The 72,089-nt window shown below is 35.8% G+C and overlaps 2 protein-coding genes across 2 annotated transcripts; one reads left to right on the top strand and one right to left on the bottom strand.

Annotated features, from left to right (window-relative positions):
• Window positions 1–24,637: 24,637 nt before the first annotated feature.
• LOC107031828 (E3 ubiquitin-protein ligase RING1-like) lies at window positions 24,638–40,812 on the bottom strand. The gene is made up of 2 exons (XM_015233312.2): window positions 39,692–40,812; window positions 24,638–24,920 (listed from the first exon to the last, which is right to left on the bottom strand). The coding sequence occupies exon 1, from the start codon at window positions 40,619–40,621 to the stop codon at window positions 39,746–39,748; it is 876 nt and encodes a 291-aa protein (XP_015088798.1). The 5' UTR covers window positions 40,622–40,812; the 3' UTR covers window positions 24,638–24,920; window positions 39,692–39,745.
• A 24,215-nt stretch (window positions 40,813–65,027) lies between these two features.
• Window positions 65,028–67,969, top strand: LOC107001216. Its single transcript, XM_015199351.1, has 5 exons — window positions 65,028–65,444; window positions 65,493–66,239; window positions 66,429–66,501; window positions 66,586–66,806; window positions 67,928–67,969. Exons 1-5 carry the CDS (start codon window positions 65,028–65,030, stop codon window positions 67,967–67,969), a joined length of 1,500 nt encoding a protein of 499 aa, XP_015054837.1.
• The last annotated feature ends 4,120 nt before the right edge of the window (window positions 67,970–72,089 follow it).

The following is a 72,089-nucleotide window of genomic DNA, read 5'->3' as shown; positions in this document are numbered from 1 at the left end:
AGGGTTTAGATTGGTTGGTTCGCTCACATAGGAGGGTAAGTGTGGGTGCCAGTCGCGGCTCGGGTTTGGGTCGTGACAGTTTATGGGTATCTTTGTACTTGATTTTGGAAATAGAGTTCTTTAATTATTTAAAGAGAAATGGAATGACATGTTTTTGCACATTGATTTTTTAAATACGTGTAAGGCCTACCGCTACCATAACAGGTCTCACACACACACACACCACACACACATATTAGGGCACATGATTTAATATATGTTAGGTGTGAATGGAAAATGAAGAGTTGCGACTTTTATTAAAGGTTGCGACTTTTATGAAAAGTTGCGATTATTATGAAAAGTTTCGACTTCTATAAAAAGTTGTGACTATTTTGAAAAGCTGTGACTTTTATGAAAGGTGACGACCTTTCCAAAAGATTGTGACCTTTTCGGTAAGGCACAAAAGAACATTTTCGCACTACCCTTTGTTTTCTATAAATTGAGAAAATTCCTCTCATTTTAAAAAGGAGGTTTTTTTTCTATACTTCTTCTACTACTACTAAATCAGTATTCTACGTGTACTTTACTGTCATAGAGTGGCTCACTGACTCGAGCGTTTTGGGTATCAATACACTGGTGATTGAGATCATTCTATCTTAGGAGGACATATTCCAAATCAAACCTCGGATACTAGAGGGGAATAATTTCCTTAAGGGGGCACTGTTCATTCAGTGGGCTTGATGTTCTTTCTATTTTTCCAGATTCTGGTATGTGTTACAGATTTTAGATTTGTGAATTAATTTTTGTTCTTATATTCTTCTGTTCTTCACTAGTTCACTAAAGTTTTGTAACATCGTGTTTCTGCAAAGTTTGTTAGAATCAGTAAGATTCTTTTAACATAGATTAACAACAATTCTTCATTAAGAAAGAATATTTCGTATATTTTTTCTAATTTGTTTCTAATCTAGTTTCTCTACTAGTTTTAATTTTCAAGATTAAATATCCTTAAACTTTGACGTGTCTTATCAAGTTCTTCAAAGTTTTGTTTTAAGTATCTTAGGAATAACAAACTACACAACAATCTCAAGAAAATTATTATACTGTTAGTATTTTTTGTACTCTACCGATTCTGAGAATCTGGTCATGGAAGTAGAAGATACTACATTACTTCTCTACAATTTGGTGCTTTATTTATCAAGGTCGAAGTGAGAATGTGCAGAAAAATAATTGGTGGCATTCCGGTTGAAGATTACACCAAGTAACCTTCTTATTATTTTGTCTAAGGAGGAAAATAGTTTCTAAGAGTTAACAGTTTTGATCTTTATCATATTTATCTTTTGAAAAAGATCTGCAAACTATATGTTGTGGAATGAATTTTGCTTGGCAAATAGTGTTGCCTTTAAAATTCTTTAGTTTTCAAAATGAGAGATGCATTATTTTGTTTGATAAAATAGTATGTCAAAATGTTATAGTTTGAAAACTATTGAAAAGAATAACATTTCTATGTGATAAAGAAAATGTTTAATTCTGTTTGGACACTAAAAAACTTTTGTAGTTTGTACTCCATGTGAACTTTAATTGTGTCTGATTTTTGTTGACTAAATGAAAAAACTTTTGTAGTTTCTACTCTGGATAAATCAGACTTTGCAATTGGTATATATGAAAACTTCACATAATAAGTCAGTACTGTATTTTAATTTTCCTAATAAACTTCAATAATATATAGATATAAATTGTACAATTTTTTTGTCCTGATTGTTAGTATTCTAAATACTTAGTGGGTATGCCTATTTGTGATAGAGGAAAAATACTAGTGACTTAGAGTTTGTGATTTTTTGTCTCTATGGAATAAACTTTGACTTTGTGTCAACATTGTCAAAGAGAATTGCAGCACTATAATTCTTTCGTAGAATAATGTTTCCAAAAGAAGTTCATATTAAAATACGTGGAAAAATTATTTTCAAATACTTGAAAATATTTTTGAGATCATATATAAAATGTGGGGGTTCTTTTCGTATGATAAATTTACAATTGGACTTGGTGTCTAATTTAAATTTGGAGCACAAGATAGATTTCCTAGGATACTTTTGTATTATGTTAGACCCACAAAATTATTAGAGTATATTTTATATTTTGGTTGTTGAGTTTATCGCTTACCAGTATATGGTATGACTAGTATGAAACTACCAAATTTTATGTATACTTGTTCAAAATAATTGTGTTCTTTTACGAAAAAGTGTCACTTAAAGCGATGTAATTTTTATGTGAAAAAATATGTCTATTAAATATAACTAATTGTATAGACATGAATATTGGTGAATAGTCATTTGTCATGTTTTGTAAAACAAGCATTTGGATTCACCTTTATTGGACCTGATGAAATTTTGTTCATGGGTAGCTCTATAAGAATCAAATTAGAAGTTATGGAAAGGTCCTTTTAAAGGACATTTGAGAAGGTGATGACTCAAAACAATATTTGTATCACACAAGATTGTCAGAAATAGGAACAAAATATTAGTGAGAAAAAGGTATATCGCGAAGAGCTTTTCGAAATCAATCTTGAGCAATCCTATTGGAAGTTGGTTGATCTTCCTCGAGGAAATAAACTTTTGGGTTCAAAAAGGAGTCCTCTAAAGGAAAATGAAAATCGATGGAACTATTGACAAATATAGAACAAGAGTTTGTGTTAAAGGCTTTAGACAAAAACAAGGTTTTGATCTTGTTGATATATATACTCGTCAGTAACTAATATTACATCCATTCGGATACTAATATTATTAGTTTTGATTTATGACCTCCAAATTCATCAAATGAGTGTGAAAGTATTTCTCTTAAACGGAGAATTGGAGGAAGAAATTAACATGGAACAACCCGAGGATTTTATGTTTCCTGGTAAATAAAAAAAGTGTGTGAACATATTCAGTAACACTATGGACTAAAACAAGCACTTAAACAATGACATAAGAAATTTGACCAAACCATGTTGCCAAATAAATTTAAGAATGATGGAAGTGATAAATGTGTGCACTTTAAATCACAAGGTCACTGTTTGTTTGTATATTGGTGATATGTTGATTATCAATAGAGACACAAATGACAGAAATGCTACTAAATGTATGATACAAAGCAAGTTTAGAATGAAAAAATCTTGGAGTTGTTCAGGCGATCTTAGGTATAAGAATCCTTAGAACTCCATAAGTTTTAGCATTTTCACGGTCTAATTGCATTGAAAAGGTACTTGACTAGTTCAAATAGTTGGTTGTCAATATTGTCAAGTCTCCAATAAATGTGAGCTTTGTATTTCAAAAGAGTGAAAGTGAAAGTAACTCACAATTGGATTGTGCTAGAGTATTGAGAAGTATGATGTAAATCATGAAGTGTGAACGATCAGATATAGCATTTGCTATTAATAAACTGATCCGATTCACAAGTGATCCTAATATAACTCATTAGATGACAATAAAAAGTGTATTGGAATATTTGATAAATAATAAAAATTATGTCTTGTATTATAACAATATCGAGTAGTATTGAAAGGGTATAGTGATGCAAACTCGATCACCGGACAAATAAAGTAAAATCCACGAGGGGATACGTATTTACTCTTCGATGAGGAGCAGTCTCTTGGAAATATTTCAAAAGAGACATGTATCGCTATCTCTACAATGATCTCTTAGCTAGGTGCTCAAGATAAGGTCGGTGAATAAGTTAAAAGACTCTGGAATTTATTGATAGACATTCTTTTTTGGCCCAAACCATTGGCATTAGTATGCACACACTTTTATAGCCAAGATGAAATAGGTAGGACATAGAGTATGATGTATAACGGAAATTCGCGTCATATAGGACATAGACATGGTGCCATTAGAAAACTACTCTCTAGTGAAATTATCAGAATTGACTATGTAAAGTCAAAGGATAATGTGTCGGATCCATTTACAAAAAGGTCTAACTAGAGAGAAACTTTAAAGATCATCGAAGGGAATGTATTTGCGGCTTAGGACAAGTCATCATGACGGTAACTCTATCTAGCAGACTAGAGATCCCAAGAGCTATGTTCAAGGTAAAAAACAAAGTTGTGAATGATGGTTCGACATTGTCAATAAACTCAATCCATTCTCATGATGAAGACAATGCTCAGGAACAAGGATACAATATTAAGGCTTGTTAATGAGTTAATAAAACTTAATGGTTATATTGATTTGCTAAATTTGGTAGAGTTGACCAAATAGTGTATCTACGCAATAACACAGTAAGAATTATCTATGTGAGGGTGAAGTGTAAGCCGCTTCGAAGAAGATAATTGTCAAAAGACTATCTCTTTATACAGTCACGAAACCAGGAGGTATTCATGGCTAAAACGAACACAACCGTAAGAACCATAAACGGTAAAGGGTTAATTGTGTGACATATGGTTGTCTAGGTATACACCAAAGCTCGACGGTTCAAAGATATCGCATCTACTGATTGACCGAGTATATCCGACATATGTTCACTACGGAAAGTCCAAGAGGAAAATTACTTTTCCAGATGCAACTAATTATTGCTTGTAAAATACACATACTTGTCCGTTTCTTTGTCTTGGAGTCATTCCCCATTCATGCGGGGGATTGTTGGGTTTAAAAGGTGTGAATGAAAAATGAAGAGTTGCAACTTTTATGAAAGGTTGCGACTTTTATGAAAAGTTGCGACTATTATGAAAAGTTGTGACTTTTATGAAAAGTTGCGACTAGTATAAAAAGTTATGACTTTTATGAAAGGTGATGACCTTTCCAAAATATTATGAATTTTCCATTGTGACCTTTCCGGTAAGGCACAATATGAACCTTTTCTCACTACCCTTTGTTTTCTATAAATTGAGGGATTTCCTCTCATTTTTAAAAAGAGGTTTTTTTCTAAACTTCTTCTTCTACTACTAAATCTATTATTCTACATATACTTTACTATCGTTGAGTGGCTCGCTTACACCAGCGTTTGGGTATCAATACACAACCCTTATTGAGATCATTTTATCCTGGGAGGACATATTCCAAATCAAACCTCGGATACTAGAGGGGAATAATCTCCTTAAGCGGGCATTGTGTATTCTGTGGGTTTGATCTTCTTTCTGTTTTTCCAGATTCTGGTATGTGTTACCGGTTTCAGATTTGTAAATTAATTTTTGTTCTTCTGTTCTCCAATGGTTCACTTAATTTTGGTAACTTCGTGTTTCTGCAAAGTTTGTTGGAATTAGTAAGATTCTTTAAACATAGATTAACAACAATTCTTCGTTAAGAAAGAATATTTCGTATATTTTTTCTAATCTGTTTCTGATCTAGTTTCTCAACTAGTTTTAATTTTCTAATTGTGAATATGTTCTTAAACTTTATCGTGTCTTATCAAGTTCTTCAAAGTTGCTTTAAGTCTCTTATCAATACAAAACTGAACAACAATATACTTATTTTATGTCTTTGTCAATATTTACTTGCGATATGACTTACTGAATTTAAACATGGTTTTAATTGGTTATAACTAACATCGTCTTTTTTTCTAATTTTTAGAAGAGTAAATTATCTTGTCTTTATCTATTTCTTTATTTGATACCTACTGCATCTCGACAAATTCTTATATTATGTTCATAGTTTTTTATTTTTATAATAACCTTTCAACGCTTAGTGCATTTTACTAATTCAAGAGACTCAGTTAGGCTCATAATTATTCTAAGCTTGTGCATACTTTTTGTGTCCCCAATTAAGTTTTTCTTCCGTTAATTTTTGTAAACAAATTTGAGTTGTCATTATTTATGAATTTCTTCGTTTGAGTTTTTCAATACTATGTCTGAAACTCGCTTTAAGAATTTTCCTCTTACTTTAATTGGCATAATTCGTCATCAATAGATATAGTATTTTGCCCGTTTATATTTTCCTAAGTTAATTTATTCAATTTTGATAGACTCTTACCAAAATTCAAACTTTTTAGATTTTTATCTTGTCAAGCTTTTTCAAGTTCCTACTTTAATGATCTAATCTTATTTTTCTAACAAAAAAATATTTTTTGAATTAGTTCCATATTTTATAAAATCTATTTAGCGCTCGATCTACAATATTGAGTGTAATTTTTTGGGTCGGTAGTCACCAATATAGAATTTAAGTTTGATGGGCACTTGAACAGGTCAAGTTCAATTTTTAGAGTAAACAAAAAAATAGGAAGATAATTATCGGGGATAGAAACGTGAGCGTGGAATGGTGGGAACTTTATGCCGTTTTTTTGGTTTTATCCTGAAAAGGATTAAGAGAAAAAAAGTAAAATGCTCCCACTAGTTACAAAAATAAAAAAAAAAAGGGTGTTAGAAATGTGTGCCCAGAATGGTAGCCACTAATGATCCCAACAATTGGAATCATTTAGGGATTTAATTTGATAGAAATAGCGTCCTCAAATTCTTATTTAGTTGCAATATCTAATGAAAACTCTTAAGTTCAAGGTATTTGAAGTTTTAGTGCAAGCATGGACACTTATGCGCAAAAGAGAACTAAAAGGCTAAAATAAATGCAAAAGCTGAAGCTTGAGCTTCGTCAAGTGCATTTGGCGAGTAGCCGAAGGGAAGTACTCCGCCTTTTGTTCCAGCACGCGAAGCCCTAAAGGAAATAGATCAAAAAGGCAATGAAAGGAGCAATCGGCGCTTCACCGAACAGTTTCGTGAAGTAATGTTATACTGTCAAATGGTCAAGAACATGAAGATTTTGAAGGCAGGCACGAAATGATGATGAGACAGAAGAAGGGAGATTCGTCAAGTCACTCTGTAATTGCGACTAACCTCGCCGAACGGTCCGCCGCAACACTAAGTCTGAAAGCTATAAATACTAGTCTTAATTAGAAAATAAGAGGAGAACTTTTCCCTTGTTTTTGTCATAGAATATTATTTTCTCTATATTTTCTCTCAAGTTTGGAGAGGGTTTTAGGGAGACTTGAAGAAAGGAGTTCATATTCCCCAAGTTGGAAGTGGTATTCTCTATTCTTCTTCCTTTGCTTAATCAAGGTTTAATTTCATATACCAATTTGATTTCATAATCATTTTAGGTGTATTTTTTTATTGCTTGATGTGTGGCTAAAAACACCATTCTTGGGGTATGATTTAGCAAAGATGAGTTGATATTTTTATTGGGTCTTGCTTGTTGATAGGTTAAATGTGTTTTAATGGTGATTTCACCTATTGGTTGTGGTTCAACTTAATGGGTTTGTACTCGCAAATACAAACTCACCCATGAGTTTTTGGCTTGCCCGAGAGGGAGGTGCGAAACAAACACCACTAGACTGATGGCCTAAGGAGTGGGTCAACATTAGGTTCCGCTCGAGAGGGTAAGCCCTATTCTCATATCCTAACACTCAACTCGAGAGAGTGAGTGGGGCAAGGCATAGGCTTGTATTGATGCAGCAAATGGGTGTCTGAGATTCGAAACGGGGTAACTTACCCGAGAGGGAACTTATTTCCATCAAATCATAGCCTAGTGACCACTATTTTTTATCGAAAGCATGTGCCCAACTATTTATCTAAATTGTATTGTGGTCACACCCCAAGAACTTCTTCCCATACTTGATTTTTCTTATTTTTACTTTTTTTATTTTACTTGTGACAAAACCCCAATCGATATTTGACACTTTTGTTTCACCCCTTTGATTCACAATGTTTTTATTCGTTAATCTCTTTAGCTATGACTAATTAGAATGAAATTCTAATTGACTACATCTTCTCGAAATTGCTCTCTAAAGACACGAACCCAATCCTTGGTTGGGTTACTAAACTATCAACGATCATAGATACTCAAACCGTAGGTTAGTTTTTTGTCACGATATGCATCAAAATGGCACCAATGTCGGGGAGTAGTGTTACTAGTGAAGTTATAGTTTAATTGCATTATTATTCTTATTATTCGTAATTTACTGAATTTTTATTTTTGTTTTGAAGTGTTTGTGCTAAAAGAAGGAGCCATGACTGTAAATGACAGTAATAGTAGCCAGGTGGGCAATCAAGATGACATCGTTTGTGGGATGTTAATGATCCCCATCTTATGGGAGGTGTTGGAGCCATCCAATTACCCCCAGCCGAGGGGAATGGAATGTTTATATAATGAGCATTATGTTAAAACTCTTGCAACTAAAAGGACTTTTCAGCAGACTGTCTCATGAGGATCCCCATGAGCATCTTCAAAACGTCGTAGATGTTTGTGGGAAATTATCTTTCAAAAGCATCTCTCAAGAATCAGTCAGGCTGCGAAATTTCCAATTTTCTCTGATGGAAGAGGCTTGTAAGTGGTTAGCTGAATTGCCACGATATTCGATCACTTCATGAGAGGAGTTGGTCACCACATTCAATGTGCGATTTTTTCCTCCCTCGAATATGATGACTATTAGGGATACCATCCAAAACTTTAAGAGCCTAAATGGAGAGCTTCTTCATGTAACTTGGCTACGGTCTTAAAAGTTGGTGTGCCTCATAATGTGCTCTTGCGGTTATTCTACCAGAGTTTGGATTGGGTAAACAAGGGTGTCATAGATAAACTCTAACCCGGAGTATTAATGCAACAACCATATGCAGTAGTAGATCAACATCTTGATGGTATGACAACCATCAACAGCACATGGTATACTTGCGAGGACCAGGTCTCTCCTGCCACCTTTAAGCTATCTAAGGAGCAAATTGAATAGGAGAATGAGAAAGACCAAAACATGGCCAAGATTATGACATAGCTTGATATTCTATCAAAGAAATGTCATGGAGTTGGTTCCCGTGGTGTCAATGATGTGGGAGTTGGAACCACTAGTCCTGATCAAATGAAGTTTGAAGCTCTGTATAATGAGGAGGTGAACTTTCTATCCAACCAAGGTGGTGGCTATTATTCAAACTACCCTAGATAGGGAGGAAATTAATATTGTGGGGGAGATGAAGGATGTAAGATATAGATCGTAAATGGAGGGATCATAATCTTAAATGGAAAGATGGGGACAAAGATTGATATTTTCTCCCCTTAAGCGTCGGAAGCCCAAAGAATCGACAGGTGGAAGGTCTAAAGATATGCTCTCGCGTATCCTCAAAAAAGCTGAAGGGTCAGACAAGATGCTAAAAGGCATGAAGGAGGATGTGTCCACCCTTAGTCAGACCGTCACCTCCCATACAATTTAGAACAAACATTTGGAAACTCAGATGGGCCATATCTCATCTCACCTAAATCAAAGACAGCAAGGGGGATTTCCTAATGATACCATGTCTAACCCCAAGAATGAGATTTGAAATTGATCTTGCGTCGTACCACGCCGTTAACTAAGGCGTTGTTTGGGAAGAAACCCAAAACCCTTTATTTTCTTTTATACGTATTTTGATAAAATAATAGTATGTAGGTTGTGCACGATGAAATCTATCAAGTTCCAGGAAAAAAGGAGTTTTATAATCAAAAGTATAATTCAGCGTTCGCTGAATATTTAGGCGACCCCGATCTAGTTCTCCGTTAGACTCAAGGTAATGCTAAGCTTGAGTATGTAAAACTCGGCGATCCCAAGAACTATTGGCGAGTCACCCGACGGATCGGCGATCATAACCTACACCCAGTTTTGATTTCCAACATTGAATAGGAACAATGTAAAACTCTGTGAGGTAAGCAATGATTCGGTGCTTTGCCGAATGGTTGGGAGACCATAACTAACGTCGCCAAAAAAGTAGAAGTTGGACGGTCACAAGCCACTGGATTAAAAGTTCTATTTCATTCACTTTCTTTCACTTTGTCCATTTTCACAAACTCTTGCTCGCACTTAAGTAAATATATTTCTTGCATTTTAGAGTATTTTAAGTGTATGGTTGTGCTTGGATTTAAATTGCATTTCTTCCTAGCACGTCATTACAATCTAATCTGGCACCAAAGTTTAGTAATTGAGCCCCTCAATTAATTTATCAAATTTTACTCATTTAGATAATGATTTATATTGTCAAATCATTCCTAAAGTCTCTGAGTTGACGATATAGCATATATTGTTGATCATATTCAATATTTCCTGCGTAATTGGTAAAATCCAACTCAAATGTTCTGTGAGCTATACTTTTATGTGTTGGGATTTTTGAAATAGTATGGGTCTTCGTTAAAATTTATGTTGAAAAGGCTTAAATTGCATTATCAGGGGTTATGAGGTCGAATTTGAAAGAATGGATTGACAAAATGCATGTTGGGTTATTTGGCGAGCTGAGAAAAGCTCACCAAACTACTTGGTGGTTCGCCTACCGTCACCATTTTGCCTTAAACTGGATACTTTATGTATTGGCTGATCTGTAACTTCCGGTTGTCAGATTTTTGCAAATTGCACTCGGCAACTCGCCAAAAAACTCCTTGTTCGCCCTTTGTCTACACCCTTATATCATTTGTGCATCATTTTATTAAAGACCCTAACAGGATTAGCACTTTGCAAATTAGCTTGGCGAAGTTATTCTACATTCAGAACCTCTCTTTCCCCTTCTTAAATTACAGCTAACTTGTTATCGATGTTTTTGAAGCAATGGCTAGACCAAAAGTCGCAGGGAGAAATGATCCAACCAGGCACATAAGAGCATGACAGTTAAAAGACGAGTAAAAGAAAGCGGATCTATCCAAACAAAGTATTATTACACCAATGAAGCCAGGGCCAAAAGACGAATGTCATTGACTGCCTCCATGGGCTGGAGGTTTTGTTAATGCAATACCGGCCTTCGGAGAAGCTTATGAGGTAGATTAGATGATTGGAGCTAATCTTTCTATAGAGGCTAAGGCAAAGAGAAACGACGAGAATCAATACAATAATACTCGGGAATTATTGTTTCATTCCAGAGTTATATTTCGCGCATTGATGCTTCAACAAATACATAGGTTGCATAGACAGGACACCCTTTTTTTTGTCTTAGCTTTCGTCAATTCTAGATACTGTCGTTACATATTTTAGGACAATATTTTTAATTGTGGCGGGGTGAGGCCTCCTTTTTCGTGATATTTACGTGTTGATATTTGTGTTTTATGTACATGTTGATTGTCTGTTTTACATCATGTTTTATATTGCTTGTGCGATTGTTTGAGCTTATGGCTCCTTTAGTTTTTTTATAATTACGAAAACAATTTTGATCCTTCCAGAAGAAATTCATTTTCTAAAAATTTTTGCCACTTCTTGTGTTGAAAGTGGCTTTTCTCGTACAATTTAAACCTCAATTTCGATCAATATCGATGACTTAAATAGTGCTCTCAATCGAAAAAACATGAATGTATGGCGAAAATGAGATCAAATGAAGTTGCATAGACAATATGTGAACTCTTGGCATCTCGTTGTGACTAGCCATGTATCGAAATGATCTCTCTTGTGATGATCAGTGCACACTAGCGGAAGTGTGTAGTCCTGCTTGACTTTAATATCAATACCTTGTGTGATGAGCTTTCTTTGATGCATTCACGAATAAACCTAGAATTTTCACCGTTAGTCTGATATATTTAGTAACGTGTGCTCTTGAGATAATCTTAGTCAACTTTAGACAGTGTGAGCCAATTTGATATATACCTCTTTTGTGACCTACCCGAGAGCGTGTGAATCTCTATTAATACCCCTTGAATTTTACCCTTCTTTGGAAGATAACTTGTGAAAACCTAGACCTTTATTCAACCACCAACTATAATCCTCATGACTTTTGATTGAATGAATATCCAACTTAATCCAAAAGCTTAAGTTGGGGTGTGGTGAAAAGGAAAAGGAGAAGTCAAAAAGTGCAAGAAAAATTTCCTTGAACCATGGTGTTGCAAAGAAATGGAAACCCTCCATATAAATAAAAGGAAAGAAAAAAAAGGAAAGAAAAGAATGAAAAAGAAAGATTATTGAATACAAGTCCAAATGAAATTTGGGTTTCCTAGCAATCCATCGAGTAAAATAATATGATGACTTAGAAGCAGTAAAAATAAAAATTGATAAAAGAAGGTGAAGAAATGGGAGTGTTGTGAGCTTCAAAGTTCATGAGGATTTTTAGTCACTAAGCCTAAATTAACATACCTTTGCACTCAGCCCCATTACAAGCCTTAGAAAGACCTTTTTGATCTTGAGTAAGCCACACGAAGTTGATCGGAATATAAGGGAAAACCTTTGGGTGAAAACATGCATTGTGACCCTCTTTTTTAGTGTGAGTGTTGTATCTGATTCCTGATCATAAATTGATTAACTAATGTGTCTGAATATGGAATCATTCTTGGTGTGAGGGCATTCTAATACTGTTGTTGAACTTGAACTTGCATTATTATCAAGTATTGTGAGCATGAGAACCTTTCGTAATACTGTGTCACAACTTTAATCTTTCAGTACACAATTGATCTTTACATGAGTAGTTTGAGTCTTCATGTATGTTCATGATTGAGTCTTGTGTAGCACTATTTTATACATTCTATTTGAACTGTTGAACATGATTTTACTTGAGGACAAGGAAAAGTTTAAGTTGGGGTGTTGATGAGTCCACCAATTGGATTCATTTAGGTCTTTGTTTTGGTAAAATAGCGTTCTCAAATGCTTATTTAGTCATAATATCTTATGAAAGCTCTTAAGTTTCAGCTATTTGAAGTTTTAGGGCAAGCATGGACACTTACGCACAAAAGGAAACAAAAAGGCTGAAAAGAACGTAAAAGTAGAAGCCTAAGCTTCGCCAAGTGATTTTGGCGATTCGCCTAGGGGAAGTACTCTGCCTTTTGTTCCAACACGCGAAGCCCTGAAGGAAAAAGATCAAAAAGGCGATAAAAGGAGTAGTTGGCTCTTCACGGATCAATTTCACAAAGCAGTACTATACCGCCCAATCGGTCCAGATGAATATGTTGAAGGCAAACACGAAAAAATGATGAGACAAGAGAAGGGTAATTGTCCGAGTCATTCAGTGATCGCGACTAACCTAGCCAAACGGTCCACCACAGCACTAAATCTAAAAGTTATAAGTACTAGTCTTAGTTTGAAAATAAGAGGAAAATTTTTCCATAGTTTTTGTCTTAGAATATTATTTTTTGTGTAGTTTCTCTCAAGTTAGGAGAGGGTTTTTGGGAGACTTGAAGAAAGGAATTCATATTCCCAAGTTAGGAGTAGGTCTTCTCTATCCTTCTTCCTTTGCTTAATCAAGGTTTAATTTCTTATACACATTTGATTTCATATCATTTTAGGTGTATTTTGTTATTGTTAAATGTGTGTCTAAAAACTCCCATTCTTGAAGTGTGATTTAGCCAATATGAGTTGATATTCTTGTTGGATCTTGCTTATTGATAGGTTAGATATGTTCTTATGGTTATTTCACATTGTGGTTGTGGTTCAACTTAATGGTTTTGTACTTGAAAATACAAATTCACCCATGTGTTTTTGACTTTTTTGAGAGGGATGTCGCGAAACCAAGACCACTAGATTGATGGCCTAAGGAGTGGGTCGATATGAGGTTCAACCTGAGAGGGTGAGACCTAGTCCCATATTCTAGCACTCATCTGGATAGAGTTAGTGGGGTAAGGCCTTAGGTTGATCTTTATGCGTCAAATGGGTGTCCGAGAGGAACGCATTTGAAACGTGGTATGTTGGCCAGAGAAAACTTATTTCAATCTAAAGTTTAGCCTAGTCACAATTATCTTGCAAATTTCCTATCGGAAGCATATAGCCAACTATTTATCTCAACTTGTATTGCGGTCACACCCCAAGAACTTCTCCCCATACTTGATTTTCCTTATTTTTACTGTTTTCACTTTACTTGTTACAAAACCCCAATCGATATTGACACTTCTGTGTCACCCCTTTGATTTACAATATTTTGTTCGTTAATCTCTTTAGATGCAACTAATTAGAATGAAATTATAATTGACTACATCTTCTCAAAATCACTTCCTTGGGAAACAACCCTAACCCTTGTTGGGTTACTAAACTATTAACGATCGTAGACACTCAAACCGTAGGTTAGTGTTGTTGATCACGATAGGTATTAGGCACTTTATGTCATTTTTTTATTTTGTCCTTTTAAGTTAAGGATTAAAGGAAAAACAAAATAATATGGTCCCACTTTTTTTTAATAAAGTGTATTCATATTTAATTTTAATAAAGTACTTGTACCTTTTTCTTTGCAATCATGTAATACTATTGTTTTTTTTTTTTTTGAAAATAAACAATGGATGTGTATTACTTCTTTATGCTAATAAACTACATACTTATTTATTTTGACCGAGGTTATTTAAGTGGTCAAATATGATCGTGGTTGACTTTGATATTATTTTTAATAACCATATGTTGATAATTTGTGTACATGCATTATGGTTTATTTAAATAATCTTTTGATTCGTAGTCATTATGTTCCTTAAATAATGTTTTTGTCTTCTACAAATAAAAGTGACACATGTTGTCACATTGAATGGTTCAACCATTCTTATTGTTTTCGTGTTTCTATTTCATAAATAGTTGAACAAAAACAAGTTCGAACTACTCCAAGTGGAAGTTCTCAAAGTCGAGGAAAAGGATAATGAAGAAGATCATGTTGGCGTAGAACAAGTTTCTGATGGCGTGAAATCTTACAGATTAATCTTCAAAGGGAAACATAAAATTTTTGAAGGAATGCTAGAGATATATGAAGGAAAGGAGAAAAGGATTTTAAGGAGTTAAAGTCCTTAAAGATGTCCCCTAATATTCCAGCTATTGATTTTATTCACCTTTTTGAATTAAAATGGACTGAAATTGCTGATTTTATTGAAAATTCGAATTGGAGATCATTAGCCTATTTAAAAGACACTCTCCATGAACCTTGCGGTCATAGATTAACTTGATTTTTATCATTACATTTGACCCAGTCAGCCTTTTTGGGTGTATATTTGTTGTCTTGAAGACTTATGGGAGGATTTTAGTCATTTAAAGACTTGTAATTGTTGTTGCTTATTTGCTTTCTATTTTACAAATTATATAATTTGTTTTGTCAGTATATTTCATTAGACTAAAAAAATCCATGTTATGAAAGTCTTAAATATATTAGTAGTTTATATATACACATTAAGAAAATAGATTTAAATTTGGTTTAAATATTTACTTAGTCGATAATACTTGGATGCTTACATGTTTTTTTCAATTTTACATTAAATATGAAATCTTTATGAGAATTGATTTATTTGAATATTTATGTCACATACATTATTGATTAAATGCCCTATTATATCTCGAAACACACATGTTGACTTCAAAAAAAGTGAAAAACTTAAAAGTGACAATTACGATGTTGGAGTCATAAAATATGGTATGTACTAGAAGGGAAAATCCATTAGAAGGTATAAATCATGTTTTGAATAAACTAGAAGAGGGTAACTCTGCACAAGATAGAAGGTATCTTGAAGCTTACAACGCTTGGAAAAAAGCCAAATCCACTACTATGGAATAATAGTTAGTTCTATGCTTAATGATCTCATACATGAATATGAGGAATTCCTTATTGCTCATGTTATGTGTTAAAACCTAAAAGGAACGTACGGGGGTATGCCTATAACCCGCCTTCGATAGTAAACTATCACATTTGACACTTATAAGCAGTGTCATGATCAAAATGTCAAACAACACCTAAGGGTGATTTCAAACATGATAACTCAACTCAAGAGTATTGGTCATGTTCTGTATGATGAGCAAAAAATCCAGGTAGTTATTCAATCGCATCCCACTAATTGAAAAAAGTTGCAAGTTAACTTGACCCATAATAATAGCATCAAAACCTTTTCTAATTTTGCCCGCTATGTTGAACTTGAAGATGAGTGTCATGGTGCTGCTAAAACTACTTCTAATTCCTTTGTGGCAAGTGATACAAAATCTCCAGACTTCAAGCTCAAGATGAAGTAGAAAAGAGATGGGAAAGATAAAGAGACTAAAGAAGGACCCTCTAACAAAAAGAAGAAGCCAAATTCCATGAAAGGAAGAAGGGTTTTCAAGAATAAAGACCAGCAAAATCAAGTGCTACAATAGCCAAGTGCTAGGAAATTATGCTCGTGAATGTACTGAGCCAAAATAGGTAGCATTTCTGAATGCATCTCTTAGTGCTACATATGTTTCTAACACTTCTTTTCTGGCAGAATCTTATCCTATTTGGATTGTAGACTCAGGATCCACAAACCACATGAGTTGAGATCAAGAAGCATTTGTGGATCATCGAGTTTCATATAAATCAAGTTGGATCTACATGGGAAATAATGTGACACTAGAAGTGAAAGGGATAAGAACTTTTAAAGTGGACTTGTGTGGTGGTCGTTCTTTGATGTTGTATGACGTTTTTATATGCTCCAAAGATTCTATGAGACTTAGTATATGTGTTTGTTATTTTATATGGTTTTTTTAGTCATAATGGCGATAGAATAACTCTACACAATGTTTTATATGGTTTTGGACATCGTTATTGCCATTTTATCACTTTATATTGTAATCATGCAACTTATGAATATTATGTTGACTGTTGTGTAATGTCATGTTATTCAAGTGATAATGACATTGATGTCATTACATGGCATGAAAGATTAAGTCACATAGTATATCGAATAAATAGGTTGGGAAAAAAGGACATTTGGGTTCTTTAACCAAAACTGATATGCCAACTTGTGAAAATTAACTTGATGGAAAGTTTATGCATAAACCATATGGGAAGGCTAAGAGAGTTAAGCTCCCACTTCAATTAGTTATTTTAATATGTGTGGTCCAATGAATGTGAGAGAAAGGTCTGGTGCTACATACTTCATTACAATATTTATTGATGATTTCACGTGTTTTAGTCATGTCTATTTGATTTTTCATAAATAGCATTTGAGTGCTTTAAAATATATATGAATGAAGTTGAAAACCAATTAGATAATGTATAAAGGCTTTAAGAACCGATCAAGGACGTGAATATTTGTTAAAACAATTTGAAGAATTATAGATTGAAAAGGGAAAAGGGTATGATTTGCCCCTGAACTTTTGATTAGGAGTTGATATACCCTCCGTTTCAAAAGTGGCTCATATATGCCCTTTTCGTTATAGAAATGACTCATGTATGCCCTTTTACTTAACAAATTAATATTTAATAAAATAAAAATTCATTTTTTTTGGCTTTAATTTTGAGAAAATGTCATGTGGCTTTTTAAATGTCCACTTAATAATTTTCTCCATGCCAACCGACCCAATTCATAATAAAACCCCCACCCATTATAAACCAAGCCCATTTCATACCATTGTCTCCCCAATTGGAAACAAAAACCCCGCCCATTTAAAGCTTACAATAGATAGTATTTTGATCTATTAGCTTTCTAAATTTTTTTAAGAAATTGGTACCTTTTTGTATAAATTGCTTAATTTTGTTAATTGTTTCAGAGAAATTGGTGAACAAACAAGCATATACTAAACTGATTATTATAATTGCTTAAATTGAACTCAAAAGCATTGTTGTGTGTGTGATCTCACCTATCTTCCTCTATCTTTCCTATTGCCGTGTGTCAAAAATGGATTTTGCAGAATATTAGAGCCGCCAATAGTGATGATGCCTTCTATAGGTATTGCCAAAACTCTAGCTAAAGCCAACATTTTACACTACAAATTTTTTATCAAAAAACTGGAACTTTCCTTGTCAATGGAGCTCATGATATTGCCAAGTGACAAGCTTTCTGGTCTTCTTTAGATTTTCATCAAGAAATGGAATGAAATAGGTTTAGTTTATTTTAATGGGTGGGGCTTTTATTTCTAATTGGGTCGGATGGGCATGATAAAGAGTTGTTCAGTAGGTATTCTAAAACGCCACATGGCATTTTCTCAAATTAAAGTCAAAAAAATAAATTTTTAATTTTATTAAACATGGGTCTGTTAAGTAAAAGGGCATATATGGGTCATTTCTATAACGGCGGGGCATATATGAGCCATTTTTCAAATGGAGGGTATATTAGCTCCAAATCATAAAGTTCAGGGGTAAATCAGACTCTTTTCCCTATTGAAAAAGGTATTATCAGAGAGTTAACTACTCCTTATACACCATAAAAATATTGTGTAGCTGAAAGAGGAATAGAACATTATTGGAAATGACAAGATCAATGATGGCATAGGCAAATTTTTCACCCTTTTTGGGGAGATGCATTATCGACTGAGGCTTACATATTGAACCAAGATCCTTTTAAATCAATGTCTTCCACTCCTTATAAATTTTGGACTGGTCATAAAACAAACATGAATAATCTATGACCACGGAGTTGTGCAACATATATTAATGAATGTTTTGATGAGTTTTGTAAAGTAAGTGCAAAAGGAAAGAAATGTATCTTTATGATGTACTCTAGATCTCCAAGGGTTATATAATCATGGATGAACTAGAGAATGGAAATATTACTCAAATTCTATCAAGAGATATCATATTTTTGGAAAATAATTTTTGATATGAAAATCATCCCCGATAATTGATCTAGGATCCGACTCGGACACCAAAACTAGGACGAGATTTCAACGACTGTTCCGAAATCCAACCTAAGATTTTACCCAGGAAAATTTGTTTCAACAACACTAAATAAAATTTTTGACAAGGTCGCACGGGGTGGGGGAGTGGTATAAAAATGATTTTCTTACAAAATTTGAAATATTTTTCAATTTTTGTTTAATTTTTTATGGGGTGGTATGAGGGGGATTAATGTGTAAGGGTGGGGTTGTCATGAAATTTTTTTTAAAACATTTGAACTACTTTCCAAAAATAATTTTTTTAAAAAAAAAAATTGACGGAAATGACCTAGATGAGGTGGGGGTGGCGGTTGGGGCAGGTTAGAAGCGTGTGGAATATTTTTCAAAAAAAATAATAATAAAATTGATGGAGATGACCTAGGTGGGGGTGGAATAAAAATGATTTTTGTAAAAATTTGAAATATTTTTCGAATACAGATTTTTTGTAAAAAAAAAAAAAAGAAAATTAGTTGAGATGACCTAGATTATCGGGGGTGGGGGGGGAATTAATTTGAAATATTCCACAAAGACAATTTTTTTTTAAAATATTTCTTACTAGAATTGCTTGTGTAGGGGTGGTGAGGGTGGTGGGTTAGGGATAGGGGTAGGCACAGGAGGTGGGTAAAAATGAAAATATATAAATTAAAATATTTTTCAACAAACAATTTTAAAAAAACGACAGGGATATCGTTGGTGGGGTGGGGGTGGCGGCTGGAGGTTGGGTAGAGTGGGGATGGGGTGGCATATTTTTCAAAACTTCTTAAAACAATAAATGGCTAGGATGGACTTTGGTGGGGGGGTTCATAAAACAAGAAAAGTTTCAAAATTTAAAATATTTTTCAAAATCAGTGTTTTTAAGATACATAAAGAAAATTGACCGAGGTGTCCTGGGTGGTTGTGACGTAAAAAGTAAATAATTAAATTTGAGATATTTCTGAAAAACAATTTTTCTTGAAATTATTTTTTTATGGGAATGACTTGGGATGGAGGTGGCGGGTAGAGGTACGAGTCGGCGGCGTAAAAATGAAAAAAAAATATTAGATTTGAAATATTTTGGCAGAATGATCTGGTGGACCCTTGTACTTGTATAGTACTGTATTCTGGATACTCCTACTTACCCTTTTGTCATCTAGACCCATGAACCTATCCAAAACCAACATTTTAAACACTTTTTTTATTGTGGCATGTGTATGTTGCACAAACCACGTACATGTTGCCCAAAAAACAAAATAATAATCCACGTATGATATTAAAATCCACGTGGTAAATCCGCCAACTAAGAATATTCCAACCTCAGCGAAATTTTCAAAACTTTCGCGACTTTTCCGCTTCTCCTCTTCTCCTCTCTGTGATTTCTCCACTAAGAATCGTTTGTGATTTGCCATAGATTTTCTCAGTTGAAGCTCAGTTCCACTCCGATTATCATTGTAAGTTCTTGCATTTTTGTTAGTTTTCAATTTTTTTCACTTTCTTGTGTGTATCTATTTGATTAGAGAATCGATTGTCATTCGATTTTCTAAAATTTTTTGGGGATTTTACTTTGGTTTGGGAGTAATGTTAGTATTACATGCTTTCTTAGTTGATTAGTGACTTTGACTGACTTCAATGGCATGTTTCGTGAATTCGAGTAGATTCTAGGATTTTTTCGTAATGTGGTGTCAAGAGAGTGTGAGGAGATTGGATTGTTCCATTGTTGGTACATAGCTAGAACTTGCTCGGTTAGTCTTGCAAAAAGGAATATGTGTTAGACGATTAGGAAAAGATCATAGGACCTTGTTCAAATTAGAAATTATCCTAGCCTAAAGTAAAGTGAACCGAATGAAATTGTTATCCATTATGATCCAAATAGTTTGAGCCTATAATAGACCTTTCTTTTCTTCACCAACTCAACTTCCCTGGGTGTATTGTGTTGACCCTGGTCCCTCCTTTGACATGTGCATCTCAACTTAGGCCAAAAGCATAAGTTGAGGGTGGCTAATGCAGAAATTGACCTCGTCTTGGCCCAGACCCAACCTTGGGTAATGTTTACCTCGACTCATGGAAAAGCCATAAGTTGAGGGTGGATATTATGAGTGATGACCCAAAAAGTGGGTATGACAAAGAGTAATGTGGAAAAGTAAAGGTACAATGAACAAGAGAAGTGACTCAGTCAAAATTGTCAGTTGAATATAAAAAAAAAAAGAGTATTGAACAAAAGGAAATAAGAGTCACTTCTACAGAAGAGAAAGAAAGGAGAAAATAAGGCAAAGATGACAAGAAAAGTAGGGCATAATAAATAATGAAAGAGGTAGGACGTTTAGCCGTAATGTCAAGAAGGGAAACAAGTCACTAAAATGTACCCATATGTACCATACCTGACCCTGAGCCTACGTTACAAGCCAAGAAAGCTTATCGTGATCCTAAGAGTCTAATATGGTGAACTTAACCAGTGAAAATAAGGGTAAGACTGGTGACAAGTACCAACTAGGTGTGAATTTTTTTAGAGCGTGAGTGTTGAATAATGATCCTTATACTCAAAGTTGAAATCACTGTGCGAAAAGGGAGGATATTTTTTGAAGTGAGGGCACTAATTGCAATATCGGTGAGTTAGTACCTTGGTGAGAGACAAAAGAGTTGAGGTGTCAGTGCATGGTGAGTCTGTGTCATGGTCTGATCTACAAGAGTAAGCCCATCAAGCCTAAGAAAAGAAACATGCACTAAAGTAACGAAAAATTTGGGATTGATAGCCATATGATTGCGGAAGCTTAAAAAAAGGATACTTGTGTAGAAAGTGTTGTGTTGAGTCATAGTGTGTCGCTTGAGGACAAACAACGAATTTAAGTTGAGGGTGTTGATGTACCGTGGTTTCACGGCACTTTCAATGCATTTTCCTTAAGATTGGTGTGTGTCTAGAGCCTTTTTATAGTAATTTTAATATGATTTTGTCTTTGTTTTGCAGGAAAGTTGTCCAAAACTGAAACGCAGAAGGCTGTGGAAATTAAGTGCATATTCGACCTACGAAGCCATCGACATCCCGTCGTCTCATCAACGGATCGTAGGTGGTGATCGTCGATTGGAGGTTCAAGCATCTGGAAGCAATTCGGGGAATTCTTACCAAGTGTTGGGCTATGGACGGATATCGACGGACCGTCCTGGCAAATCGTTGATGTGATCAGAGAATGTCCCAGTATCCGGTGTTGAAGAAAAAGCTAAGTATGGAATGACGAGAGCATCAACGGACCGAGTTATTGGTCCGTCGATTGGATTCGAGAAGATGCAAAGGACAGGCTTTAAAAAGATGCTATGTATGGACCGACGGAGGCAGTCGACGGTCCGTCATTTGATCGATGGATCGTCTATGGGGTCGTCGATTGAAGCCGCGTTTTGGACAAAATTTTCCATATTTTGAATCCCTTTTAATTTAGGACTCTTTTGATTATAAATAGGGTGAAAAACCTCATTTTTGGGGTTGGATTTCGTTACTAATTTCATACTTTTGTTCTTGGAGATTTGTTTTGCCATCAATTCAAATTTCCGGATTTGGTGTTTAAGATAATTGTGTGATATCAAGTTGAATTTCTGGATTTTATTTGAATTTGTCAAAGTAATTTCATGATTTCTTATTTATCAATTATGAATTGTGTTCTTCTAAGCATGGGTAACTAAATCCACAACTAGGGTTGTGGGAACCATGGGTGATTAACAAAATAATCCTAGCTAAATAACAATTCTCGAATAGGTTATTGCATGCATCGATAATTCTTTTGTCTAGAATTCTTCTTAACGAGTGCACGCGTTAGAACTCGCCTAATTGATACTTGTCGGACCAAGGAAGTAGTTAATAGGAAAATTATCGACATAGATTTAGTGGATAGTATCTAATAGACTAGTTTCGATTGGTGCAAAGTTAATAACTAAGTTAAATATTGAATATGATGCTTAATATGAAGTAAAGGTAAGGCTTAGTAACTTAGGGCCCGTTTGGATGGGCTTAATATAAGCAGCTTTAAAAAAGTACTTTTGAAAGTGCTGAAACTTATTTTTAAATAAGCAGTTATGCGTTTGGATAAAAGTGCTGAAGTTGCTATGCCAAACGTGAAAGGGAAAAATGGAAGAAAGAAATGTTAGGGTTATGTGGGTAATTTGGAGATTGTATAAAAATATTGAAGGGCAAAAAAATAAAAATGTGGTCAACTTAAAACAGCTTATAAGCTAAAAAAAAAAAAAGCACCCCTATCCCAGCTTTTAACTTTTGGCTTAAAATAAGTTTTTTTTAACTTAAAATAAGTTATTTTGAGTATTGTCAAACAGCTAAATAAGTCAAAAACCAGCTTTTAAGTCAGTTTGACCAGCTTTTAAGCTGAGCCAAACAGGCTCTTAGACACACGTAGCCGGACGAAGGTACGGGGTGAAATTCTCTAAATGTCGGACCAACGATTTAGAGATACATAACTTATCGCTTTGCATGCAAAACACTAGGAAAGAGTTGTTATAGCTAGAATTATAGCGTTATGAACTTATGGCGAGCACTTATACCCTAGTTTCTCTTACAACTTGATAAACACCAATAATTTACTTTTGCTACTTGTTTAATTTCATAACATTGCAACGCTTTTGTTTTATAAAATCCCTCTTTAATTACTAGTTTTTGGAAGGAACTTGACTAAAGAGAGGTAATCGTACATTAAAGTTAAGCCTAAACCATTTTCCTCGTGGGATCGACCCCAACCTAATAGTTGGGTTCTTTACTTGATACGGCCGCTTATACTTCGTTAGGGAAGTGTAATTTGAGTGGATCAGCAGTCAAGGCACACTTAGCACTCAAGGCATACCAAACAATCAAGGCACACATTAGATTTCACTTTATTTAGCTTAATGACATGATCCCAACTAACTTTATTTTAATTAATGACTTGATCCGAATTGTTTTGGTTGTACTGTTTTGTATATCAATTTGTGTTAAATTGCTATTGGGGAGACTTTGTTTTTCTTGTATGAATTTGTGCTTGAATAAAGTTGTTATTCAGATTTCTGAAGTAAATGCAGTCAATTTCATTATCAAATAACACATAGTACAAATAAATGTATCTTAAAAATAACAACTACAAACCAAATAACAACAACCACAGAAACAGTGATATCAATACTAGTGTTTGATCGTTGTCTTCCTTGCCTTCGTTGTCTTCTATGTGTTCTTTGTCTTCCTTGTCTTGCTTGCCCTGAACTCGTTGAGAATTGTTGATGTTGTATTGTTCTTAGCATGTTGGATCATTTGCATCAGTCCATCGAAAGAATCCACACCCACACCGAATGAATACTTTTGGCAGCCCCAAAACATTTTTCCAGGATTAGTTGGTGTTCTTGATGTCTTTAGTTCAGCATATATTCCACAGTAGCAACATCGAACCGTCATCGTGAAGACCAACAAAAATACAATAGAATCAAACACAAAAAAGAGACGAGTAGATTGAAGGAAAAAATAAAAGGCGCCAAAAATAAAAGAGAAAAATTTTGCAGAGACAGGATTGAGAAAAAAAATCTCAAAAAGGCACTAATAATGGTGGTGAGTGAATTAAAGAAGAAGAAATGACCTTTAAAGGTCAAAATCTGACCGTTAGTGCCTTTTAAGGCGTCTCACGCTCTTCCTTCGAGTGAATCACACGCTCCATGTGGGTTCTTTCCAAATAGGATGTCACATCAAAAGGAAGTGTTTAAAGTGTTGATTTTGGATTGGTTCAGGGGTCCAAATGACAAAAGGGTAAGTAGAAGTATGTAGAATACAATCCTTTACAAGTACAAGGGTCCACCAAACCATTCCGTCAAATATTTTTCAAAAACAATTTTTTTAAGAAAAAAGTTGACGGGGGCAATTTTCCTTTGGGGGGAGGGGTGGAGAGTAGAGGTGCTAGGGGTTGCTTGAGGTAAATTTCAAAAATAAAATTTGGAACATTTTCAAAATATTGAAATTTAAATAATAAGAAAATTTAACAATTTAAATTTCTTTTTGAATGGGGAGAGTCGGGAACAGGTAGGTTAAGAAGATGAAGTAGAGTTTTGAAAAACATTTTTCTAAATTTTGAAAGGGAAGTCATTTTTCTTAAATTTAAGAAAATTGAGTTGATTTGAAAAATATTTTCCAATCATTTATGTCAACTAAACATGAGAAAATTGAAAAACATTTTGTCCATACCAAATACACCGGAAGAGAGCAAGGCATTATCTTTTTTGTACAAAAGCAAGTCAGCATAAATAAGCAGAAAGTACAGAAATAGACAATATCCAGCTTCAACCAAAATTAGAGAATGGTATCATTGCTTAGTATCAATCACAATAGACTACTATTATGACAAGCAACACATGAAATTGCCATAACAAAAATTACAGGATTTTAACACTTGCTTGTTTGATCATTGGCAGAAGCGTGATTATGCATCATGATTTACAATTCTCCAGAAGATCCATGGCAAAATTATTCTCTTGGATGTTCCTAATTAGTAGTAACAACAACTATACAGTACCTGCAAAACGATTTGTAAAAGGAGTCAAAATCAACAAAATCAGTGCATCAATGATACAGAAATCTCGGGTATGCATTTCAGCTCAAACAAAATGTCACTTAAAAGATCAAAATAAACAGACCCAACAAAGACTTCCATATTCAATTTTCAAAGTCCCACTAGTAGCCCATAAAATCCCGTCCTACCATGATCTTACAGAAGGTAACACAGGCAAAAGTCTGAGTTAATACCTCAGATGGTCACTCAACTTTGCACTATTCTCTCAGAAAGTCACTCAACTTTCAATTTTCCCTCAAAAGTCACTCAACTATGCACTCTTCTCTCAGAAAGTCACTCAACTTTCAATTTTCCCTCAAAAGTCACTCAACTATCCACTCTTTCCTCAGAAAGTCACTCAACTATCCACTCTTTCCTCAGAAAGTCACTCAATCTATTAAATTATTTTTAATTAAAATTTATTGATATTAATTATTTATATAACAAACCAAAAATTTTAAAAAATAAATTAAATCATTTAGTGATCCACCCACCTAACCCGACCCATTAAAAAAATATGATATGACCCATTTTATTTTATCTTTAATCCTAAATTAATCTAATCCTAATTCAAGGTTAAAGAGAGGGATTAATTTAGGATTAAAGATAAAATAAAATGGGTCATATCATATTTTTTTAATGGGTCGGGTTAGGTGGGTGGATCACTAAATGATTTAATTTATTTTTTAAAATTTTTGGTTTGTTATATAAATAATTAATATCAATAAATTTTAATTAAAAATAATTTAATAGATTGAGTGACTTTCTGAGGAAAGAGTGGATAGTTGAGTGACTTTCTGAGGAAAGAGTGGATAGTTGAGTGACTTTTGAGGAAAAATTGAAAGTTGAGTGACTTTCTGAGAGAAGAGTGCATAGTTGAGTGACTTTTGAGGGAAAATTGAAAGTTGAGTGACTTTCTGAGAGAATAGTGCAAAGTTGAGTGACCATCTAAGGTATTAACTCGCAAAAGTCTAAAAGATCTAACCCTTCAAAGGATTATCCACACAATTAATGCATAATAATACTAATAAGTAATATTCGCTTTGATTTTATTATTCTATCCTTTATACCTTTAGGCAATAAAAAACAGTAAGATGTTATTATTCTTTAAAATCCACCAATCACTGAATGAATATGTATCACCTTCAAGGATATTGTTGGAAAGGAGAAGTCAAAAGTTTGCAACTTACCTACATAAGTTTAACGTGTTACTTGTCCGAGTCATTACAGCTGCTGAAGTATGCAGCCATGCAGAAATCAATGTCTCAAACCTAATACTGGCGTAGAAGTGAAGTGCAATTCAATAGTCCCAGCCAAGCCCCAACTTGGTATATATAATATAATTATGAACAGAAAAAATGAAAAGATAATTTAAATGTCCCCAGATGCCAATTCTGTTTCGGATCCAACATTAACAATGTCTGCCCAGTATGCTAGATTAAATTGCCATGAGTAATTTGTTTAATTTTGACCAGGCTGATCCATGCAATCAGTGAACAAAAACGTGAAAGAAAGAGACTGAGAGAGTAAAGACATTGTGAATACATCAGAGACAACTCAAGAAAACTGTTGTAGCATGGAATAATCCAAATTTCGGAAGGATGTGACAAGACTAACAACCATCACCTCACTCTCCCAACCAGTCCTCAACATAGGCAGAATGCTCCTTCAGAGACACTTAAGGAGTAAACCCCAGAAGAGACAGCATTCACTCGCGGATAATTTAGCTTCCTTAGATCCAATGTAATGACATCATTTAACCAACTGATCAGAAAAGGCGTTCATGATGGTTTGCAAGAAGGAACCGAGTCAAAGGAGCAATGCTAGTTTTTTTCTGTAAGAGGAAAAAGAATGGCAAAGACACTAACAAGGATACTGAATTGTTCTTGCCTATGACAAAGCACTGCGAAGAAGCAAACCTGCTGAACTCTACCATGCCAAACAACAAAGTTACATGCACAAATTCCCGTAGCCACTCAAGGAAAAGAACTGTATTCATGTTTGTCATTCGTTTTTGAGATTAGGTATCCTTCTGATGAAATGAATTAACTTGGTTAATCTGGGAAGCGTGCACGCCTGGGAATCTAGCTCACAAACTTTTAGAGACTTAAATTTTCGACAACTATGCAGAGAAATCAAAACTCCTGTTTGGGGATAAAAATCTCATGCCATACCCATCATAAACTACCGTCGAAAGGAAATTTCTTACAGAATTTTATTGACTTGCACAAACTGGCTAGTTTATTCTTTCTTTTTTTGCTAAATAAATATGGAAATGGGACACTTCAACCAATAATTTATTTTGGCATTACAGACGAAATTCCTGCTAAGAATGCATATGCAACTAAGAAATCCTACACTCCTAGTAACAGGAAATTGTGTCCTAAAACTGTTACGACAACCCTCAAGCTGGTGTAACCTCCTCCACAGTTTATTTTAGCCAAATTTCTAGGATTCCAGCCGATGAATCCGTAACTAGACATTGCCTACAATTCTAGGAAATATTTGTTTTTGTATCAACGACGACGACGGAATAAATTTAACATGGTTCGGAAGTGCATGAAGAGTGTGAATATTTGTATGTTTAAAGTGGATGATGAAATCTAAAAACAAAAGAGGAAAGGGATGAAATAGAAGCAGCTGCCGCTATTGCAGCTGCCATGAATATATATAGCAGCTAAAGAGCAACTATTAAAATCCTATGCAAAAATATTCCATGGCACAAAAATTGTGAATTTAAAAATTTCCCACTAAGTGGGTCCAGGACAACGGGAGTAACTATTGGCATTAAACGAAAAGTCTTTTCATCCTTGCAACGAGCAACCAAACCCGCAACTCTTGTGCCTAGCAATAATCATTGGTCGTTGTCCAAGAATTCATTTCAATGCCACCAAGGTAAGTTTGGTCCTATATTTGTGTTGGTTGGAGTTAACATTTGTATTAATGCCATTACAATTTTGCATTGACTAGATTATATCAAGAACAAGTAGTATCTTTAATAAATCACTGAAGTTGAAATTCTGGGTTTTCTTCAAGAAGGTAATTTCTACACTTTTTGAACAATAAGTGTGAGTTATTTATGAGTATTTATGGTTGTGAAAGTTATTATTTGAGTTGGGATGTTGTTCGCGTAACCATAAGCTATGTTGCTCGAACACTTCAAAAATGTCAACGGATGCGTGCCGGATTCTCCAAAAGTAGTAATCCTCTATTTAAAAAAGAATGACCTTCTTTCTTTTTTAGTCAACTTAAAAAAGAATGACCTCTTTCCTTTTTGGTAACATTTTAATTTCAGCTTTCCACGTGGCATGTTTAAGGCCAGAAGATTAAAGGAAAATTTAGTACATTTGACATAACTTTAATTTAGGACCACAAGATTCAAAATCTTCTTTATTTTGTAATATTCGGCGTCAGTAAAACTAGGCCACTCTCTTTAAAATGGAGGGAGTATATTTTTAGAGAATCCAATACGGGTCCATCATCAAAAGTGAAGAGTCCGCACAACTTAGACCATAAGGAAAAACTCTTCATCAATATTAATGAAAGTTGTGAAATGGCGAATGAATGATGAATAGTGCCTATGGATTGTAAATAGTTGACGTATATGGCTTGAATGAATGTATTAACGCATAATTGAAATTATTTAAGGTGATTAATCAAACACCGTCTACAATAAACGAATATGGAAATTTCGAAAATTCAGATCAAGTGTGAAATATTAGTTGAATAAATTGTTATTGTTGCATGACTTAATAGTCATGAGTTCAGTTATGTAGAATGAAGTTGGAGTTATTTGAAATGGTTGGAGTGACTTCTAGCTTAATTAAGCGACTTTGAGGTATGTCGAGCTTCTAGCTAATAGTATGTTTTCAAAAACTACTTCATTACATTAATGATAATGTTAAGGAGATCTCATGCACATGCAGGACAAGTTAGCATGGTTTACTCCTTAGTTGGGATTAAGATTTATAATATGCTTAAACAGCCAAGTTTGGAAGTTATAAAATCATTTAAAGCTTTTTAAATGATTTCTTGGAGTTATTACGCAGCACTTTATCATGTACTTAACTTTTTGTTACTTGTAGATTACAATCCATAGCATACTTTTGATGAACTTGTTGGAATCACTCTTAATTTGCAGTATAAGTGAAACTGTAAACTTCATTTAGTAAAGGGACTGGGCCGAAGGCCATGACTTGAGAAAATGAAAGTAACAATATCTTTACAAATCTTTGATATTGATTTCCTCATGTGATCGAGGAGATGACCACACTCGTGGGTTCAACACCCCGGTGTACTATTGCTCATTCAATCAAAGGGACCAGTGGGTTCTACACCCCAGAGTAGCTTTGGTTATCTAATTGAGGGGATGACCAGGCCCAACTGTACCATAGCTTTTGTGGTGGGAGAGTATGTTGAGCCTCACAAATAGCATCCTGAGCGTATACATGCATATGGATACAAGACTTAAGATATGGACATTAAAATCGTGGAATAATATGACACTTGATGAGCTTCAAAAAGATCTAAATAGGGTTTACCTGATTGGTGCTTCTTCCATGGTTTGATAAATCAAAATTTGATTTGGTTTACCTCTCATGTATTTATAAATAGTGTTCATGTTATATACTTTGATGAACTAAATTGTGTATATAATCCATCTCTCATCTTTTTATATATATTTATAACTCTTGCCCTATCACAAGTGGAAGTTATGATGCATGACCAAGTATTCTTCTTTTTTTGGAGAAGATAACGGTTTTGCATATGTAAATGCTAAAACTATACCCTTCGGGGTGGCCCAGTGGTTTGAGCTTGGAACTTTCATGTTGGACGTTTCAAGTTCGAAACTCCAACGAGAACAAGGGGTTTCCCTTCTGGGTCGAGCTCGTCACACCAGGCTTGCCAAGTGTCGGTTATCTCTCCTATGTGGTTTGCGAGCTATTGCATAGGAGCGGAGGTTTTACCTTGTGCGCACCCAAAGGAAAGCGATTGCGGGTTTCCCTTGTCTTAAAAAAAAGTATGCTAAAACTCCTGAATCATTTGTTTATATGATGTAAGGTCTAGGCAACAATCAAGTGCAAAACGGTGTGTATATGGGTTAGGATTCCTGCAGTTTCATACTTTTGGTGATCCCAATTTAAGATTGTGTCGTCGTGGGATTCACATTGTTATATTTTCATTTTGTAAAGGACGAACTAGTCTCGTAACATTAATATTTCATTTTTAATTTTATAGAGGCTTTATAGATGAACTTGTATTGTATTTGGGTTATGGGTTCCTGTTTGTATTTGCAAATAACATTTTGACTTGGTAACGAGCATGTTGATTTAATATTATACTTAGAATCACTACATAATATTGAGGTTAATTTTTTTGAGAGAACATAATATTGAGGTTAGTTAATTGAATTGCGTATATGGGTATGAAGTGGGTAGTCACTACACTAAATATGTTCGCTCAGTGCAAGTTGCAAGCATACGGGTGCCATGCCACACTTCCTCCCATTTTAAAGCGTGCCAAACATGGTAACTTTAAATTAATTTATTGAATTGTGGTATATGGATATGAGGTGGGTAGTCAATACACTAACTCGGTTCACTCGGTGCCATGATAGGCATTGGGTGTCATCCTACGTATCTTCCCATTTTGAGGCATGACAGGTTCAATCAAAATGAGAATCAAAAAATTGAAGTCCACATTGTGCACAAAATTTAGTGTCTTCGATTCATATTTGACTACTTCAAAATTTCCAAAAACACAAATTCCGCTTCCGAATTTTTGAAATTGGATTTATACTTTCTATTTAAAACTTTTTTGAGTTATAAAATGTTTCTTTTTGAATTTCCTAAACAAAATTCGAGTTCCTACTGCTAATCAGCCCTCCCCATAGGTTCTTTTCTAAAAAAAAAAAGGAAATGTAGAATTGGTGAAGTTAATTTTTGATTTGGAATTAAAAAAAAGGTAATAAGGATCTCATGGAGTGACTTCATGAAGTGCTTCTTTCAGAGTTAAGCTTTTGTATCTTTAATAAAGAATCGAGAACTTTTGTATCTTTCATAAGGAATAGGAGGAATACGTCCTGGGTTTTTCTGAGTAGAGGATGGAGAAACACTTGGATACAATAACAATTATTTACCCCACAAATTATTTCCATTAAACTATGTGACAAGGAGAAATACTTGGATATAAGAACAACTACTACGTTGCACTTCCTAACAAGTAGGGGATGGAGAAATACATAAGTGGCCATACGAACATAAGAACTGTGAAATTTGGAAAAAAGTAGTATTTGTTTTCATGTTATGATATTTGAAAATTGGAATTGTGTTTGAACATCAATACTAATTGGAGTTGTTTTTGATATTTTGTGAGTGAGTTGAAGTGAAAATTGTGAAAACAACTTATTGGAGTATTTTGAATTCTGTAATTCAACTTCAAGATTGTAAAGATATGGCACTTAGGCCTAACTCTACCGCAAAAGCTAGCCCATGAGGGGAGGATTGCCCAGGTCCATATAAGGAGACCACTAGTCCATTCCCAACCAATGTGGGTACTTTACCCACTCTAACACACCCCTTCACGCCCAGGCCCAACCAGATTGTGGACCAGGAGCCCAAATGGGATGGACCTAGCTATGATACCATGTAGAGATATGGCACCTGGGCCTAACTCAACCCCAAAAGGTAGCTCATGAGGGGAGAATTGCCCAAGTCCATAGAAGGAGACCACCAGTTTATTCTCACACCAATATGAGACTTTTACCTACTCTAACAAAGATGAATTCATCAAAATTATAACAATTTTTTTTTTACGACAAAGGAAACCTGCAGCCGCTACCCTTTTTGGGTGCGCACAAGGTAAAACCCCACTCCTATGCAATAGCAAATTATAACAATTCTATGTCCAAATAGTTTTTGGCCAGAATAATATCCAAAAAAAGTGAAAAGTATCCATGGTCAAACAGGCTCTTAAATAAACACGGAAAACATGCCAACTTCACTACCATTGACGACTTAGGCAAGCTTTTGTGGATGGAGAATCGAATAGATTGATACAGATTTTAGAAAATTCTATTGCCAAACACCTTAGGTATCTGGTCAATTTATGTATCTTCTTTGACTCAGCTTATCAAGACGCCACAGAAAGATGAATATTGGTAAAATAAACATTTCATAATTGAATTGATAGGTTTCTAACACAAGAAGAAAATAAAATATCATAATAGTGAAAACTGAAGTGGAGGTGCCTATTAAAGATTGTTCTAACTTAGGATCCACAAAGAGTTTTTGAATGCTTAATTATTAATAAAATCAAATGTGTCATCCCTAGGAATGTCAATGATATAAAGCACACTGACCAGGATAATTTTCTTATAAGTGTGTCAAATAAAAGAAGAAACTTCCTCCAATTGTAAGTTTTTGACATGAAGCCAAGAAGTCTACTTATGACCTTTTGAATTAGCCTCCTCTGACAAATGAGAAATCTGTAGTAAAGTTTTCTCCAAGGAAGGATGATGAAGCTTTTCATATGAACATCCAGTGAAAGAAATTTGAAGGGATGCTCAATGTTGAAGATGAAATTCTTTATCTAGTGACTTAAAATTTCATCATTTAACACCAGATATTGAAATTAAATATCAATTCATGAGCTTTGTGAAGCATAGCCGATCCCAAGTGGGCAAAAAAGGAGGGTTCCAGAAACTTCATAAAAAAATAAACAGAGGAGGTTTCTGGCACGTGGACATTCTCTGTAGATAGTCTAAATAGAGTGAATCCTATAAATACAGGGCAGAAATGTAAAGGATTAATTAATAAAGTGACCAACTAATCTCAAAATTGAAACCTAGTTGAATGATTGACTGATTGTTGTATTTTAATGACTACTCCAGAATATTTGACGTTGTCCCACTTATTTAAGCTTTCCTAGGATGAAATGAATTATAGAGTATCCAAATTAGCAGCACGAAAGTTGCTATGAACCTTGTTAGAACATGAATAGATTTACACAATCCTATTGAATAGTAATAGGTTTATATAATTCTATTAGAATAGGAATAGATTTATACAATTCAATTTAGAATAGCAATAGGAATAGAAAAGGATTGTAGTGTAGTGTCTATAAATAAGCTCTCAATGTAATAATGTAGACACAATAACAGTTTAATTATATATTTTCCCCATATTTCTCACATGGTATCAAAGCCTCTACGATCTTGGACAATCAAAGAGCTTTCACTATCGGTGGGTGGCTATTATCCATATTTGCCACCAGTCTGGCCAATGACTATGTTAACAAAAGTAGGGCGAATGAGATATGCATGAACCCCATATTCAGGGAAAGAAAACTTAGATAGAGAGGTCACCATACATCAATTTCCGATGACTTTCTAGAGTTGTTTTGTGTCAACCATGTATCCGTCATTGTTTATCTAGCACTATGCCATCAATCTAGTGACTACTTTCTTGTATACGATTTATGTAGCGCCGAACCATTATTTCGGTGACTACTTTCTTATATCTTATTTGCGTAGCACCGTGCCTTCTTTTTGGTAACTACTTTTTGATATTTAATTTGTGTAACACTGTGTCATCCTTTTGGTGACTACCTTTTTTTTTGCAAATCTGATTTGCGTAGCACCGTGTATCTCTCCGGACTACTTTTCGTATTTAATTTGGGTAATACCATGAATTTTTCCAAACTACATTCTCATATCTGAGTTGCATAACATCGTGCGTCTTTACTGTGACTCCTCAAACTTAATTTGCATATTTTCATTCGTCTTTCTGGTGACTCCTCAAATCTAATTTGTGCAAGGTTGTGCCATCATTCCGACCTTACCTATATAATTTCTCTTTTTCATAAGGTGTCGTGCCATCATTCCGACCCTACAAATATTATTTTTCTTTTCCAATAGGGTCATGCCATCAATTCAACCTTTCTTATATAATTTCTATTTTCTAATTAGGTCGTGCCATTATTCTGACCCTACTCATATAAGTTTATTTCTTTTAGCCATCAAATCTAATACTCCAGTGTATGAGCATATTCTGACAAATTTTTGGTGACTTTCTTGTTAAATATCGATGATCTATTTATTCCGACACGATCCATATACTTTATACTAGATTTTGAGCACTTCGTTGCTTAAGGGGAGTTTAGTAGCATTGTATGTTGATTATGTAAGTTGATCTTAGGCATATTTATATGCTTAGGAGTCAATAACAACCTCATTTTAGCTATGTTCAAGGACAAATTTTGGTGATTGGGTAGGATTTAAGTCATATATTTTATTTGGACTAACCATTGTGATTAGTGATTAGTGATTATAAATTGGGAAACAAGGAGAAAACATGCAAAAAAAGTGGAAATGATGAAGCGAAGAGTAGGTCCAAGCACGAGAGCATTAGTAAGAAGGTGCCAGATAGAAGTGGAGACCATTATGAAGCGAAAGATGAGACAGTGCACCTTCTCCGCATCGCGCAGAGAGAAGTATTTATTTTCCCCACATTGTCATTTGAAGGTAAAACTAAAAGGCGTCTCCACACAGAGAAGAGGTCCAATTTGTTTTTGGCATTTTCCCTAAATTATAAAGAGACTCAGATTGTATTTTATTAGTTATTCTTTTTCTGGGTTTGGAAGAACCAAGACTATGGGAGATGTTTTATTTGTTCTTAGGGTTTATTCCTAAATTTTACTCCATTCAATCTCTTTTATGTTAATTGAACATTGCGAAATTGAGAATCATATTATGAGTAGCTAAATTCCCTAGCTCTAGGGTTGTGGCTATAGGATAATTGTATTTTATTGATTTTAATGGATTGATTATGATTATCATATGAATCTCTCTTTTGTTCTTACTTTAATATTTTGTGACTGGCCACCATTGAAAGAAATTTTTGTCCGATTGAAACTCGAGAGAGGAATAAAGGGATTAAACGTGGGGCAAAAGGTGCATGATCTTCTCTAAGTTAGGGGTTGGTTTGTATCTAGGATAGGGATATACCTAGAAACCTCGCTTGGTTAATAGACGGACAAAATCATAATGCTCAATAATTGGTTCAATAATTTATCTCTGCTCAATGATGTAGTTAGGCTGCCAATTATCGTAGGCGAATAGAGATCGAGAGACCATGATCATACATTTAACTCTGAAATAATTATTCAATAATCTATTGACATCCACTAAATGAAATAATTTGCATGAATCCATAACAGGTTGCAGTCCTGAAATGCCTAAAGTCATTGTTTGAAATCCAATTGAAATCATATCCTAGAAGGTTACTTCAATAATTGGATAAATAAATCATTCGAAATCCCATCACTTTTCTTGATAACACTTGTTCTAAATTTTGATTGTTGGAAGAATTGAATACGTCTAATTTTAAGTCATTGTGGGTACGATACCCAACTCTTAAAAAGAGCTACATTAATACTTGCACGACTTCATACGCTTGCGTGTGCATTTGGGCGCAACATAAGTCACTCTATGCTATGAAACAGTCTTTGCAAGTTTGGTTTGGGAAGTTCAACACTGTAATTTTATCACTATGTGGTTTATCAACATTATGCATCAAAATTAGTATTTCATGAGAAAATTAAGCACACTGAGATTGACTGGCAATATGCATAAATCCAATAGTGAATGAGAAGACAAGCACATTGAGATTGATTGTCAATTTTTTGAAGTCGACTGATCAACTTACAAGAATCTCACGCAGCCCCTCATCGATCCTCGTATTAATTACATATGTAACAAGCTAAGTACATAAATTGTATGCACTAGCTAGTGGGAAATGTTAGAACATGAATAGGTATATACAATCTATTAGAATAAGAATAGGTTTATACGATCTTATTAGAATAGGAAGAGGTTTATACAAACCTATTTAGAATAGGAATAGAAATAGAAAAAGGATCATCAAATAGTATCCTACTTGGTAAAGATTGTATTGTAGCGTCTACAAATAGGGTCTCAATGTAATAATGTAGACACAACAACAATTCAATAATATTTTTTTTCGATATTTCTCACAAACCTAATTAATCTTTTGACTTAATAACGTATCTAGAAATCATATCTAGTTTATTTTAAAAAGTGCAGAATTATAATTTATATGTGATCCTCAATTATAATTGGTCACCATTTCATGATTTCTAATCCATGGAATTAAACACAGCTTTTCAAGAGTCGTATTCTTTTTTTCTTTTTTTGGTAAATAGAGTATGTCGTTTAAAAGTAAAAAGCATAAGAGATAAGGTCCTTAGGACTTGAAGAGAAAAAAGAGAAGTGAAGTGCACAATTGGAAAAAAAAAAGCACAAATGAATTTAATTTTTTTTATGACAAGAGAAGCCCGCAACCGCTACCCGTTGGATACGCACAGAGATAACCCCAACTCCTATGAAAGCGCATATGAATTTAGTACTATAATAATCAAATTGCAATTTAAATAACTAATTACATTCAATATTCAATAATGCCATTTATCAAACTCAATGCGCAGACCCAAAGAAATAAGCATTTTATGTCTAGAGTTCTTCATGAGACATCGTTTGAAGCACACACTTGACTGAAGTGCATACCTTCACCTATGAAGCGATTACCCTCGCTTTGTATCGCTTCAAGCGATAAAACAATGACTTCTAATAACACTGACCAGAGTAATGTAAATGGATTAGAAGATCCTTGAGTTTCGTGGACTTCTTTGATAACATTTTGTGTTAAGAAAATGTAACACCCCCTTGGTGCATTTATACTCGTGAAGACGTAACTCTTGATGAAAAGTTTATCTTTTAATCATAAGGGGTCGTTTGATAACTGGTTAAGAGGTGAGTTATGAAGGTGTTAAATCCAGCAAAAATAATATCATGTTTGGTTGTTGGTTAGGAGGTAAGTTATTTATATAAAAATTAATATGGTTTTGGCTTACAATTTAGAAACCTACATAGCTAATACATGTATAAGTTGTGAGCAGTGTTATCAAAGGGACACTTAAAGCGTGCTTAAGCTCTGAAGCGAGGCTCAAAACGGGTTGAGCATTTCGCCTCGCTTTATGTGCGCTTCAGTGTCGTCATCAAGGTTATAAGGCAAACATTTTCTTGCCAATGAGCCTCCTATCATCCTATGAAGAACTAAAACTAAATAATTGATATTTCATGAGCCTCTTATGAAGAACTAAAACTAAATAATTGATATTTCACTTTATAATAATTTTTTTTCAATTTTTTTTGGTTATATATTTGTCATTCATGTTTATAATTATTAGTATTGGACTAAACATATATATTTGTGTTCTTTTCTGCCTTTGCGTCTTTTTTCATAAAGCCCACACTTTATTTGCGCTTTGCGGTCAAAGCCCCCACGAACCTTAGAGCTCGCCTTTGATAACATTGATTAGGAGGGAATTTATATATTATTTTGTGCCGAAGAGAAGGTGGAATAACTAATTAATGAATAACTCAATCCTTCATTACTAACTCTGGCATAAAATAATACATAAATTTTCTCATAACTAATCCATATAGTATTAATGCTTGCAAAAGTCTAACGAGTTACCAAACGACCCTCAAGTAATATTCTTTTGTTTTTGTAAAGGAGCAAAAAATGAATTTGGATTAGATCTAGGATAGGATGCAAAAGAATTCTACCTGCTACAGCTCAGCATCAGCTATGAGCTTTAGGGAGGTGGGTACATTAAAAAAAGTATTTTTCACAGCACCACAAAGAGTGGACCCTATTCTCAATCTCAGGCATCAAAATAAGTATAGAGATGCAACTGTTTGTAGGAACTTGAATTGGTGTTTGAAGAGTAATTGAAAATTGAGTCCAAACAATTACTGGAAATACACCCATTATGACAGACCAGAGAATAAGACATTTCCGGAACAGTTACTGAAAATTCAAATGTTAAGGAGGGGATCAATACCCAAAAATCTAATACCATGAAAAAGCAAAATTAACAAAGAAGTTGTGCAGAAAGAGATTCTTGAAAACGAAGTTGAATTAATAGACCATATTATGGACAGAATAATATTGCTGCTAGAATGGACACCTGAGAGGCATGAAAAGTAATATTATGACATGAAGCAAATGTTTGACTTGACAAGCAGTGTCACATGGAGGCTTTAAGGTCTTTTCCCATATCATAGACACTGATACAGACCAGAAAAGTTGGAATATATTCCCAGAATTTAAAAAATGCAAACTGATAGATTTTCTAATTGGCTGTGGAAAACCATCTGGGAAAACAGAGCACGCCTAAAGGTGGACTGTTTGACATGGTTGGTGGCACACTTGCCTTACTAAAAACAACCTTCAGAAAAGGGGATTAATATCAGCAACAGATGTCCTTTATATCGAAGGCAGAATGAGGATATCAAGCATCTTCTGGCATTACAATCTGAACATTAGAGTGGTTAGCTAATTAATGCTTATTACAACTACTTAGCTCCTAAATTCTTGGGGCTTAAAAGGGATGGGAAGGACAAGCAAAAGATATGGAATATGAAGTCTGTCACCATCTCATGGATCATCCATAAACAAAGGAACACAAGAATTTTTTAGAGCAGAAAGGAATCTGCCATCGGCATTAAGAACAGATGCATTTATTTAATGTTGTATTGGTGTAACATGGCAATTGCAAATGATGTAGAGGCATTCTGTAATGAGGCTTTCCAATGTATATACTTTGCAGCAGTTTGCTGCACTTTAATTCAATACTTCTACCAATAAAAAAAGAGAGAAAACTCTTGTTTAAATTGAAATGATAACATATAACATGGCTTCTTATATAATGGCTTAACTGTATGAATATAAGGAAATTTCAGACTATAGAGAGTAAGGAAAGATTAGACTAATGAAACTTCCCTAATTACCACAACTCCTTTTTATGATACAAACATAAGAATGTACTACTAACATAAATATATTCTAACACTAAAAACAATAGTTATCTTGAATTTCAACACTTATTAGTGTACTTAAGGTTGAATTAGTATTTCAAAATACAAGCTCTCACAAAGTAAGAGCTCTACATACTTCAGAGAGTAGGAAATGGATACCTCCACAACTTACAAAATGACAGCTTATGAATTTACAACCCATAGCTATTCTAAGTCCCTATTGCACCTGTATTTACTTCAAGAAAACATGTTGCCTAGAGAAAATTTGAAATGCATGCAGTCCTAACTATAATCTATTTCTATCCCCTACATGGATGAAGGTAAATTTATCTGAACAAAAAAATGGTACTTAACCACTTCCTCTGGTTTCCTGATTATACATGCCACGCTACTCACCTTTGGTAGGTTAGTTTCAAACTACATGCTATCGCCCATATAACAACTTTCTGTCGCTTCCATTATTCATAGGTCCTCTTCATCAAAGGATAGAAATGTTGCATCCTTGAATACTATAAATATAATCAACCATAGATGTAGAGTTGACGCACAATTGGAACATAATAAAAATATGTCTCACTTAACTATGTGCGCCAAATGGGCCAAAAGATGCCCATATTAAGAAGCAGAAAATGCAAGTACTTCATCTGTCCACATAGGCTAGAAGTAATTTACGGCAGATGGATTGCAAGATATAGTAATCATAACCAATAAGAAAACAAAGAGAATCCACATAAATCAAGTTCACAATAAGAAAAACTCACATAGAACCTAGAGCAACATTGCACAGTGAAGCCACATAAGTAATAAGTCTGCAAAAAACAAAGTAGCATACCTTAACACTGCTTAAAGAAGAAGGCCAACTTCAAGACCTGACAACCGGATCCCATTAATTACCAAATGTGTTACCACTTCCACCTACTTCATCTTCACTACCACTTTCGAGTGGCCAATTCGGCCAACTTGATACAGTCTCCACACTATTAGCTCTCGCAACAACTCCATCTCCTTGACCGGTCTGGCCAATCTGAGTAGGGGAGAGCAGAAACTCCAAACTGTCACCCATAGTGGTGTCCTCCCTGTCTAGCTGATGCCTCCTGGCAACACGTCTAAGTGTGCGCCTAAACCCAAACAAATCCTCTTGCTCACCCAGAAACTCTTCCAATCTCATTGCTGCAACAAAATCCTGACGTCTACGGCAAACCTCGTCTTCCTCCGTAGGTAACTGGAACCTACAAACTGGACATGAATTCTTCATTTCTAGCCATGGTAAAATACAATCAGAATGATATATGTGTTTGCAAGGCAACATTTTAACTTGCATGTCGAGTAAAAACTGGTCTTTGCAGACCGCACAAAGAATAACCGGATCATGCTCAAGCATGGAAGAGGTAATTTGAAGTAGTTCAAGTGCCGCCACAGCTGATCTGGACGCGGAATTGTTGTGAAGATTGGGGGTAGGAGCGTCGTTAGTGGTGGTGAGATGGCGAATTAGACGGTGGAGATAAGGACTATTGAGGAGGAAGTTGTCGTCAGAGGGAGTAAAAGTGGTGGGGGTTTCAATGTCAGAGGTAGGGTTAGGGTGATTTGGAAATTGGGGAAGAATGGTAGGGGTAATAGAGTCCATATGTTCGAGGAAATCGGAATGGCAGTGAGGGCAGTGAGGATTATTGGGGGGTGGGTGAAGGAGGAAGACGCTCATGTCGCATTCGTGGCACCAAAAAGTGTGGTGACGCTGCGGCGGAGTTGCGATGGTGGTGGACATTTGGTGTATGTAAGTGGGAAAAGGGATGGAATATTATTGTGATGTGTAAAGAGAAAAGCGATGTGTGTGTTTTTTATCGCAAGAGGAAGAAACGGTACCGGAAGGAGGAAGAAGAAGAAGACGACAGTGGGCCATACCGGTCGTTGCCCTCTTTTGGTTTGTTGGCTTGTGGCTCTCTAAACTCTCAAAACATTCAAATGTCTCTAATACTCTTTGGTCCAATAATATATGTTCAATTTTGACTTAGTAAACAATAAACAATAACCACAATATATTTTTTAACTTTAGTAAATTTAATATATTGAAAAATGTGTTACGTGATAAATAATATTTCTTACGTTTCAAAAAGAATAATCTCATTTCTTTTTTCCTCAGTTTAAAAGAAAATGACCTCTTTCTTTTTCTCAGTAACATTTTAAATTCAGTTTTCACGTGACATGTTTAAGGCCACAAGATTAAAATGCAATTTTATACATTTGACATAACTTAAGTTTGGACCACAAGATTCAAAAGTCTTTTTTACTTTCTTAAGTTCGTGTCAAGTCAAACTAGACCATTTTCTTAAACGAAGAGAGTATTTAATAGGAAGAATAAAATAGATACAAAAGGCAAATTTTCTTGTTATTGAACAATTATTGTTTGAAAACTAGTTTTAGTATAGTCGACAATTATTGTTGGACGACGAAAGTAGTTGATATAACTAATGAAAACATTCTTAAATTTTGTGAATTATTACTTTTAACTCCATGACCTCATTAAGATTATGAATTAATATTTTCTAATATTTGAATATTAGAAATTTAGTATGCAAGGTTATTCATAGTTTTGAACCAGTTCGTCCTTACACCCTATATCATAATTCAGTTAGTAGCAAGTTGAATCTAGGGTTTTGCCCTCAGTTTTATTAAATTACTATAGTATGAAATTGTGATACTTTAAGCATTGATACTTTCAAATTACTGTTCATGATTGTAGTTCCACATGAATCCTGTATATCTAGTTTTACTAAATGTATTTCGAGCCAGTTAAATTTTCTTACATTGATTTTAAAAACTAAACTAAGTTTAAGAGAAAAGTTTAAAGTAATATTTTCAAAAAGAGTTTAAGAAAACATAGATAATTTTGAATGTATCATTTGTACATTGAAAAGGAGAGCACTCTTTTAAAAAACTATAAAGAGTTTTCAGAGTATTTTATAAAGACTTAGTACAACTTCAATTACCTCGTAAAGATGTCTTTTGAGAAATTATCTCAACTCAGAGAGTACTTTTACATGATGTTACAGTTATATTTTGGGAGTAATATTGAGCAATGATTCGGGGTAAGAGTCAATATAACTCAAACTCCATAATGTACGTAGCCAATATACATAGCATTGTACCAAAGACAAGCGATTTCTCACCTGTCTGAAGAAGGTTTTTAGTGAATCCATCAGTTAGTTGTATCTATGCTCTAGTATGATATAGTGTGGCTCTAGTCATGTGGATAATACATTATATCATCACACGGAACATTAGTGATGATTGTCAGTTAGAGAAACTCTCAAGTAAATAAAGTATACTTTTATTTATATATTTCACTTCAGCATTTCAATTGTTGCCTTTTTTATGGTTAAAGCTAAGTTGATTTTTAGTTGACATACCTTCAGTCTTTCAATTTACTTATTTATTTTATTTAGCCCAATTACATACTCATACATTTAATGTAGTGGTGTAATTCGACCTGAATCATTTTATGATGTAGATTCAGATACTTAGGATCCTCAACAAGAGTTTCATTGAGATCCCTTCATCCACTAGTCAACGTATAATTGAGGTCTCGCTTACGGAGGACTTCAACTTTTATGAGTTGTTAGTAATAGATTTTTAAGCATTGGGTCTTGTCTTGATACTCATCTTTATATAGTAGAGACTTCTAGACAGTCTTGGAGAGTCTTTTAGTTTTAAATGTCTTATTGAAAACGTAGTTTCATACTCAATATATTAAAAAGAGATTCAGTAAATTGTTGTTAAACGTTTCTTTCAGTTTGATGCTTGAGTTAGTCTTTGTCTTGTTATCAACAAGGATGAAGGTTCGCTTGGTGAGCAACAATGGTTCTTAAGTGTTAGACACATGCAGGGTTTAGTCTCTACTCATGAAAAACTTGGTATCTAAGCATAGAGTTAAGTGTTTTGGGTTGTCTTTGAACCCGTGTCTAGCAGAGTCTTGCTTATGTGTGCACCACACTTATCATCAGGAGGCTGCAAGATATTTAGTGAATGTTTACTATTCTTTCATACTCTAGATTGTGATAACTCTCAGGTACACCTCATCCAATTCTAGGTGTAGGCAATCGTAATCATGTATAAACCCAACAAGGGTTGGGGTCGAACCCACATGGATTGGTATGATATGCAATTCAATAAAGAAGTGAAGAATGTGCTCTAGTCGTTTGTAAAAGTAAACATTATTGAATTAAAACAACGTAAAAATTAAGGGATTTGACAACAAGTGTCAGATACGGGATAAGGTTTGTCAATTAAAAACTACAACAATTATGAAAATAGGGGAGTAGATAAGTAGAGAAAGATTCTTGGGGATGTGATTGATAAAATGCTCATTCTCTATATGGGTAATTATCGTTTAATAACAACTGGATCTCAGTGGGTAGGCTAGACTATAGATGCAATAACTTCCCCTCGAACAACTATTACAATTCAAGCGAATTCTCTTGAACCTCGACAAGCATAACAATATAAGCAGCCCAACACCTCAATTTATCCACTCTCTCTAGCTAGATAAGTGGGATCGAATTAAGATTTTCACTCTCTCGAATGTTGACACCTAATTTTGACCCTCCCCGATAAAAATTGACTCACGAAGCTTCTTAATTCTCAAACGAATTAAAATAATTAGTTCTATAAAATTCAAATTTTTTCAAGTTATTAAAGTAATTTTGACCCTCCCCGATAAAAAATTGACTCACAAAGCTTCTTAATTTTCAAACGAATTAAAATAATTAGTTTTAAAAAAATCAATTTTTTTTCAAGTTATTTTAAAGTAATTTTAGTCACTTTAAAAGATTTAGATAATAAATTTGTTTTGTATAATTTTGTGTATAATTATTATATCTTAAGAATATCCGTCTATAAAGATTCTGTTTTAGCCAGATATTTTGTTGCTTTAGTTAAGTTCAAATTATGGTTGTAACTTTAAATAATTAGCTTATATTTAAATTAATTATTTTACGACTAAGTTAATTATTTTATTTTGTTAAGATTAAGAAGCTCATTAATCAATATTTAGCTGAATCACTGACTTACTCATTCAATTAAAATTTTAATTCGATTTGTCTACGTTTGAATCTCGTTCGATCATTTCTTAAACCGCAGCTTAGTCTTTTAGCTTAATTTTAAGATCAATGAGTTGCGATATTCATTTTGTAATTAATAGTGGCCCACTTCAATGCGTCAACAACAATTCGGCATGTAAATATCATCCAGCCCAAAACAGCAACACAACCCGACTCAACCCACTTCAAATATTCCCTGACCCAAACCCGACCCATCCTTCTCCCGTTCAGCAAAAAAGGAACCCAACAACATCATTCCTGGAATACGCTAATAGCGATTCGAATGGCTTCTTCACAGCGTTCCATCAACTCTACGCGTGAGCGGCACCGGACTCCTGCACGTGCTTTATTCCTCCTCATGCGAGAGCGAGTGGACGAACAACTGCTCAAACGCCCGCAAAGCAGACGGAGAGGGATGGAAAGTACCCAACATCTTTTTCTCCCTTTTTCTCATATAGTAAAGTAGGTAAGGCGCCTGTAAATTTCATACTTCCAGCCACGAGATCCATCCTTCCCTATGTAACATCGCGTCACATAGCACTGCAACGACAAACAAATCGATCCGAGCCATCGATGCACCCTTTCCTCTTCCGGAATGGGTTAAAAATTTCAGAAAAGGGATGCCTCCCTTAAATGGTGAAAGTTTGGAATTTGAAATTCAAAGTGGTCCCTCATCCTAATGAAATTCACCCGTTTCCCCCTCTTTTTTGGATCCCACTCTTCCTTCTATATATATTATATTTCATGTTTTGCAAATCCTATGATATATCTACTATCTCACAATGTGTGTTTAAATCGAGTTGTGTTCATGTATTTGTCTAGTTCTAACGGAAATGCTGGTTACTTACAGTCCAAGTACGAGCTCTCTTAGCTTGTTTCTTTCATCACTGTCTCTTTTTTTTAAAATTATTTTTCATGAAGTCTGACCTTGCTTCTTTTCAACATGTTTTATCTCGCTTTGGAAGTATTGAGTTTAGGAGGTTAGGCTTAAGTTTAGATTATGTTTGTTGGTGTTTTAGTTTGATATCGATTTGGTGGATTAAGTTTGGTCAAAAGACAAGCTTGTTGCTATATCAAATAGTATAAGTTGTTGGATGACAATTGCATCTCATTAGTCTACTTAATCTTTTCCATGAATTATAATGGATATAATAATAGCCTTACTTGGCTTATTCCATGATATTTGCTTGATAAATTAGTTGGTCTTCAATGTATTTGATGGTTGCTTAAAACCCGTTTATTTTCTTTGCTTAATTTAGTCTTAGATTAGTCATTTCATGAGACTATATCACTGTGTATTATTTTATGCCATCAAAATAATCTTCCAACTAAGCTAGCATGTTCGATCTCAATACTTTAAAATCATTGAACTTGGTTTTTTTGTTTTCTTGCATTATTAATTTTGGGAGAGTTTATTAATTCACTTTTCATCCTCTATCTCATCACCGTCGATTGTCATAGATACGAATATCCTAAACCTTTCATCAATTTCTTTTTAAGCTATTCTTTAAATGTTGAGTTGTTATTGATTAACTAGAGCATATCATTTTAATTTATTTGCTTTTATCCACTCACTTCATTTCCTACCATTGAGTACTAATTCGATAATCGGTTTATCGTTTTGCATGTGAAATATGCTTGGGTCCTCATGGATCATCTCCTTGCATTTTCCATTGGGCCACGGAGGCCTAAATCCTTATTCTGAGTTAGGTTGTCCTCTAAAAGTTGAAGAGTAAGCCCATTGAAGTCGACGTACAGGTCCTGAAGTTGAAAAAATTCAAAAGAGGCCGAGAACTTGAAGATTTTGGGCCGAGAAGCCCAAATTTATTTTCTATGTCTTGTATTTTGTTCTTTTGGGCCTAAACTCTCTTCGTCGCTTTTCTTCATTTATCTTTTATTATTTTTAGTTTAGAACAGGTACATAAGGTGACAAAAATTGGGCCGAAAACCCAACACTAAAATGGGTCCAAATACCGGTCCAGGCGGACAGAAATCGGATTTGGACCCAACCTTCCCTCCCTCTCTCTTTTTACTTTCCTGTATGTTTATTTGTTGTGGATTGTCCCTAGTTTTAGGGTTATAAATTCGCAAAACCCCGCAAGGCTTTGCTATGTTCTAACGGTTAAAACTAAATCGATCGACTTTCTAAAAGAAGACTTTAAAAAATGACTTAAATAATTTAGCGAATAACTCACTTAGATAATAGGCTAGTATTTATTTTCGCATTTCTAAAATTTTCAAATTAAATTTAAGTTAGACATTTTTAGCCAAATAGGTTAGTTCTCGGATAATAGCAAGTTAGCAAATATTTTAGGTGCCATAGAACCTTCCTAAAATATAAATAAGAATCCCGAACCCCCTTTAAAGGTTTTCACTAGGTTTCCTGTTTAAATATTTTGAAAGCAAAGTTTTCTTCATTTTTCTTTAAAAATTAAGTGGCGACTTTAAAAAGGTCAAAAACTTATAAGAAATATATTTTCCTTTCCGAAACATTAAAACAGAATGGAGACTCTGCTAGGGATTTGGAGGATTCTAACCTTAAAACTAAACTTACTTAGCCACGTAAAATAATTGTTTACTTGTTTCTTTATTGTGTTATTGAATATGTTGCATTTTTCATGGCATATTTCCTCCAAACGACAAATAGTTTCATCAGGATAAAGGGAGTTACATGGCTTACCACGACTCTTTTCAGAAACACACAAGTCTTCATTTGGAAGTAACAAACAAATAGGTAGCTTGCGATCATCCAACGTCGCTTGTTAGCTTGACCCCATCATCTGTTCGACTCGGGTAACCATCACTTTGAAATTAATCTAGTCATCCTAAGAGATTGAAACCAAAATCTAACTTAAGCATTAGCCTAAGACGGCTTAATACCCAAGGCGTATTAAGTCCATTAGTTAAAACTGCCAAAATCATGTCCAAGGTCCCCGACGTCACGACATATCATTTTGCTTGACATTTTAATGATGTACATGTATAAACCAAATGTGGGGTGGGTAAACTTAATGGATTTTTTTTGTAGGTATGAATCGTTTCTCAAGGTTCGACATGGTTGTAGAATAACCGCCTCTACTCAAAATGTGGTATAACGACCTTGACAGAGATCACAGAAGAGCCCTCAACAAGTATATAGGCGCCTTGACTGAGTTAATCAACATGAATGGTTGGCCTGAGATGATCGAAGTCCTCACAGGTTATTGGGACAACGAAAAAAATGGTGTTCCAATTTGGAATTGTGGAAATCACCCCGACAATCGAGGAACTTTGGGACTGCATTGACATAGTGGATACAAGGCTAGAAAGAAGAGTAAGAAAACAAGAAGACATCCTAATCCATAACTAGCCTTTTGTCGAAAATACCGCAGACTGGTTTAGGTTAGGAAAAGATTACGCTTACTGGTGCCAAGAATCTAGCGTATCATTCAGGGATCTCTACGTCAGACTAGAACATGCGAGCTTGTATGCAAATTATAACCGAGAGTTTAAAATTATCTATGGAGAATGGAACGAGATCCGACCTTTTGGTATTTGCTGTCGCATTATTGGGAACAATGGTCCTTCCACACGGCTCGAGCTTGAGCATCAACACTCGAGTGATAAAACTTGCACACACTTTGTTCAACGGGTTTGAGAATCAAGGACAAGTGAAATATTGTCCCATCGCTCCGGTCATATTGTCCAACATGTATCAAGCCCTAGGAAAGTGCAAAAAGGGACATCACTACTTCCAAGGGTGCAACCTGCTCCTTCAATGGTGGATTTTGAGTCATCTAGATAAAGGGAATGAGACTCATCAGTTGCATACCCTGGATAATATGAACACTCTTAGAGATTTGAACGATATGTTGTTTTGGGCAAATCTGGAGAATCGAAGTACTAGGGAAAGATGGGCTCAGATTCTTTCCGAACTAAGAGAAGAAGATCTCCAATGGATGCTTGATCGCTTCATCTCAAGAGAGGTCATCGTAGGGGGCCGCAGAAAACTCATACTTCCACTGCCAAGTATTCGGGGAATCCATCCTTATGCACCCTTCCGAGTCCTATGATAGTTTGGGAGGAGGCAAACCACACCTCGAGAGGCGTACTATGTTGCTTATGTGTATGACATTGGGGATGACAGAGTGGATGACGCATTAGAAATGCTGAGGGAATGGAAAAGGGCCAAGGGAATGAAGAAAGACACCATTGCCCCAGATTGGTTTGATGCTGGGTATGATGAAATTTATAAAGCATGGCTGAAAAAGAACATACAAAGTATCTCCCCTCTAGTCCCGAACAGTTGTCGTAGTATGGAAGACAAATAGGCCAAAGCTGTGATCGAGTTACAAGAGGTAAAATGGGAAGGCCGAGAAATGTACGCCAAGTTTATTGAAAATCAAGATGCTCTTGAGAAGACAACTCAGAGTTGGAAAGTCTAAGACGCGATTTAAAGGAATTTGACTCATGGGTCAAAAGAGAAGATAGAGGGAATTCAATACGAGGATTGGGAAGAAAAAAGACGCCTGAGCGAGGGTTAACTGTTGATACTACGGTGCATGTTTCAGCTATACAAGACTTAGGAAAGCAGCGGAGGAGCAGGGCCATTAGGGCTAGCATAATGGACTTAGCCCTTGCGTGGGTTTTTCTACACGTATTTATGTCATTTCTGTACATTTAAATGGCCTCTGCGTGGGTTTGTCGCTTTTGTATTTTGTTCTTTACTTTTCCCTGTTTATTCCCCTTGTGAACATTAACTATTTATATGCGAAATTTACTTGGGGGTAATTAACTGGTTTAATTCCACGCGTACATCGTTCAAATGCGCTAGGCCTACCCTTGGCACAAAAGGGTCTCCTATATGTTTAGGACGCGATATATGTGTTTTTAACTGTTTATGTGATATGTTGCTTGGAATGAGGACATCGTAAACCCACTCCCTGTCAAAAATCCCCAAATTATACAAGTCACTACTACAAAGTCCGACCAAATTTTCCGAGTCTTAAGTTTCCCAAACAAAAGCAAATCTTATCACCAAATCTTAAAACATTACTCTACCATCTCAAGAAAGGTGAGATCAAAGCTATGGACAATGGAAAGGGTATCCAGACTGAACCAACCGAAGAGTAGATGGTCGACATACAGAAGCAGCGGAAAGTGCCTATATAATCTATTGTTTCCTCTTGAGAACCTCGAGTTAGAGAGCATTGAAGAAAGTTATGAAGAGGCGGTCGCCCACAAACCTTCTCTTGAAGGACGTCTGGCATAAGGGGACCACACTACAAGAAATTGTACTTTTAACGACCAATTCTTAACGAAAGGAAATAAATTCAATCGTTAAAGTGTATATTTCGCGACCAATCTTTTTTACAGTCGCTAAAAGACAAATTTTAGTTCAATATTAACTGGAAATAATATTCAACACTGAAAAATTAGAATATTTGGATATTAAAATGAAAAGACCCCCAACAAATTCTCCCATTTCCCCCAACCTACCGTTTCTACCCATCCCCACGTATCCACCCCTAAAATCCCATTAACCCTTCCTCTATTTTGTGCTCAGAAACTTGATTTTCCAGAAACATTAATCAAGTTGAAGGAAATATATAACTATTCTTAAACAACAACTCTGCTTGTGCCTCCGTTTGAAAAACATGAAGAAGTTTTACATTTTCTTCTCTAGAGGTAAGTTTTCATCAATCTCTAAATTTGTAATAACTATTCATTGTTGAATCGACATTCTTTTAAGATTCAAAAATCTCCAAGTTTAATTGGGTTAATTACTTTCTGTCATAACCTAGAACTGTTTGCTATATGTTGTTAGGTCAATGTTGAATTTATCTTGAATTAATATTGAGTTTTCATTTGATATTAGAAAGAACAATAGAAAGTTTGCACTAGAGAGGCAGATATACGATTGCTGAATGGGTTTATCCAAATCTGTGCTGCTTGGTTGAGGACTTGTACTTAAATAAATCAAAAAAAATAGATAGAATCCAAACAACTCACATCTTTGCAACAAGTCCGTCCATCTACCTTCTAGGAAGAGTAAAAGATAATGACAAAATGATAGGCTAATGAGAACATAGTGAGTTTTGAAGTTCAAACTTCTACCGTGGTTCACACTCTTGATATATAAAACATTTAGTCTCATAATTAACCAAAAACAAGTGAAAAAAGAAGAAATGTGTTTATTGCCTACTGAGAGCATTAACATTGAGTTGCTAAAACTGGATTCAAATGATAAAACGATTCCTTGAAAAAAATCAGCTCAATTATTGAAATTGTTCTACCACAACAAAACTATTTTTTAATCCAACTCATAACAGTGAAGAGCTTGGCATCTTTTCATTCTTCAAGGATTATTGTCAATCCTTAGTTGGTGAAGGATATAAAGTAAGATGATCAACCATTTATTTGTATTTTTGAATCCTTGCATTAACAAATAATGACAAGGTGTTAGTTTTTAAATTGTGTGCTGATTTGTATCTAAAGTTAATCGATAGGATACACTTTTACTTACACTTAGTTACGTTTCAGAATGATTTGTTTGGAATTATAAATATACAGATACCAAGTTTGGATCGAAATATCTGTTGCGATATGGGCAGACAAAATTACAAATGCTTTTGTAGAGGTACCACGGTAGTCGATGTGTTCAGGTTCAAGCAACTGGTGCCATTAAGGGGGCAACAACTGATTGTATTTTGAAATAAATATGCACAAAAATGACGTGAAAACATCAATTTATATTTTTTGGATTAAAACATAGATATTATTTATTTATTTATATTATGAATTAAAACAATTCAGGGGTTTGATAGTACTTCTAGCAATGCTTCTATTCAGAATATTTATGTTACAATTGCAATCCGTAACAAAAGGGGGCTCATTAGGCATATAAACTCTAAAAAATAGTTATAGTTCTTGCCATGTCTACTTCAATACACGTCTTGAAAAACAGGGGTAGAACAGACCATTGCACAAATCTTTTTCAGGATTCATCTTTAAGCCTTTCTTTGTTAGTATATCAACCACCTATTTTTGCTTACTAAGATTGTGCAAGATGAGCGGATTCTTCATCCTATGGAGCAACTGCCAGTCCCAGCATTCAATAATATGTTAATAAAGCTCTCATTTTATTATGAAGTAGATTTATGGCCTCTTTAGAATCAGAAACAATTTGAATATCATTCATTTCCATAGCATCTGCTAATTTTTATCCATAAAAAATGGCTAAATTAAAGAAAACTAAAAGTCATGATGTGTGTGTTGAATACAGTTTTGCAATTACCGTATTAATCTCTTATTACTCAACCAGCCCCTCCATTATTTGTTAGGTTGTTAAAGGCGCCATCAACATTCAGTATTAGGTCCATTTAAGGCGCTATCGACATTTAGTTTTAATTCTTATACCAGTTACATTAGACATAAAGTGATATTCTACCACTTTTTGGTATGCATAGCAGTGTGGTTGAAATGTTCTCATATGTATTGTTATGTAGATTGTGGTTACGTGTTATCTATACATTCCAAAGTTAGAAGGGGAATATGATTATTTTACTGACTTATTTTATTTTACTTGGAGTTGTTGCACTTATCAAATGTCTTTCACAAACAACCTTTTTATCTCCACAGGATAGTGTTAAGGTCTTCTACTATATTGAATCGTGCGCATATGTCATGTCATGTAATGCTTAATTTAAAAAGAAATCTCTCTGCAGTTTGTAAGATATACTATTCTTACAAACCTTGAGCCTTAATATTGCTTATGTAAGTGCCCAACATGAGTTTTATTCATCTCTTGTCTATTGATTTTTTAAGCTTATATCTTTTTATTTTTTATTAAAGTACATAATAGTGTTGGAGTTCCACTTTTGTCTTGATATGGAGATTTCACTAAAGCTTGTTGTTGGTCCAATAGTTGTTGTATCATATTGTTATTGACATCATACATAAATATGCTTTAGCTGATAACTTTAATCTTTAACTTGGGTGTGTACAAGTAGACACTTAAATTTGTATAAAATTGAACAAATAGACTATCCACCCTACAAGGCGTCCTACATGACAATTTTGTTTCGTGCTTTGCATCTTACGTATACCATGCCATGTAGGACATGTGTGTCTACTTGTTCAGTTTTATACAAGTTTAAGTATCTACTTTTGTATACCCAAAGTTGGAGTGTATAGATGTCAATTGAAGACAAGTTAAAGCGAATATTTATGCATTATACCTATTGTTTTTTCAATGATCACCCAAATTTTAGATCCTGTAATTGATCATATTGCTTGTACAAGCCTAGTTTTTTATGTCACCATCTTTGTGATTGTACTTCAGGATGCATTTGACCTATGAAGGTGTTCTTTTAAAAATCTTTAAATGTTCTCTTATCGGATTATGTATGTATATTTTGATGTATATGACTTGAGATATTTCATGTGAATTTTCTTCATGTGCTTTTATTGTGCCATTCACAGGAGATGCAACCATTATAATAAGTAATCAACAGTCAAACGTTTTGAAGTAAAGATAACATTATTAACAAACTAAGGTTGTGGCTACTGAAAGTTATTTTTTAAATCGATTCATGGTGAGGCAGTTAGTTTGTTATCCTTTGTTTGTATATCACTATTTTATTTATTTTGAACTTACTGATATCTCTGATCTCTATTGGACTTTTTAAATTGTCTCCCTTGAAATTAATACTTGGATGTTCACTCCTCATCTCCAGGTTGGTAATTTTTTCCTGTTTCATTTGTTAATTTCTTCTCCACCTAAAATATCGCCAGGGAAAATTTAAAAAATTATGGCTATCAGTTGTACTTTATTTTTATCAGTGATTGTATCCACCTTCGTGGTTTATTTAATAAAGAATGATCAACATGGAGTCTATGTTGTGAACACTTCAAAAGGGGTTTGAATCCAAATTTAGTTCATGAATTGTTGCTCAATGATCCATATATTACAGAACTCACGAAATTGATCTAATTTGTGTTGTGTTGGCTCTAATTGTTTGTCTCTACTATTTGTTATATCCTTTTAGTTTCCTTAAATCATCGGATTGTGAGGATTCTTAATATTGAAATACATGATTTGCCTTGGGAAGCTATTATTTTCTGTCTATCCTTGGCTTCAATAAAAGACTATCATCTCTATGATCATAAGAAATATAGTTATGAATTTCCTGAACATTGTGGGATCTTTAATTACTTGCAATACAACTGATAAATTCTTATCTCTTTACTCTCTTACGTTTTGAAAATCTTGAACATTCATTTGGTAATAATGATTTCAATGTAATATTATAGTTATAGATTAATTTTGAAGATAATCTTTGAACTTCATTGGAGGGTGTGAATCTATGGCATGAAACAAAATTATGATTGTAAAAGACTTTACATCCCAATTACTGTTGAGGTAAGAAGAGAATACTTTTTCTCTAGGATATTCCATTCATTTAAATTAAGTTCCCTTGTCAAATAAATGTTGAGCATTTCTTATATGTTGTATTTTCTTCTTATTGGGTAATTTTGATTTTGTAAAAAATATTTTCTTCCAATACTAAACTAGCATGAACTTCTTTTTTAACAGGTCAAGAATTTGGAGTCTAAGAACCTCTCGGCGAACAAATTTCAAATCAACTATCAACAGCTAATGGTATTAATGAACAAGTTGAAGAACACAGAGACTAATCATATATTTTCTTAGAAGTTGTTTAAAGATGTTTTCATTGCTACACAATTTTATATTTTGTTAGATTTTGAATAAATGCTATAGTGTGGATAGATATACCTTTCATAATACTGATAATTTAGTTAATTGTAATTTACTATGAAATTTTATATGAATATATTATATTTCATTTAAGATTTTGATTTTATTTTGATAGATTATTACAATAATAATGTAATAATAATTGAACTTTGGGTTGAAAGCTTATAAACAATTTACTATTCTTTTATTAAAAGAGTTGATGATGAATAAATTTATTGGAATAATTTAATGTCATTAACGACCAGAACAATAATTAGCGAAAGGAAATTCTAGTAGCTAAAAGTTAATTAATGACTGAATTTTTTACTGTCGCTAAAGGTTTTTAACGATCGGATTTCAAATCCACTCGTTAACTTTTAATGACGGGACTTTTAGCGACCGACGACGACCATTTTTTCCCCGATCGTTATAGATTAATAACGACCAGAATATCACCTTTAGTGACCAGATTTTCTTTCGTTAAAAGTGATTTTTGTTGTAGTGCCAGAAAATCACTCTCGAAGCATATCCACAAGAACGCCAAACAAGGATGGAAGCCATCTCGTGCGCCCTCATTTCGAGCATTATCATCCAGACGTATGTTGAGGCCCATTGAAAGAGCATCTTCCCAAGTAGGATCAGGGGATCTTCGCAGGACTTGTGAGGGTCATCCCAACCAAAAAGGTCACATGATAGAGGAGTGAATAGAGTTTAAGGATGTGGTTATTCGTTTACTCAATATGGACAATACTGCGAACAACTGGGGTGACGGCGTCATCATTTCATGTGATGAACCGCGACTTGAGATACTGGTCACTGGGAGAACTATATTCTATAGTTTCTCATTTACGCCTTTCAAGAAAACAGTGTTGGAGGTCTATTTAGAATTGGTTCAAAACAGAGCCTTCACCCCTTTCTTCAAGGAGGTGGATGCATTGTATTCCCTTTGGTTCGAAGTTCGAAAATGGTGTCCCTATCACAATGCCATAGACCACAGCATTGAAAAGTGTCTTTCCTTCCGCCACGATGTGGAATATCTCATCAGTATAGGAGAGATTCAAGTCGAGCCTATTCCTTATGGCTGATTCTACAAGAAGAAGAAGAATGACTGAGATGGGGACATCGTTTATCCTTATTAAGCTTTGTTGTTATTTTTCAATTTCCTTGTAATCATAATGAATTAATGAATGAAAAACAAGTATTTCCTTCATCCGACCTACGTAGGGCCTGAATTCTCCTTGTGAGATACGTAGGCAGCCTTTTATGGTCCGACCCTTATCTTTCAAATTTTCATTCTCCCCCATTTACATTACAAGAAGATATGAAGACCATATCAACGGACGTCAAAGAACAGCAGCAAGAAAGCCTTGGCTCAACGTGATCTAACCTTTCTGAAATAGTGTCAAACTAAAACAAGCAAAATCCTGTTTGTTCAAAAAATAAATTTCCCCTTTACTCGTGTGTTAGCATGTCCTCAAACAACTTTTGTGTGTTTATTTGTTCTCTGTATGATATCTTGCATCATATTCTGAACTCAATTTAACAAATTTGCCTTTGAGTTTTTTTCCTCCACACCTACTTATAAACTGGTCTGTGTCGATTGAACTGGATGATCATCCATACTTCACTAGATCTAAAGGGCCTGCAGATTCCTTTCCCGACCAAAGTTCAGACAAAGGAAAAGCAGTAATGGGGGACAACAACGAAGAAATTAGTCTTACTGACGTTGTGGTGTCTCATTCCACCATAGCGGATTAGATTGAGCAAATTATGCAGTTGATGCAACAGATCACTGAGATGAGAGTGGAGATGCAAACGAGACAGGATCTACCTCTACCAGGTTTTACTACCAATGCTGCTGCTGATGGAAGGCCTCCTTTATACTTTCCCTCTTCAAACATGGATCTAGCTCAGATTCTGCCGTCTACTACTTCTCAAAATCCCTCAGTAACAGAATTGACAATGCAAAATCCTCAGCATGCCTCCGCATCCTACCAGATTCCACCACCTTCTCAAAACAACCATTCCCAAATACCACCTCATCCTCAAATTACCCACCATCAAACCATTCCACCACTACAAAAGCAGAATCAAAGCCAAAACCAAAACGCATTCGAACCCCATACTCCTCACCACCACCAAAACCAAAATACTAATCCCCAAACCTATCCACAAAACTACCAAACTACCCAGAATACCCAAAGTCCTTCCGTAGCTCCACCCTTACCTAAAAGAACAACTTTCCAGATCCTCGTCCCAACTGAGCACGATGTGCACAGTTCTGAGCTAGACCATTATGAGGAGCAGAAAAGAGAGTGGAGGGCAAAGGAAGAGGCAAATGTGGATATAAAGGAAGAGATTAGGAAAGCAGTGAAGGAGTTCCAATGCATCCCCAATGTTGCTGGTCTGAACTATGAGGATTTGTGCATTCATCTGAATCTGGACCTCCCAGAAGGGTTCAAGATTCCAAAATCGGATACTTTCTAAGAAGTAGGGAATCCTATGGCCCATCTGAGAGCCTACTGCGACCAGCTTGTTGGGGTTAGTAGAGGTGAAACTTTGCTGATGCGGTCTTTAGCCGAAGTCTATGCGGGGAGGCTCTAGAATGGTTCACTTCCCATGAGACCAGACAATGGCCCAGTTGGAATGCCCTGGAAAAGGATTTTATCGATCGATTTTATTATAACGTTGAAATCAAAACCCGATTGCTACTCCCTGGAAAAGATGAAGAAAAAGTCCACTAAAAGCTACAAAGAGTTTGCATAGAGGTGGAGAAAAGAAGCAGCTAAGTTCGGCCTCCAATGTCCGAAAAAGAAATAGTTGAAGTGTTTGTGTGGGTGCAAGATCCCAAATACTATAATAGAATCATATTGCTCGTTGGAGCAAAATTTGATAAGATAGTCAAGGTTGGTGAGTCTATCGAAGATGGGTTGAAAACCGGGAATATTGGCCGTGTTGCTGCGTCGGCCGGATCATCCAGTTTGTTGAAGAAGAAAAATGAAGACGTTTCTGCTATCTCTTATGAGGGAGGAAGACCCTAGAAGATCATCATATGACCAAGGTCGTCCTCGACCTTCCCAGAATTCTTATCAGGCTTGTTACACTCAAGCTAGTTATCCAAATACTCCTCCTCCTGTCTACCAGAATGCTACCTCCACATACCCAAATGCCCCCCCCCCCCTCAAAATTACCAAAATTCATCTCCCATTTACCAAAATTCTCCCCCCACTTTACAAAATTCCATCCCCCATTTACCAAAGTATTGCTCCTAACTGTGGCAATATGTAGTCAAATTACAGAGCAACCCCACCAGTATATCAAGTCCAAGCTTCATTATACAAAAATGCCCCCACGAACTACCAAGATCCATCACCAAATTACCAAAGAAATCCTTATCTAAGAAACCAAACTCCCCGTCAAAATACCTGAAATTACCAACAGATGCCTCCTCCCCAATAAGGAAGCTATGATCCCCCTCAACCCATATTCGAGAAGAAGCCCCCAAAAACTTTACTGCGCTCGCTAAAGACGAACAAAACTATACGAGCGACTGGCTACGACTGGATACATTCACCCGGCGAGGCCCAAGTCGGTGGATACTAGTTCAAAATTCTACAGACCCGATCAAAGGTGTGCGTATAACTCCAACAACAATGGACATAATACTTAGGACTGTATCAACCGAAAAAACAAGATTCAGGATCTGATCAACCAAGAAGTGGTGTCTCTTCAAACAACCGCGCCCAATGTCAACACCAATCCTTTGCCAAATCATGGAGGAGTCAATATCAACATGATAGAGATGGATGATAACTGGTGCGTGACTAAGGTGATAACTTCGATTGTCCATGATGAGTTAGAAAAGGTTATGGCGTCGCTGAGCGTTAAAGAGAAAAAGGAGTTCGTGATCCTGACACCCGCAAAGGTTGTTGCCTTGGTGTCATAAAAACTCCTATTAGGTCGAAGTTTGTGGTTGAGACCGCTGCCGCTCAGGGTATGACCCAATCTCGGAGGTGTTATACTCCCTAAGGGTTGGCTCTTGGAGGACTGAAGAAAGATCAAGGGAAAAGGCCTATAAGTGAGGGTGAAGTGGAGGAATTCTGAGGAAAGATGTAGCCAAAGGACTACTCGATTGATAAGCATTTGGAGAAAACCCCGGCTCAGATTTTTGTGTGGGCCCTGTTGATGAGCTCCCAGCTGCATAGGCAGGCCATGATGAAGGCCCTGGACGACACGTATGTGCCCGTGGGCACAAGCAACGATAATGTGGCGGCTATTATCAACCAAGTTATTCGAGGGCATCAGATTAGCTTTTGTGACGAAGAGTTTCCCTTTGAAGGGAGGTCGCACAACAAGGCGTTGCATATCACTGTTATATGCCGCGGAAGGGTCATAATCCGTGTCTTGGTGAATGATGGGTCTGGTCTCAACATTTGCCCACTGTCGAATTTGAGGCTGTTAAGGTTTGACTTGGGGAAGCTAGAACAAAACCAAGTCAATGTCAGACCCTTTGATGGGTTGTAGAGAGATGATACGCTCAAACTTACTTCTCAAATAAGAAGTAAAGAGGTCGTATCAAGTAAGGAACCAACCTAATTAGGTTAGAATCGTTCCCACGAGGAAAATAGTTCAGACTTAACTTCAATCTATTATTACTACTATTTAGTCAATTATTTCCTTGGAAAACAAAGACAATAAAAGGGGTTTTTTAATTTCTAAATGAATGAAAATAACTAGCTAAACTAAAGTAGACAACTAACAGATTCAAATGTTGGAGTTTAATCAGTTCATAAAAGTAACTAGGGTTTACGTGTTTCCCACAGGTTCCTAACTTGATAATTCTAACTATAACAATTCTTTCCTAGTATCTTGTATGCAAAGTGATAAGTTATGTATTTCTAAATCCTAGGTCAGGCATATAGAAAATTTCACTCCGCACCTTGGTCCGGCTACGTGTGTTGCTATACTAACCCTCATCTTTACCCCATTTAAGCATTGTATTCGATATTTGTTTAAGTCATTACCTCGTACCAATCAATACTAGCCTATTAGATAGTATACACTAAATATATGTTGATAATTCTTTTCCTATTATCTACCTCCTTGGTCCGGCAAGTAGCATTAAGACGAGTTCTAACTTTGGCCATCCGTTAAAAAGACTTCTAAACGAAAGAATTATCAATACATGCAAGACACAATTCTAGAATTGTTATTTTAGTTAGATTTTACCTCATTATTCGCCTATGGTTCCCACAACCCTATTTATGGAGTTTAGTTACCCATAGTCATAATCAATATTCATATATATGATATAAGAATTCATGCACTAAAATCCAGAAATTTACTTGATTAATCGACAAAATCACCAACAATCAACTCTAGAGAAAAGTGTAATAAACCAAAGTGTAATAATCAAAATAATCTCCTCACGAAGAATCTAACATAAAAGTGTCTAATAACCAAGAGTCTAACTAATGGAGAGTCTAACCGTATGAGAGTCTAACCGTATGAGAGTCTAACCCCAAAAATGAGGTTTTTCGAACTATTTATAAAAAACAAAAACCTAATCAAAGAAGGACTCTATTTGCTGAAAATCTGTCAAAACGTGGCTGGGTCGACGGACCTCGCGATGGGTCATCATGGTCACGACGGGCCATCATGGATTCCGTCGTCCCATACTTTGCAAATTCTTCTGCTGCTCTCTTCATTACGCTCGACGGCAGGTATGACGGATCGTCACAGGCACAACGGTCCATCGAGGGTCTCCGTTCCATAACACTTAAACTCTTGGAATTTGGATACTGGGACTACTTCTCTGATCATCACGACGAACAAGCAGGACGGACCGTCATGGCTACGACGGTCCGTCACGCACTTCGTAACCCCACACTTCGTCAGACTTCCCCATCTTCCTTCAGCATCTTCACTACGATGCCACCTACGGACCGTCACAGGCACGACGGATCGTCACAAGCTCTGTAGGTGGTACTTTTCTGCATTTCTTGCTCAAAAACCTCCGCGTTCATCTTTAGACAGATTTCCTCCAAATAAAGAGAAACTTACATAAAAATTAGCACAAAAAGGCTTTTGGACACACTAAACTTAAGGAAAAAGTATTAATAATACCGTGAAACCACGGTATATCAACACCCTCAACTTAAATTCGTTGTTTGTCCTCAAGCGACGCACTATGACTCAATACAAAATCTTTGTACAATAGTATCCATGTTTTATCTTTCGCAATCATTTGGCTATCAATCCCAATCAATCTCATCATATTTATGCATGCTATCACTATTAGGCTTGAATTATGTGGAATCAGACCATGACACAGACTCACCATGCACTGACACCTATCCTCTTCAATTTCTCACCGAGGTGCTAATATTTCTGGCATTGCAACTAGTGTCCTCACTTCAAAACAAAATCCTTATTTTTCAAACAATGATTCCAGTTTGAGTATAAGGATTACTTTTCAACACTCACTCTCAGAACAAATTCACACTCATTCATACATATTGCCATAAGCTTGCCCTTATTTTCACTGCTTTAAGTTTGCTATACAACTCTTAGGATCACGATAGGACTTTCTTAGCTTGTAAGATAGGCTCAGGGTCAGGTAGGGTATATCCAGGTATACTTTAGTGACTTTTTGCCCTCCTTGACATATCGGCTAAACAAACCATTTTCTATCATTTTATTTCGCCCAATTTCTCATATTCTTTCACCTTGCTATTTTCCCTTCTTTCTTCATTTGTGTAAGTGACTCTATTCTTTTCTTGCTTGTATTTTTTGTATTTTTTTTAATTTCACTTTTCTTTCAACTAGTTCTTGAGTCACTTTACCTTTGTTCTTTCTCTCTCTTTGTTCTTTCAACCCCACTTTCCAGAGCATTCCTCATAATAGTCACCCTCAACTCATGGCTTTGCCATGAGTCAAAGTACACAATACCCAAAGTTGGGTCAGGGCNTTTCCTAATTGTCTATTACAACTTACTTTTAGCAGGACTAACCAGGCAAGTTCTAGCTCAGGACAAAAAGTGGACTATTCAAATCTTCCTCACACTCACTTGACATCTCATTACTCTACCAGATTATCAAACACCTAGTTCGAATTTTAGACTCAGGGTCATGCAGTGGTGTACCTCTGTGTCATGCTTAGAGCCACACATTTATCAATTACTATGCCTAGTACTGCATCATTTTCCATTGTCTCAGGATATCATTTTATCCATCATGCTTCAGAGTTAAACTATGTACACAAGATATAGACATGCCGATTCAACAGTAAAAATAATCAGTCTCTTGGGGAAAAAGAACACAGACAAGAAAACCCCAAAAGAGGATAGTGAATTGGGCTACTCAGACTTCACCCTAGCACTCACTTTCCATTTCCCCCACCCCCAACAAAAAGACATGGAATTGTCCCTAATGCATAAAAAAATTGAAATACGAGAGTGGTAGGTGAAGCAAACCTGGGGCGCAAAGTGCCGATGATCAGCAAGCTGGTGGGTTCGGTTCCCCGGAACCCACTACCTCTGTAATCTGGACACCCTCAGTAGTGTCCTCATCAGCAACAACACTATCAGCAGTGCCTCCCGCTATCGCCACATCTCTGGAACTAGATGCCCCAACAGCTAACTCTCCTGCTTTCATCTGACGCGCCTCCTCCTCAGCAAGCGAGGCTCTCCTCGCAGCCTCCATCTCACGGCGCTCCTTCTTCCGTGCTCGAGCTTCATCCTCCTCTCGACCCCTACGCCTCTTGGCATGCTCTCGAGGGGGAGGTGGTGGAATCTCTGAAGTGGCGAATAGGGACGCCATCATTGTGTCTTCAGTAGGCTCTGCAGAAGGGGCCTCAGACCCAGGCACCCGAGCCTCTAAGATTTCCAATAGCAGGGAGCAACTTCTTGTAGTGCTTTGCTCGCACCTTCCACTTACTATCGTCATGCTTGAAGGCACCCTCGCTACCTCCACGAATATCAGAAACACGTTCTGGGGCGACATGCAACCTTTCTGGCCATTTGGCTAGGGCGTTCAACTTAACTTTCCTAGTAGCTGGAGGCACAACTACACAAGGTCGAAGAGGAGTGTACCACACAGAATCAGGTTCAGTACCATCATCACATAACAATACCATGAAACCACGATATATCACTCCTTCACCACTACCCTCTATCACCTTATCATTATCTTTTATCACCTTTTTCTTCATAGACGACATATGAGGGTCAATGGTCTACTTACCACCCCGAGTAGTGATTGCCATACAGTGTCAGTAATTTTTCAGATTTTGGACAATGTTGCTAGGAAGAGTGCCCGGTTGCCGTGTCTTCACAGGCGCAGATAGTTGGGCCATTTGTAACTCAAACTGCTTAATTAATATTGCATGTGTATCGACTTTCTGCCCAATACCCGCTAAATCACTCCTTAACTCTTTAATGTGATCATCATTAGCACCAAACTTCCTCATCATTTTGTGCAACATATCCTCAACTCGCGCCATACTATCTCCACCATCCCTAGGAGTAACTTCACGATTTTGAGGAGGGACATAGGGCCCATTCCGATCATTTCTATTACCATAGTTACCCCTGTTGAAGTTGTTGTCGCAGTTGTAGTTTCCATCTCGGACATAATGACCCTCACGGTTATAGTTACCATAGATCCGACCTTGGTTTCCTTGACCTTGGTGCCAATTCTCCTGATTTGAGCCTTGGGCACTCGGTCGGAAACCCCCAGTATACTTATTTACCGCATAAGAATCCTCCGCATAATAGGATTCATCATTTGGTGGTGGTGGTTTAGACAAGTAGTTAACTACATTTATCTTTTCTGCACCCCACTTAAGGAAAAAACACTAAAAATACCGTGAAACCACGGTATATCAAGAGACACATTGGGAGCAGTGAATTTGGTCATTCAAATGGGTCTGGCAGAGTTTAGTGTACAGTTTCAGGTCTTAGACTTTGACACCAGCTATAACCTTCTTCTGGGAAGGACTTTCATCCATATGGCTAGAGCTGTGCCTTTTACTCTTCACCAGATGATGAAGCTCGATTGGAAGTACGAAGAACTAGTTATTCACGGTGAAGGGAGTCACTCCGGTAGGTAGACAACCATTATTGATGAAGTTTAGTGAGGTAACGATTTTTACACGGTGGAGCTGGTAAATGCCACCGGTGAGGATTTGGCCCCACAACCTCCTATGCCTCCTGTGTACAAGATGATCACCACTGTGATGCTACATAATGGGTTTAAACCAGGTTTCATATTGGGAAAGAATTCCTAAGGAATTATTGAGCCTATTCCAGTCCTCGTCAAAGGAGCAAAATATGGTTTGGGGTACATCCCCACAGATGATGAGATGAAGAGGAACATTGATTAAGCATTGGCCAAGCCGATCCCATATTTGTATCAATCATTTCTAGTTCGTGAGTACGCCGATCGTGAAAGCCTCGGGGAAGGAAACTGTGACCTTTTTGAAGAGAACGATGTTGTCATAAAGGACGAGATCGAGCTAGCTGGTACCCGTGATGTTGAGCCTGGAGAACAACTGCAGAATTGGACTTCTATGCCAATCTTGATTCCCCGATATCTTGGTAGAAGGACTTTGTTTATGCATATTTTGAAATTTTGTGGTTGTCCGGAAGAGGCCCGTGATCCACCATTTTGCATCTTTCTTAATCGCTTAAATTTTAAAATTCCCTCGTGATGTTTAAAAAAAGGCAACATGGCCCTTGCCGTAGCCAAAGTTTGCATTGTTTTCCAATTTGAATGAAAGCCTCTTTTATTGAAACTTGTTTATTTACTTATCTGCTATGTTTTACCTTCTTAACTTTGTCTGTTTATGGTTTCCGCAGTATTAATTTTAAACTTGCCAATGTTATGTCGTGTCACAAGCTGAAAGAACAAAATGAGGCAAGTGATGACGAGGGTGAAGGGTATAAAAACGAAAATAAAGTACCGAAATATGTTGCTGAAAAATTCCTGCAGTTTGAAAATCAACATAAGCCAAATTTGGAAGACTTTGAAACCGTGAATCTGGGAGACCAATAGTGTGTCAAAGAGGTCAAAATTAGTGTCCACTTTAATGAAACTCAAAGAAAGGACCTGATTCATTTGCTTACTGAATACTTTGATGTGTTCGTTTGGGAGGTGAGTGACATTCTAGGGCTGAGTACCAATGTGGTATCTCACAAGTTGCCGATTAATCCAGGGTTCAGTCTAGTGAAACATAAAGCTCGAAAGTTCAAGTCTGAGTAAAGTGTAAAGATTGAAGAAGAGATCTCCAAAAAGATCGAGTCTCAATTAGTGGAAGTGACACAATACCTGACATGGTTGGCTAATGTTGTTCCGGTCTCAAAAAGATATGGAAAGATCAGAACATGTGTCGACTATAGTGATCTCAACAAAGCCAGACCAAAGGATAATTTTTTGTTGCTGAACATTCATATTCTGATCGATAACTGTGCTAAACATAAAATGCAGTCATTTTTAGATTGTTACGCAGGTTATCATCAGATCCTAATGGACGAGGAAGATGCAGAAAAGACAGATTTTATCACGCCTTGGGGTGTATATCATTACAGGGTGATTCCATTTGTCCTCAAAAATCCTGATGCTAGTTACATGAGGGCTATGATGACCATATTTCATGACTTTATTCATAAGGAGATCGAGGTGTATGTAGATGACATCATAATCAAGTACCGCAAGAGTTCGGACCACTTGACACATTTAAGGAAGTTCTTTGATCACCTGCGTCGTTATAACTTGAAATTAAATCCCGCTAAATGTGCTTTTGGAGTGCCAACCAGCAAGTTGTTGGGATTTATAGTCAACAGAAGAGGTATTGAACCCGACCCTTCCACGATTTAGGCAATTCAAGAGTTACCTCCTTTGAAGACTAAGAAAGAAGTGATGAGTTTCTTAGGGAGGTTGAACTACATCAGTCGATTCATAGCTTAATCAATTGTGGTGTGCGAGCCTATCTTCAAGCTGTTGAAGAAAGACGCTTTGACAAAGTGGACTAAAGAGTGTCAGGCTGCTTTTGATGCTATCAAGAACTATTTGTCCAATATAGCGGTATTGATTCCTCCGCAATAAGGGATTCCATTGTTGTTGTATTTGTCCGTCTTAGATAATGCATTTAAATGCGTGCTTGGGAAGCATAATGAAACAGGGAAGAAGGAAAGAGCCATTTATTATATAAGCAAGAAGTTCACGCCATATGAGTCTCGTTATACTCTTTTTGAGAGGACGTGTTGTACTTTGACTTGGATCACTTAGAAGTTGAGACATTATTTGTCTTCTTATACAACATACCTTATCTCCAGGATGGACCCATTGAAGTACATTTTCCAGAGAGCGATGCTGACCACAAAGTTTGCCAAATGGCAGATGCTTTTGAGTGAATTTGATATTGTGTATGTGACCCATAAGGCGATAAAAGAACATGCCTTGGCTGATCATCTTGCAGAAAATCCTGTCGGTGAAGAATATGAATCGCTCAAGACTTATTTTCATGATGAAGAAGTATCATTTATGGGTGAAGATATTTCTGAAACATATCCTGACTGGAGATTATTCTTTGATGGAGCGGAAAATCACCAAGGAAAAGGTATCGGAGCGGTCTTAGTGTCAGAAATCGGTCAGCACTATCCTATGGTAGCTAAGCTCCAGTTTAATTGCACAAACAACATGGCTGAATATGAAGCTTGTATCCTCGGTTTGAAGATGGCCATTGACATGAATGTACATGAGCTTTTGGTTATTGGAGATTCAAATTTATTAATTCATCAGGTTCAAGGAGAATGGGTCGTGAAGAACCCAAAGATCACGCCATATGTTGCAATATATATGCAGAAGTTGTGCAGATTCCGTAATATTGAATTCAGACATACTCCCAGAACACAAAATGAGTTGTCTGATGCTCTTGCCACCATTACCTCAATGATTAAGCATTTAGATAATGATAATATTGATCCTCTAGATATAGAGCTGAAAGAACATCCGGTCCATTATTCACATGTTGAAGTAGAACTGGACGGTTTGCCATGGTATTTTGATATAAAGAAGTATTTGGAGTCTGGGATTTATCCTGAGAGTGCGAAATTTAAACAGAAGAAGTCGATATACCGTATGGCCCTCAACTTTTTTCTAAGCGGAGAAATCCTAAACAACTTGACTCTAGATTTAGATCTTCTCAAGTGTATCGATGGTGTTGAAGCTGCGAAGCTTATTGAACAGATACATGCTGGAGTTTGTGGTATGCACATGATTAGACTCACTTTGGCAAGGAAGATCCTTCGAGCTGGTTATTTCTGGATGACTATGGAGCACGATTGCTGCAAGTTTGTGCAGAAATGTCATAAAGGTCAAGTGCATGGTGATTTAATCCGAGTGCCGCCTCACGAACTCAATGCTATGAGTTCACCTTGGCTATTTGTAGCTTGGGGCATGGATGCCATTGGCCCAATAGAGCCAGCCGCTTCTAATGGACACAGATTTATTTTGGTTTCCATTGACTACTTCACCAAGTGGGTGGAAGTATTTTCATACAAGTCTTTAACCAAAAAAGTTGTAGTTGATTTTGTTTGGAACAATCTGATATGCAGGTTTGGAGTACCAGAATCCATCATTATGGATAATGGTGCAAATCTCAACAGTCACTTGATGAGAGATGTATGTGAGCAATTTAAGATTACTCACCGAAATTCAACCACTTATCTTCCTTAGATGAATGGAGCTGTAGAGGCCGCCAATAAGAACATCAATAAGATTTTGAGGAAAATGATTGACAACCACCGAGGTTTGCATGAGATGCTACAACACACTTTGTTGGGATACCGAACGATTGTCAGAATATCAACTGAATCTACCCCATAGTTACAAGTGTATGGAAAAGAGGCAGTTATACCTGCTGAAGTTAAAATACCATCTTTGAGAATCATCAAAGAAGCTGAATTGAGTAACACCGAATGGGTCGGCAAGGGGATTGATCAATTGACATTGATTGACGAGAAGAGAATGGTTGTCGTTTGTCATGGCCAGCTATATCCACAGAGAATGATTCGTGCTTTCACAAGAGAGTCAGAGCCAGAATTTTTGAAATCGGTTAGTCCGTGATCGCATTTACCTCATCAAGATGAGTACAAAGGAAAAATTTGCATCAAATTGGCAAGGACCCTACATGGTCCGTAAAGTATTATCTGGAGGTCCTTTGGTCCTGTCGGAGATGGATGGCACTGTATGGCCGAAACCGATCAACTCAATTGCTGTCAAGATATACTATGCGTGAAGTTTCAATTTGCATTTCTGTCATATAGTTATAATCAGTCTATTTGCTTGTATTTGCTTCGTTTAAGATTTTATCCCCTTTGTAATGAACTACGTCTGACCTAAATTCTCAAGAATGAGATACGTAGGCGGCTTGTATAGCCCTCGGTCACCCTATTTATCCCTTTTTAATATTTCTTTGAATTTGAACTATTTTTGACCTGAATTCTAAAGAATGAGATACGTAGGCGGCCTATGTCAGCCTTGGTCGGTTTTCTTTGTAATTTATTTTACTGTTGTTAAACCTTTGAGGGGGAACTACGTTGACCTGTTTCCTGCCTCAATGGGATACGTAGACCCACAAGGGTCCGATCATATTTTCTGTATGATTTCGATTCCTCTTTACAATGGGACAAAATTTTATTAGAGGGACTCAAAAATTCTCGAGAAGAAGATTTTTCTCAACAATTCAAGATTGAAGTTAGTTTGAAGTTTGCAACTGGGACAGAATTTTCGAGAGGATCTCAATAATTCCGTGATTTGCCCACCGACGGTTAAAGATAAACTAAGACAGTTAACCGGGACATAAAGTTTGAGGATGGCCTCAAAATTTCAACATATGTTTATCGACAGTCTACAGTTACTTGGAATACTCCCCAGCAAATAAACAGATAGATATCCAGACATCAGACTAAAAGAAGTTCATTAAGCCTGAAGTGACATGATACTTGGCAGTAACCTACCTTTTTTTTTTTCAAAATACTATTTTTCAAAAATTTATTTTTCTTAATTTTTCCCTTTCATATTTCATTTGTTTTGGCATAAAATATTTTGTCTTATATTTTCAAGAGTCGGGAGATCAGAAATTCAACCGGAGATAATAGGACGAGGAGCAGACAACTGAAGATATCGACACAGATTAGTTTGTTTTAAAACTAACAATTTTTCTGTGAATGCAGGTTTATAGGTTTACTCTGAAATCAACAAAAAAATTTCCGTGAATGCAGGTTTTTAGATTTACTCTGAAATCAACAAATTTTTCCAAATCAATATGGAGAAGTCAAGGGGCGAAGAGCTTCCCAAAATTTACAAGTTTTCTGTGGATGCAGGAAATATTTTTTATGCTTATATCGAAGTCTTGGCAGTGTGAACAGTATTGTTTCATTCAATTCCCAACAACATGAAGTCTATAATGAAGACATAACTGTGTTCAAAGATTAATCAAATGAAAATCTCGAGAAACACATTTTACAACTTTTTGTCAAGGATGTCATTTGCATCATATCATCATAAATGATAGTATTACTACCCAGAGGGCCATTATATTTGTATTGTCAATTGAGATAATGCACTATATGGAGAGTCTTTTTACTATATTGTCCATTTGAGACGATATCACTATCTAGAAGGCGCCCAGAAGATCACTATGTAGCTCGACTGAAGCACTATATTCATTTGGTACCAAGGATGGCATCAAGAGGAAAAATCATTCATCGCGAATAAATATTCATGCATCGCGACTTGATATTCATGCCTTGCAGAAAATGTCATGCATTGCGAGAAGATATTCACGCATCATGATAATCATACATCGCAAAGTTGATATTCATGCCTTGCAGAAAATGGAATGCACCGCAAGGAGATATTCATGCATTGCGGAAAAATCATGCATCGTGAGTTAATATTCATGCATCATGGAAAATCATGCATCGCGAGTAAATATTCATGCATCGCAAAAAAATATTCATGCATCGTGAGTAAATATTCATGCATCACGAGTTGATATTCATGCACCGGGTAAGTATTCATGCATCACGGGAAGATATTCATGCCCCGCAGAAATTACGCATAGCGGTATGATATTCATGCCCACAGAAAAGCATGCATAGCGAAAAGATATTCATGCCTCACAGAAAATCATGTATCACGAGAAGATATTTATGTCTCGTAGAAAATCATGTATCGTGGGCAGATATTCATGCCCGCAAAAAAATCAGGTATCATGGGAAGATATTCATGTCCCACAGAAAAATCATGCCCCACAAAAATCAGGCATCGCGGGAAGAGATTCATGCCTCGCGAGTTGATATTCATGCATCGAGAAGATGTTAATTCATCGCAGAAAATAATGCATTGTGAGTTGATATTCATGCATAGCGGAAAGTTATGCATTGCGAAAGAAGTCATGCATTACAAGAGAAGAAAAAAATTCAAGCATCACGGAAACTCATGCATAGCGGAAAAGAATTCATGCATCGCGAAAAAGGGAGAAAGAAATTGTGTATCCCACCAACATTAACTGCATCTTTTATTTGGCAAAAGTAGACATCAAGAGAATCGTCGAAGACGACATCAAGAAAACTATGAGCACACTGCATGTAACACCTTCAAAATCCAAGGCTCATTGTAAATCCTAACATAGGTGTTATAAAGTCTAAACACTGTTTCTAAGTATATTTTTAATGAATATAGGTCATCTAGGAGGTTTAAGAACCAAAACATGGGTCAAAGGGATGTTAGTGTGCCTTAACCTTTTTGACTAACTTTTAGGAATCAGAAATGTACGAAAATTGGAGGAAAGGTAACCAAATAGGTGTTTAAGTTGTTCCATGGTTGAGACATTCGGGTACGACTACCCAAGGACCAACTAAGGTCCCTTGAAGAGGACCGTGTAGTTTGATGCAACACTGCCTGATAGTGTGCATCGACGGGACAGAAGACGGAACGTGTGTGGATTGATGAGGCGTCAATGCCACAGTTTTCCCACACTTAGGCTAGTGGAGAAGGTCCCTTCACCTGCACAGTCTCTGGACTCATCGACGGAGTGCAGAGGTGCAGGCTACAGTTCGTGTATGGATCGACGGGGCGTCGATACCACCGTTATCCCACACTTAGACAAATTGAAGGAAGCCCTCGCCTGCAAAGTCTTTGACCGAGACGACAGAGTGCAGGACGGAGGTGGGGTTGTCCGTCGACTCTTTGACGGACCGTCAATTGGGGTCTCGTCTGTAAGGGTCGAGTTTCGCTGTTAAATTTTAAATGATTTCATTTAATTAATTAAGTGGTTTAGGGGTTAGTTGGGGATTAAATGGAGACTAATTAAGTTGATTTAGTCCCACTGTAAATACCCTCAACCCTCATTAACTTAAAGATAATTCTCAAAATAAACTCTCTTCCTTCTCTCTTCTTTCTCTCTCTAATTGGAAGACTCCATAGAAGCTTAGTTTGGGACGTGAATTGGGGGCTGATAAATGGTGGATTCATATTTATTTCTCAACAAAATATTTAAGGTATGGGTTCTATTCACCTTTGAGATTCTTTTCTCAAAGGGTTCCTTCAGAATAGATTTCAAAAAGTTGCATTTTCTTATGGGTTTCATTAAATTACGAAATTAAAGTTATGGATTGAGTTGCTCATGAATTCTTAAGGGTTATATTGATTATATTAACATGTAATTCAACTTGTTTATGGTAATTGTTGATGGTTTGGTATAAATTGAAGAATATGATCCTCTATCCCTAACCTTAAGTAGTGATCTTGACCTATGTTGTATTGTGATCATTCAATTGAGTTGGTTGTTGATTTGATTACTATCCTATGGTGCTATTATGATAAAATTAAGATGAATTGTAGGCCTATCATGATATTTCTAGAGATGTGATTTATGTTATGAATTATAATGTGAAATTAGCCTATGTACCTTGTCTCAAGTTGTGATCTAAAGATGAATTGTGTTATAGAGATTCAATTGACCTTGTTATTCTATTGTTTATCATTGTGTGATGATTTTACTCCCCAAGTTGGGTTGAGTTATGGGTTGATGGTAAGACCTTGATGATAGACTATGAGGAAGACTTGGTAAGTCTTAGAATCTCTATCTTTACTTTCAATTGTGATAAATTGTTATTAAGTCATGATATTACATTGGAGTATGCCTTATACTAGGATTATAGGGTGGTATGATGTTGAATTGAAATGTCTTGACTGTGTTGTGAGGTTGATTAAGGTGTATGACCTTAATATGCTATGAAATGCTTATGTGTTAATCTAACTTATATGAATTGTGATGAAAGGACTTATACTCATACAATTCTTATTGATCTATTGATGATTAAGACTATACAAGGGGTGTACCCTATTACCTAAATTAAGCTATGATTGATAATTAAAGGCTTAAAGACATTTTAAAAAAGGGACTCTAGCTTAGCATCAAGCGAACTAGATAGAGAATTGTCCTTTCCCACATAAGGAAGGTAGGAACACTACATTACTCTCGAGATTGGAGATTATAATTCATGGCGCATAAAGAGGGTCCAAACTAAATCTCTTAGTTCTTGAACTATGTTGCTCCTATAGGAATACTAGCTAGTGGATCCACGTAGTTGCTATGTTTCATATTTTGGTACTACCTTGGCAAGTAATTCGCCTTCTTCCGGTGTAGGGTTTTATGACACCGGATTCCACACTATCTCATGTGTTCTATGTCGTTAGGGCAAGATGTTCCCAAAAGGTAAAACGAATTAAAGGACTTGAACTCTAACTTAGATAACCTAAAGGGTCTAGCTTACTCTAGGTAGGGGTATGGGACTTTACCTAGACATTGCACTAGCTAGCCTTTAGGGGAGTCTTAGGAGGAGGTTCTTATGATAATATATGATGTATATATAATGACCATGACACATTGTTGATACTATATGTTGATTAGTTCATTTATGAATATGCCTTTGATTATAATGATAATATATGATTAAATGCTAGCCTAAATGCCATGATATGTAAAGTTGGACATTGATCATGTTTTCTTGTTGAGGATACTTGATTGAGTAAGGTTATAGGGGGCTTTGCTTGGTCATTGCACTTGTTGACTTGATAAGGACTTGGGAGTAGTTGTCTTGCTTATTATGATATGTTTAACTCTTATTCATTCTTGTGATATTATTCCTTGATGTTAGGGTTGTTATAAATCATGGTTTAAAGTATGTTGGGGATAAGTATTACTTGTATGATAGTAAGCATGTTGGTTGAATGATAACTTACTTGACTTTGCATTAAGTCCCTAAAGGGGTAAAATGACATGTTTTGACTTAAAAGTCCCTTTTAGCATGTTTTACTTGTGTATGT

This window comes from Solanum pennellii, chromosome 10, assembly GCF_001406875.1.
Source record: "Solanum pennellii chromosome 10, SPENNV200".
Lineage (NCBI taxonomy): Eukaryota > Viridiplantae > Streptophyta > Magnoliopsida > Solanales > Solanaceae > Solanum > Solanum pennellii.
Note: the sequence above shows the minus strand (reverse complement) of the source record. Positions and strands in the feature narration are given on the sequence as shown.

Excerpts from the sequence above, each read along its gene's own strand:
- LOC107031828 (XM_015233312.2), bottom strand. The coding sequence starts at position 40,621 with ATGTCCACCACCATCGCAACTCCGCCGCAGCGTCACCACACTTTTTGG.
- LOC107001216 (XM_015199351.1), top strand. The coding sequence starts at position 65,028 with ATGGACCCATTGAAGTACATTTTCCAGAGAGCGATGCTGACCACAAAG. Across the intron at positions 65,445-65,492 it reads AGATGGCCATTGACATGAAT|GTTCAAGGAGAATGGGTCGT; the intron begins GTACATGAGCTT and ends TTAATTCATCAG. Across the intron at positions 66,240-66,428 it reads ACTTCACCAAGTGGGTGGAA|ATGAATGGAGCTGTAGAGGC; the intron begins GTATTTTCATAC and ends TATCTTCCTTAG.